The sequence below is a fragment of the Colletotrichum jinshuiense genome, chromosome 5 (genome assembly GCF_051148585.1).
Source record: "Colletotrichum jinshuiense chromosome 5, complete sequence".
In the NCBI taxonomy this organism is placed as follows: domain Eukaryota; kingdom Fungi; phylum Ascomycota; class Sordariomycetes; order Glomerellales; family Glomerellaceae; genus Colletotrichum; species Colletotrichum jinshuiense.
In genome coordinates, this window is record NC_139312.1 from 3627799 (window position 1) to 3685207 (window position 57409).

The following is a 57409-nucleotide window of genomic DNA, read 5'->3' on the forward strand; positions in this document are numbered from 1 at the left end:
CCCATACGGGCAGTCCTGTTGTATACAACAGATACCCTGTGATTCCAACACTGATCAGTGGTTAACTTCACAACCACTACGATTCGTGGATAGCTTCACTGCTACAACCACGATACCGCAGATCAGCAAGGTTAAGCAGAAGAGACAGTCGCTGTTGATCCCCCTATCCGTTCCGACCGGTCCAGGCAGATCTAATGGTATTATGCTAACGAAGCTATCGCGGATCCTATTTAGTCTATTCCGACCAGCCTGCCTAGGATCTCGTAATACCTTTAAATCTCTAGAAGAAACAGGCTTTAATTCCGCCTAGCTGGAGAGCATCCATCACGTAGTCCCCTTATTCACCGCCTACTTCGCCTACCTACCTACCTACCTACCTACATACTTTCTTCTTCTAACCTTGTTACCTATACTACCCCTAGCGACAAGGATTATTATCAATAACCTTACTTTTCCCCTTAATTACGTTAACAATCACGTTAACTAACAGTAATTATACAGCCTAGCTAACTACATTAAGAAAACCCAACTTCAATAGGGTTAATAGCGGCAACGGCAGCTCTTTTATACTACTGCTAGCAGCAGCTATTTTATATACTACTACTAGCAGCAGCTAGCTCTTCTATATAGTTAGAAGCAGTAGATCGTCCACCCGGCCGCCGCCACCAGCCAGCTCTATAAGACAGCTGGCGGCAGCTCTTCCACTCCTTCTACTTCCACTTCTACTTCTACAACAACAACTTCAACTTCAACCTTCCACCTCTTCAACCTACTGTTCAACCTACTGCCCAGCCTACACGAAAAGGTCTTCTAGACAACCAGCAGTAATCCGCCTAACGAACGTATACGCCTCTAACGCTGCGGCTGAAGAGAAACGCCTGTAATCAAGGTGTTGTCAGCCTACCTGCCTGGAAGATCTACTACTTTACGCTGGGAGATCCACCACATCGCCTAAGATGGCATCACCTGCCTTATCTACTACGCTATCTACTACGCCGTCTGCTGCTCTAACTACGTCAACCAACAGTAGTACAACTATACCTATTCTACTCAACCTATAGAGCTATATTAACTAGTCAACCTGGAGTAATATAGCTATATTTAAGCTAGCAGTAGAGGATAATATAAAGCAGCAGGTTAACTCTATAATCGTCTTTATAATAGAATAGTATAGGATTAACAACCTTATAGGCAGAAGGCTGTAGGAGGAGATCTAACATTCTATAGACAAGTAGCCTAAATCCACTTAGGCAGCAGCAACGTTGTAGATCGTTAAGTATCTATAGGAATACCTCCTTACTAATAGCGTCTATATCGCTATAGATAGTAGGTAGATCGCCAAGAGGATATATAACGTCTTCTAACTAGATACTTTCTACTATTAGACTAATAAAGAGATTAATAGAGTAGCTGCTAGGAATAAGTTGTTCTAACAGCTTATTTCCAACCTAGAATTCCGTAACAAAATCTAGTAGCAACTACTAACAGTAGAAGAGCTTAATATCTAATAGAGGCAGCTAACTACATCACTATCTACTACTCTACTAGTCCAGCTAACTATTCTACATGCTGTCAACTAGACTACCTAACAGCCAACTGTCTATCAACTAGTAGATTAACAACCAACTAGGCAGTATACGCCTATCTAACACTAGGCTGCCTAGCACCCAGCTTTTCTACCTACTACAACTTACGCCTATATTATCTAACAGCAGCAAGTTGTCTAATAGCAGTAGACTATACCAGACTACATGCTTACAGCTAGGCAGCTTATAGATCTCAACAAGCTGTATACTAACAAGATAAAGTACAACAACAGCATATACAACATCTTAAAGGTTAAGCTGCTTATCTTCTATAACAACTACTATAAAGTAGGAATACTACAAGCCTACTTTACTAGCACCATCTCTACTATATTAAAAGGCCTAGCACTATCCTTCTACTACAACCACCTCTACTAAGTTAGTATACTACTAGACTTCTATACTATAGTCTAACAGATTAAGTAGAAGTTTAAGACGAAAGAGGCGCACTAGACCTATCTTGTAGAGTAGCGTAATACAACCCTACCCTATATCATCTAGAACAACCCTAATAAATCTAAGGTGGAATACCTAAAGCTGCTACTAGATAAGCTTACCAAGATCTAACGTATACTTATAATAATCTACTAGTCTAATAAAGCACTACGTAACTAGGTGCTTAGCACCTGTTACAGCGTATAAGAGTATAAACTCTACCTATTCAGCCTAGCGCCTACATATAAGGGAGTCTATAGTCAACTACAGTCGGCAATAGGTATTACAGCCTAGCAACAACAACAGTAATTTACAGCTAGCCTACTAGAGCAGTATTAAACTAACTATACGTATAATAGGCGTAGTAGAACCTCTAGATTTAGTTGCTAATAGTCACGCCAACAGTTATAGTAATCGTTACGTCACCAGCCTACTGGCTATAGTAGAAATACGCCTCCTCTACCTGCTGTAAAGAAGTACTACATCTACAACCGGCCAGGCTGCTGGTCAACAAAGCATACAGCAGACAAGCGGCGCAAGGCGTATAACCGCTTCAGGGCCAGCCAGCACATACAGGATCCATCAACTGCCGCATACAGCTAGTTCCTTACGTAGCAGGAAGGTATTAAGGGCATCAGCAACGTGGAATCCACTACTATTAATGCTGACGATCCGATCGCGTAATACTACCAGGCTGTAAGATCAACAACTAACAACAACAACAGCAGCAACAGCAGCAGCAACAACGAGAAAGACGACAGTAGGCAGTATTTTACTACATCGTACTTTACAAGCCTAACTGCCCTTAATAGCAGTAAGATTACAGCTATACTATCTAACCAGGTAGTTAACTACGTATTAACAAAAAAGGACTTCTAACCCTAATAATTAATATAACTACAGATAAGTAATCTAGTAGATATATTTACACTAGAAGACTAATACTCTACCTTAACGTTCTAGGGCATTATACCTAATTCTAGTATAGCTAGATTCTCTACAGCTAGCTACTAGCAGCTCCTTACCCTTTAACGTAACAATCTATCTATTATACTAGATATGTTAACTACTAGTAATACTAACATTCGCTTTAGATTAAGAGATCCACTAGTATCACTTGGAATAACTACTATTCCTACACCTTTTAGCCCTATTATATTCCACATAGTACCTACTAACACCTTATTCCTACTATACCTACAGGATCTTAATTAACTTAGTATCTAATTTAATAATCTTACTAACATCCTCTAGTAGGGTAATACTATTATACCCGTTATATAGAAATAAGGTTATCTATAGATGCTGCTAGACTATTAGAAAGAGTAGTAGATAGCCTAAAACCATCTAATAGAGGTTAAACTACAGCAATTACACTACTAATTCAGGCACCTGTTGATATAACGTCTTTATAAGGTCTTCTAGCAGGCAGGCCACCTAGTCGAACTAGTAGTAATCAAACAGCTAATAAAGGTCTATTAGCACTACCAACTTTACAGCCTAAGCCCAGCCAGGTTTAAATTTATACTTTATAACGATAATTACCTATTTAACTACTAGTTAGTAATTAACATACTATATCTAGACAGCAGGCCCGTTCTCTACATCGTTAATACAGCTACTACGTTTAATACAGCTTGGTTCCTTAAGAATCTAACTGCAAAAGAGATGTAGGTAGCACTTCGATTATGCTAGATTAATATATACTAGGGCCTACCTAACTAGATCGTTATTAACGCTAGAACTAACTTCTAATCGGCTGAATTTAGGTAGTCTGCTAGATTAATAGGTATCTCTATTAAGAAGATCCTAGTAGAAGCCTATAACAGCGTTAGTAAAGTGGAAAGATATTATATACTGCTACGCCAGGCCTACAAAATAATACAGGCAGAAGATCCAGCTGCCAGCCTAGAGGCAGCCCTCTAAGCGGCAGTTAAGTCGATTAATAATACTGCTAGGCCTAACAGTCTAGTGCCTACATTACTTGTATTTAGCGCCTACCTACACGTAGTAGATGATTCTACACCCTTACCTAACGTTACCTAACAAGCAGCAGTAATACAGAAGGTAACCGATAAAGTACAACGAATTTACGCCTGCCGCCAGGTGGCTAATGCCCTAGCTGCCTGCAACGGCCTAAATACCTAACCTATATTAGATCTACTAATATAGTCGCTAGTATGAGTGTAGCGAGAGAAGCAGGGCTAGCAAGGCCTATTCCGATTAATCGCCACTAATAGTAAAGACTACACTCTTAATCTACCTTATGGTCTAAGGACTTTCCGATCCACTATCGTTAAACCATACTATAAAGATCTAGACGAAGCTGTAGTAGTACCCCAGCCTACAGCAGCGCCAGCGCCTACACCAGCCCAACCAGAAGAGCAGACTACTGACGAGATCGTCGTTAATCCTGACCCGGCGCCTGATTCGGCGCCCAGCCCGGCGACAGTCAGACGTCGCCCAGGCCGCCTACAGAAGCGCCTACTACTAACAGTCTACTTCTTTAATTAATTTACCTACAAGACAGATATATAGCAGACCTTCCTATCTAATAAGGAACAGGCAGACCTACTGCTAGCGATCTAACTACGCCAATAGGGTGTAATTACAACACCAGGCCTGCCGTTCTAATAGTCCGACAAGAAGGAGGTTAACACACTTATTAATTAAGGCGTATTTAAATTCATACTATTTAACAAGGCCCTATACAACAGGATACAGATCTTTAAGTTGCGTATTATTAACGAGATTAAGGGCAAGACCACTAATACGCCGTACGAGAAGTCTAGGCTTATTATATAGGGATATACAGACGACGGAAAGGAGGCCATCCTTACCTAATTGCCTACTATCCAACAGGCTAGCTAACAGTTAATTCTAGTACTTACTCCATCCCTACTTTCTAATAAGCCTAAAGTAACGTTATAGCTGTAAGACATCATCTAGGCCTATATATAGTTACAAACAAAGCTTAACCGTATAATCCTCACCTATCTACTAGTATAAATCTATAATTAGTATCCACCTAAAACCATTATAGAAGTTATAAAACTACTATACAGCATTATAAAGGCTAGCACCTACTAGTAGGCAATATACTACAGCTACTATAGAGAGAATCTCTAGATAGTTATATTGTTATATAACCCCTACCTGTTAATTTCTTTACCTATAAATCTAGACTTTAGTTGCATTAGTATACAGACTAATAATACCCTTAGCCTGTTAGATAAAGTCTTCTTACAGCAAGAGGATAAGCAGCTGTAGAAGGCTGCCTTTACTACTAAACTAAAGTAGACGTTAACTGTTAATAAACCACTAGTATTTAATAGTAGGATTATCAGCCTAGATGCTGATAATACTATTATACTACAGCAGAAAGATTAAGGCAGGAAGCTCCAGCTTATTACAGCTAACAAGCCTACTGTAAAAAAGCAGTACGTTAAGCAACAGGCCTATAGCGCCTACATTACGTTAATCTACCAACCTAAGGCCTGCTTTAATCTATTAGTTGCTATATAACACCAGAATCTATTACTAGAGGATATTAAGAACCTTAATCGCTATATCTAGTAGCAGATGGAATTGCTAGATTACAGCCTTATATTTATACTACTCAACCTATTAACAGCTAAGCTCTATGTGTTTATTAATAGATCCTTCACTAACAACAGCAACCTATCCTTACAACTAGGGTTTATAATAATACTAGCCAACAAGGTGCCAGCCGCTACTAGTAGCACCAACAGCAGCACCAACAGCAACAAATTCACTATTACTAGCAATATCATCTATTTTAGCTCCACTAAGAGCAAGAGGGTCACACACAGCGTGTTGGCCTCCAAGGTGTACGGTATAGTTGCTGGCGTAGATATAGCCTACACCCTATCTACCACCCTTAACCTTATTACTACCTACCTATAGCTACTAACGATCCTACTAATCGTCTATATAGATTCGTATTTACTATATAAATACCTAGTTAAGCTAGGCACCACTAAGAAGAAGAGGTTAATAATTAATATTATAGCCCTACAACAGTTGTATAAACAACGTAAACTTTATAAAGTACGCTAGATCCATAGTAACAATAATCCAGCAGATGCCTTCACCAAGTCAGCACCCAACCGGGCCCTCAAGCACTTCATTAGCACCAACAGAGCCACTATACAGATGGAAGGATAGGTAACACAGGCCTGACGGTTGTAGTAGAATCCAGGCAGCATGGATATATCTTCAATTCTATAGTAATCAACAGTCTACTATTAACCGCCTATTTATTTAATTCGGCAGCAGTTAACAGCAGGCTGTCAACTACCTATTATCCCCTTTATGTATAGTAGTACAGTGTATTCTGGTGGCACTAGCATAAAGTAGAAGACTGCCAGTGTTGGATTACGTGACCAGAATACAGGCAGGCGGTCAGCAGCAGCTGCCGGCCGCCGGCCGCGGCAGCGGCCGCAGCAGCGGAGCCCGGAGATTACGTCTCCGGGCTGCCAACAGCTATATCTACACTTCCGCTGCTGCCGCTGCCAACCTTCTACTTTCCCTTCTACATACCGATTTACAGCTTCCGAATATACCATAGATATTCGGCGAGCTCCAGCCCATACGGGCAGTCCTGTTGTATACAACAGATACCCTGTGATTCCAACAGCAACGACGACGACAAAAGACTTACTCAGTTAGTTCCCTGGTTGATACATAGTAACGCGCACCTAAACAGCACAATTCACCTCACTTGCGCCGTTTCCGGAAGCAAAACTCACGGTACTCCCAAGGCAATGCTTGCAAAAAATATTTTGCATGCTGATGAAGCTTAGAATCTCTTTCAGAGACAGCCACACGCGTCAGTTGCGCATCCTCGAAACAGTCAACAATAGCTAGCAAACAAGGAAACAAGCAAACAAGTAAGCGAACAACCAAAATTGACAGCCGCGACATCGCCCTCGCCCTCGTCAACACACAATTTTTTGCCTGTTGTGTTCCCACCGTTGCCGTCACCACGCTGAACATACCATCAGCCGCCAACACCCCATATCTCCCCACGTCTCGCTTGCCACCCAACAACCGGGTGACAACTGCATGACACAACGCCTTTCGGACCGCCCAACACGCATCAATCAGCAACCCTCCTCCTTGTTTAAGCCTCCCTGGAGAGCACAAGGCCAGGGCGAATTTACCGAGGTGGCCTCGCACTGACTACGCAGCTTCAGCCTGTCGCGCTGTGCCCCGCGACGCCGCCACCGCGACGCAGCCCTTTGGCACGGCAAGGAACGCCAGGCAACCGGCTAAGACTTCAAGAAACAAAGCCGCAACGCCGTGGTTGTACAGACCGGAGCGCCCTAGGGGCGGCACAACTAAGGGGACAAAAGGGAGATCTCGGTTGGGGTCAAGTCAATGAAGTGGGCGACCTCGCGTATATAACACAAGGACAGCTCGAAAATAGGCGGATGAAATTCGAATATTCGGGGCGCATCGTCGGATGGATTCGACAAAAGCGGCCGGCAGGGATTGAGATGAAGTCTTTGTGGAAGGACCGCACACTTGACCATCATCACTGCTCCCGGTGGTCTCATCTACGTTGCGTACTGCATCAGCAGGGGCTGCCAAGTTCCACGCCGTCCACCCAAAAAGCTGCTCCATCACATAAATCTGTATCAAAGTCTGTGTGGGTTTAGGGACATGATATAAACAGCGCGCATTCGCACTCAGCAAGTTACCACAAAGGGGTGCGTCAACACTCGCGAACGACCGCACAAGGAAATGAAAACAACTTGCCTTGGGGCATGTCTCTAACAATCAGGAGGTTTCCTTTTGATGATTATCCCCCATCTCCATAGATGTGTAGTGTGCACATACCGTACTAACACACAAACTCTGCGAAGAGATTCTCCGATTTTTCCCGGGGTCTGTGGTGCACCACCTTTACTATTTGCATATAAAATCACATAAAACTGTACCCCATATCATACGCTCAAATAGAGACAACAATTTGATGGATTTCTCTTCTTGGTGGTGCCACGAGGAGCGATGTATCTTTTCGCGGGTGCTTTCCGCCCGCGCAACACGGTTTTCGCGCTGGACGGACCACTTGTCCTCAGCCACATCCCAGTGACACGCTACTAGTCACCATGATATTCAACAAAAGAAAAAAACCTCCAAGTCAGTCAGTCCCATGCATCAACTCTGTCCTTATCGCCAAATCTGACGACCTCGCTGTTCTCTCCCCCGCCGACGTCTTCATCGTCAAAAAGGGAGGCAGCTCTTCCAACATTGCATCTTGTAATCGCAACAGGGCTTCGCCGGCTTCCCTGGCCAAGCCACGTACTTTGACCCTCTTTTTGTGCTCAGCCTCGAGACATAGCTGAGCGACGCGTTTCTTGCGAACTGCCTCGACGACACGCTGCTCGATCTCCTGCGCCAATGGTCCTTCCTGTCGAGCCAAGGTTTGCGCTTTCTGACTCCATGCTGTCTTATCTTTGACCAAGCTGCGGTCGGATAATTCTCGGATGCGCGTGAGACCTGCCGTATAGTCCTCGACGAGACTGTCTATGCTTGTATCGGCCTCGGCTAGTTCTCTGAGGGCTCGTTCGGCGTACGTCTCATCCTCTCCTGCATTCTGTTTCTTATCCTGTTCAAGCATTTCTGTCACCTTCTGCTGAAGGGAGTCCAGAATTCCCTTGATCTCGACGTCCGTCGCACCGTCGACGGACCCTGGCTGAGCGCCTCCACTCTCTGTCAGGTTAGAGCCAAATGCGCCAGAAGATTCCTTGGAGGCCATTTCCGCCATGCTGTCAAAGAACTCTTGGTTGTCGCCGGTCGAGCTTGCGAGGCTGGGGATGTTAACCACTCCGCTAAGATCGAATGGAAGCGCGTCGAGGTCTGCGTTGAAGCCTGCATCGGGCGGGGTGCATTCTTGGTAAGGTTCCGATGAGTCCAATGATATCTGATCCCATTGAAGCACGCTGCCACGGTCTCGAGACTTTTCTGGTTCGGGAAGAGTGCGTTTTTGGCGATTGAGAATGACGTCAGAAGCGAGCAAGCGAGGCAAATCCAACAAGATTCGACTTCGTGACTGTGTAATACTTGGTGAGGCCCGACTGGAAGCTCCAAAGATGTCCGCGTCTTCGTCGTCGTTGTCAGGTAGAAAGTTATCGGCGTGATAGTCGTTGCCAGGTGAGCTGCGGTCTCCCCACTGGTCTTCCTGGTGGTCTTCTTGGACCTCCTTCTGGTCTTTCTCCTGGCCGGTTTCTAGCTCTTCTTCCTGGACTTTGTCCTCGTCTCCAAGAATCGCCTGATCTTTTGCTACTAAGAAAAGACACAGTCAGCACAATCGATGCACGGGCACCATAAGGTTCTTCGCAAAGCCACCTTCTTGCTTCACCCGAGTGAAGTCTCTGGTTACGAAAGGATTTTCAAGGTAATTGCCAGACTTTTTATATCTGCGTCTTGCTGCTACAAGTCGTTGAAACAAATTCGCCGCGTCAAAGTCCGCGAGAAACCGCTAGTCACTCTTCCAGCACTCCGACGACGCCACCGCGTTCTCGCCAAACCATAGGTACAGGTAGAGGTGGTGTTCGAGATCGAGATCACGTGCTGCGCGTGTTCGGTAGCTTGCCTGCTTCTTGAAGGCTGCCACGTTCTGGTTCCAGTGCTCTGCGTACACAATGTCGAGGACGCGAACCAGCTGGTGCTTGGGCAGTGCCTCGGCGGCGTAGGCAGCGAAAGGCTTTCTGTGTCGTCCGACCTGCGGGTTCCGCGTGAGCTGGGCGCTGAAGGTGCGTCGAAGTTCAGCCCACTGTCTGCGCAGGAGTATTTCGTTTGTGCCAAGCGCGGTCGCAATGGTGTCGAAGAGCCGCTGAATTTCTAGATTATCGCAATCTTCAATGTTTGTGCTCGCGCGAGCGCTTTTGGTGGTCGTTGATGGCATTCTCGGTCAAGCACTTCGTTGGGGACGCAGTGAGAAAAGAATGAAGTGCTCAAAGATTGGATGCCTTGCTGGCGGTGGAAGGCCGGGTAAACTAGCTAATTAATCAAGGTATGGGAAGGTGGACAGGTCGAGCGACGAACGGGCAGAAGCACCTTCCGCCCAGGAACAAAACAGCAGCTGCCTGTGACGTCATGCCAGTGCCGAGGCCATCGAACCGGGGCATCTCAAGTCGTCAAGACGGGCATCTCGAGCCGGCGCTCGTCGCTGGCGTCCAGTATGAACGAGTGCGTGAAGCGCTGTATTGTTTGGCGCTGGTTGGTAAACAACGGTCACAATAATGAGCCGTGCTAGACTGCGCTTCTACTCAGTCGATGAAAGTTCTTAACGACTTGACCAAGTCGAGACTGTCCTTCAGCGCCTGTCTTGCTGATGATGTAAGAGAAAGATGTTTCCATTCACTGTTGGAGAGTCACACGATACCCTGCTTGAATCATCCAATCTGTCAGGAGAGGAAATGACTCTCCAGATGCCGTGCTCTTACATGATCAGCTATCTTTTCACAGCAGTGTTGAAGCTGCCAGAAATGAGTTTTCCAGCCTCCTGGGCGAAGCACCAGGAATTCTGCGATACTACCCAGGCTCTAACTATCAAAATTCCCTTGAGCGCTCCAGGTTTCCCTTCGCGCCCAACATCGTTTCCATTGATGTGATCGAATGAGGCTGCCAGGCAGTCTCAATATATTACGTGGGAGACTCTTCTTCTTTCTCTCCTGTACTCCCGGTCGTCCGTCACGCATCTGGCAGATGGGGATCCTGCCGGCCCACGGCAACGTGGCGAAAGATGCATGTAGCTTAAATCCACCCCCTCTTCGTCCTTCTCGGCATCTTGTGCTTCCCATCAACATCATCGCAATCATCTTGACCTGTAGGCTGGTGCCCTGCGCATGGCAGGGTACGCAGGCCTCGGCGATGGCGGCAGATGTTGAGCTGGTTGAGTTGAAGACACTGGTGTCATAGCTGCAGCAACATGGCAGAGTCAAGGGGAAGCAGTATCATCCTGATTGCGCAACGGCCAAAGCATCAGCCAGGTTGCTCCTCGGTCCATATGGAGGTTGTTGTTAACGAGGGTCGTGTTAACCTGACGCTTGAGGTTACGCCACAGGCGTACAGTTCAAGCCACTCACTTGTGGCTGTGGGCCCAGCACAGATGCTGATGTAATCCATCCATCCATGCACATCCGCACAAGGTGGTACCAAGTGCCGAGATACTTGCCACAAGCTTATCATATATGACAGGCGTGTGCCACACCGATCTCTTTTGTTGGGTGCCGAACCACGTCGCACAACGCAGGCACTTTCTGCCCTTATTATTCGACAGAAATAAACCAGCCATTTCCCAGCAAGTTTCCCAGTGCCACCATAATGTACTCTGCGTTGCGTGGTCATCCCTGCGAGACTTATCGTCTTGTGGGACCGCTGGCACGCCAGGTCTGCACTAGTTACCAGACTGTCGGGACCAGTCGCTCTTGATGACAACGTCGAGCAGCTGCCATCCTTGCCGCCGTGACTAATTTGGTAAAGATCGCGGGGTTGGTGTTGGTGTTGCGAAATTGCGATTTCGAAATGTGGCACTTTTGTCCAACAGCCTCCAACAGCCTCCAACATGCGTTGACCACCAGCGTGCATCAGTCATTAACACCCATCTCCACTTGCATGGGACGTATCCATCATTATCCTTCAACAAATAGTCGCTACATCATCGCACTGCCCACTAGTCGTAAGTGTGTACGTAACTGGCCAATTGAGGATAGGTTTGCCAACAGCTCTGCAGCTCTAGCAGATACTTCTTGACCTCAAGTCATCGGCATCCGGGCTTATTGGACAGCCTGATGGTTCACAAGGGTAATTTCAGACCCCACTCCGACTCTCAGCGATCTCTCACAGTAATTAGTGCATAATGGGGACGATTGATTTCGAGCTGCTGGCTGAGTTGGGAGGCGCCGACATACTGTCCTGTTGGAGGTTTCAAGCACGGTAAATTAGCAAAGGACCCCAAGGTGACAGAATAAAGCAAGCCATAGCACGGCGTGCTATACGACCAATGAGCATGGTGACGTTTTGGTTCTCTTGGTATTGTCTGCGTTGGTGTGATGTTGTAATCTTGAAAGTCACCTTGGCTAAGTTCAGCAGTCTGGTACTGAGATTGTGAGAATTGTTCTGCGTGGGTCACCGTGTTTCGGCAGGGGTGCAGAAAATAACGCAGCAGCCCAGAAGAACACGCACAAAGTCAAACAACATCATCAACCAACAGTGAGTGGTGGGATTGAACCTCGGCGGGTGCTAGCACTACATTCCGATTGGTATTATCCGAGGCCAGTTGTGGGCCCACGCCGCTGTCTTCACCTGCATCGCCTCCGGTAACCGCCGCACCAGTCAGCAGCTTTTTGGGCTGTCGCTGTCGTTCGTTTCAACAGTAGTTTCATCCAACATCGGCGTGTTATCTCTCCGCTGTTGACGGGCGGCACACCGGATGAGGCTCCGTATAGGCCGGCTCCAACATCAGCGGCCGGTGGGCTGCAAGCCGTGGTACAAATCTACACTACTTCATCGTCAGGGTCGCACCCCTTGCTATATAATATATATAAGTACATTCCCCCTGTGTATTTTGGCTTATAAATCGGTTGAAGCCCGGAATGCGCGGAACCCAGGCGCCCTGAGGAACCCCGGTGTCCGACGCAATTGCAACAGCAGCGCTGATCAGTTGCCAGGAACCCCGGTCCGCTGAAAATTGCTCTACGTTGGTCCAGACCTGAAGACTGTCCAAAAGAGGCACTCGTCGCATCACTTGATCAAAACAGGCACGGTTGACGACACGTGAGGAGACGGCGATGCGGGGACTCTTCCTGAGCTGAATCCATCGGTTGAGCGTTTGCTCTGTTCACCCCGCGGAGAGCAAGCCTGGGTAGGCTGCAAGGATATTCTGGCTGGGGGTGACTACAACGGTTGATCGAGTGATTAGGAAGATTGATCGATTTCTCCATTTTTCTGCTCTGGACCCCGCACTATATAGATAAAGGGAGCTTGCTACTTATGCGGTCCCACAGCAACACTGTCTCCCCTCTTTTTTTTGTTCTGTTCATTTAAACATCCTTATCCGTTTTGACAACCATGAGGAGATACTACTATATAAGAAGAGAAACCATCAGTGGGTACTAGTGAGCAGAAGTATCGTTTGGCCCGCAAGACAGCATCATTCGACAAGGGGAAGGAACCCAAGAAAAGAAGGAAAAAATAAGGTTTCGACAAACAAAGGAAGAAACGACATGTGCTACTATAACCAAACATTATGGCAATGTGGATATTGGAGATGGGGCCAGTTCAAAGAGCAGTGCTATAAGCAACATCGGATAGGCGAGACATGTGGACTGAAGCTTGTCTTCGAAACCATTACCGACCCCGACCGCTGCAAGCTATGCTATAGCACAGAAAGGAAGTACCGCCGTCTCGACAAGATGCGTAGGGACATCAAACGGTGGTATTGCGAAGGAAATCGGACAGCGACTATCGAGCGGACATCTGTGATGATGTGCGATGTTGAACGTCAAATCATCGAGACAACTACCTCGCATCAGAAGAGGGCGTATGCCCTGTTATCCTGAAGGTCGCCTAACGTTCGGCCGTTTGGGTGGACGCAGTGGGAAATGGGCCTGTAGTGAGTTGACGCCTTCCTGTTACTTCTACTCCTGAAATCGTTAGAAATATAACCATTTTGCTCTACTTCTATTCTTTAATCTGCTAATGATGCTGTTTGTGTGTACTAGTGGGGGTAGTAATAGGACTGTCGGTTTGAGTTCAATCTAGGAGGGCGCAGGTTCAACAAACTATTCCTAATATAGATTACATTAGTCAATTGAACAATCTTTAAAAAAGGTTGTCAGTAACGAGCTAGAAAACAGAGACATACCTATAACGAGATACTATATCGGGGACAACGGGAATACTATCAATATACTCTTGAGCCTCCTAAGCATAGGAGAGAATTTCCAAATTCCCAAGGTTACTATCTTCTTTTGATCCATATGATGGGACTCGGTACGGTTTCTTCAATTTGAAGGATTTTCTCGGGTTATCAATGTAATTGAAAAAACGGCTAGATATTTCCTTTGCGCAGCTTCAAGCAAATTTATGAGTTACTTGTCAGCAATCAGGCCCTGTCAACTAACAACTACCCAGCAGCACAATAGACACTGTAACTCCAGGTTGGAAGGTCCCAAAAGGAAGAAACAGGCAGTCAAGATAAACCGATCTAGCTTTGACGTAGTTACCAAACAAAGCGAGCAGAATTACAGACGCAGTGAAACCTTCGAGAATTCTCTGGGCAGACAGCTCTCGTGGTCTAGGGCATATCATACTCGTATGCTTGTATTCAACCAATCTTTCTAAACAGTTCGTGAAATCGACAAAAAGCTTCGATTTAGTAGATGGTTTGGGAAAGCTGGTGTTGCAGGTGGGGAGACGGCGTCTAGGATTCAATGACCCAGACAACCAGATTGATAGGGTGTTCGAGGGTGGTCACACCTCGTAAACTGCGTGCTGGCCACCAACATCGCCAAAATCAACCCAAACTGACCTCCAATTGTTGATCCCGCCCCGTCCTGGCCCTGCTCTAGCAAAATCTCACGCGCTCCAACTCTTGGCCCTGCCTTTCTCCCTTCGCACAAGCACGTTATCGCCACGACTGGCATCCATCCAGCACTCAAGACGGCCAGCACTACACCATCTCTCCTCCGTCTGTAGGAGCCATAATTAAAATAATTATTAATTTTGGCTCAAATTTAACGACCTAAAGATTCTTGCCCTCATTAATACTCAATTTTAGTTTATATAGCATTAGGTAAAATATATTATTAAATTAGTTGCACAAGGACTTCTAATTACAACTGTGAAATTCGAACATTCAACCCTTATCTCAAGTCTAGCTAATTCCACCTTATTAATCATGTCTTCAACTCAATCCCCTTCCCCTAATTATGATATTAGAAGGGCGAATATAGTGCCTATTAAAGCCAAGTACTTCCTAGTACGTCTCGAGTGAATACTAACACTAGCAATACATTATCCAGATCTCCATCAGTTATAACTGAACAAAGCCTAATTAATAAGCAATTGTAATTACAGACGAGTTGCTTGCTGGGCCAGGTACGGCAATACTGCTTCTACCACACCCGTAAGATTCTCTGGCAGCAGGGCATGCGAGGCGTTCTGGATGACGACTGAAACGGCGCGGTCAGGGTACAGGTCGGCCGTGGTGTTCCACTGATCCTCGGGCTGGAACGGGTCCTCAGCTGGGATAAGTTCGAGAACCTGCGTGGAGTCTGCCCCAGCCCAGAATTTGGTCAGGTCCCCAGCTGCCTCGATGGCCCCGTGCTCCATGGCGAGCGTGTCCGGGTACCATCCATCCAGCCAGATGTGCGCATCGTGGCCAGGCGCAAAGAAGGCCAACTCTAGAGCTGCGAGGCGCGTTGCAACAGGCAGGCTGGTGTTGCCAGCGACAAAAGGAATGCCGGCGATGTTCTCGGGAATCTTCTGGCCACCAGGAGATGCAACCACAATGGCAGGCACTTTGTCGGGGTAATTCAGCGCGACACGCTTAGTGACAAAGGTGCCAAAGGCGTGGCCGAACACAATTGCGCGACCGCCTGCAATAGTGTCGATCACGTCGGCTACGTCTGAGGCAAGGTCGTCCAGCGTGACGTTGACCATAGGACCGACCGATCCCAGCGTGCCCCGTGGCTGGGGACGCAGGACAAGGTAGCCGGCATCGACGAGAGCAGAGGTGAGGCCGTTAAAGTCGTCGCCGCCGTCACGGCCGTACGATGGCACAATTACCACTGCCGGGCCGTGGCCTTGCACAAGAACTCGGGTCGAGGTTGGGCCGCTCTGCACGTACTGGGAGGGCCACTCGAGCTCCTCTACTGCGATGGGAGCAGCCACAACGGAGGGCACGCAGGCTAGGCCTAGAAGGCCAAGGGCCAGAATGGATGATGCGTTGTTGAACATGTTGAGTTTGATGATTAATGTAGATTATGGTCTGGAAAAGGGTGCAGTGAAGGCTTTATGCGAGCGTGTAAATGCAGACGAAGGCGTGCTTTTAGAGTTTTTGTACTGAGAATTGAGAGTGCAGAGGGTTGTATGATGTCGACTTTTTCTCTTTCATTGAGGCTGCTCTTATACCTAGAAACTGAAGAAGCTATCTTCTAGACACTGACAAAGACCTACAATTTTGGCAAGGTCGTATGCGGGTGTGACAGATCTGATGTCATGATCGTTTACGATGCAAACCAGGATATGGATCCGTATGATTCCCATGGGTGACAGCGGAGAGTATACGAGAAAGGGATCCCGGTGGATTATCGCGAAAGCCGTGCATGGTGCATGCAACTTGCCTAGTACAGCATACACGGTTTGTGACCTACTAGTTTCGACGCGATTCGGCTATCGCGGATAGATCTATAGACGCTGAATACTCTATCCGCAGAATAGACCAAAACTGTCCACCCCATGTTGGCTGTTTGGCATTGTGGAGTCCGCTGGGTGCTTATTGAGCACCACCTTACTAAGACCTGGCTGACTACGCGATGCTGTGCGTGCGCCAAAAACAAAAGAATGGAAGTGTTGGACAGCCTGACGTCATTTTGGCAGGGTATCGCATTTCAATTGAGTTTCTCGATTAATGACGACGGTTTCGGGCAATCAATGGTAGGCCCCGGTTGCATTGTTCTGCAGGGGCAACTGGGCCGAGTCCCGACTTACAGGCACCGAGCCAACACTCTGGCACTGCCCAATTGAATCGGAAAGCTATGATTCTCCCAATCAAAGGCGATAGGCTAGTGATCCTACAACTATCAATACCTTAGATAAGCACAGATGCCCACCTATCCTAACCATATCGCCGAAGCCATTGGCGGAATGCTTAGAATAGTGCTTGGTGTACCTTAGTACTCGGTAGATTCTCCCCTTACTTCGACGGATGTCGGCAACAAGCCGCCAGGACAAGCCCGGCATCACGGCCCACGGCACCTAGACGAGAGCCCAGCCCAAAATAGCAGCGTTCCATTTCAAATTCGACATGACGTTCAACGCTTATCGTTCGGTATCTAGTCCTTTCTGTCTGCTTACCATCTCAGTCCTATTCCTTAGCGCATGGCCAACTACAGGCCTGGCAAACGGATCATAGTGTTTCTTTTGCAGTTGTCATCTGTGAAATATGGATCCAACCTGCAAAACCTATGACGGAGCCTTACCCGCACAAGCAAAGATGTCGTGGTATATATCCTCCATTCTTACAGGCCATAAGGTAGCCATCGTCAGTCCAAGCCCAACAGTTGCAGTCCTCCCCTTGAAGCCAACACTTGAGATATTTCAGCCTAAAATCCTCTAATAGCCTACTTCATTACCAATTCAACTTCTCTATCAATCCTCATCATACTCAATATCGCATATCAATAACAAATTCCTGTTTAAACGCAATGGATTACACCAGCCAGCCTCAAAGTCCTTCTACGGACACTGGCAGCAACAACTCCGGCACCTCAACCCTACAGCCTGCTCTCGCATCCACGTCGGCGTCAACAGAACACCTCCAATCAGCCGGCGCCGCACAAGCAACAAACGGATCCGAGAACGCAGTAGACGCAAAGCTCAACACTACCGCCGCTTCGCCCGTCCCTGATGGCGGCCTGCAGGCTTGGCTCCAGGTCCTGGGCTCCTGGGTCATCATGCTCGAGACATGGGGTCTCGTCAGCACCTTTGGCGTCTACCAGACATATTATGAGACCACCATGCTGCCTAATGAGTCCTCGTCGTCCATCAGCTGGGTTGGATCTGTCCAGGGCAGCCTGTTATTCTTCGTCGGCGTCTTGGCCGGCCCACTATTTGATGCGGGCTGGTTTAGGGAGATTCTCCTGGCCGGGCTGGTACTTGTTATTCTGGGCCAGTTCATGACCTCGCTGTGCACTCTTTACTGGCAAGTCATGCTTGCGCAGGGTATTTGCATTGGCATCGGAATGGGTCTCATATTTCTTCCCTCCATGGCCATCATGCCACAGTACTTTCACCGCCACCGTGCGCTGGCAATAGGTATTGCTTCAAGCGGATCGCCTATTGGAGGCATTGTCTTCCCGATCCTGTTCAGCCACTTGCACGTCAACGTCGGTTTCGGTTGGGCAACAAGGGCCATTGCTTTCATTCTCCTAGGCCTAGCCGTCATTCCGCTTGTGGTCATGAAGACGCGCACCACGCCGCACGGAAGGGCCGGGTTGGTTGTCTTCGATGAGGGGATGTGGACAGATGCGCCTTTCCTGCTATTCATCGCGGGCAGTATCCTGGTATTCCTTGTTCTTTACGTTCCATTCTTCTACATCGAGCTCTTCTCCGTCGCCCACAACGTCTGGTCCCTTGACCAGTCGCAGTATCTTGTTACGCTGCTTAACGTGGGTAGCTTCTTGGGGCGCATCATCCCGGGAGCCTTGGCGGATAAGGTGGGAACCATCAACACCTTGCTTGCGTGCACCCTATGCTCGGCCATCCTGGCGTTTGGATGGCTAGGCATGCATAACATTGGCAGTTTAATTGTATTCACGATCTTGTATGGTGCCTTCTCAGGTGGCGTTGTAGGTCTTGTGCCGACTGGCGTTGTGGGCCTGAGCCCTGATCTGAGCAAGGTTGGCTCCAGGATGGGCGCCACCTTCACACTCGCTGGCGTTTCGCTTCTCATAGGTCCCCCTGTGGCAGGCTACATCTTAGGTGATGCCACCAGCGTCGAGTGGTTGGGCATGATTGGCTTTGTCGCCGGTTGTTTGATCTTGGCTGCGATTTTCTATAGCTTGACGAGGTTTTTGATGGTTGAGAAACGTTGAATGGAGGTTTGCTTCATAGCAGGGAGTCTTACTACTGTACAACTGGATATAGAAGCAACAGAAAAACAAGAGGCAACAGAGGTATCAGAATCACTAGAAGATATCATAGTTACAACTAAGGCTCAGTCCCATTCCACCACTGACATGCCACTCATTCTCGTTCATCAAGACTGATACAACTGTTGGAAATCACAGGATACCCGTAGAGGTAGAAGTTCGCCGAATATCAATATAGTGTATTCAGAAGCTTGTAAATCGGTACGTAGAAGAGAAAGTAGTAAAGTTGACACCAGCGACAGCAGTTGTTAAGATATTGCTGTTGGCAGCCCGGAGGTGTAATATCCGGGCTCCGCTGCTGCGGCCGGAGGCCGGCTGCTGCTCACCGCCCGCCCGTATTCTGGCCAATTAATCCAACTACAACCCCTTAGCAGCTGTGATCCAGAGACCACCGGGTCCTTTCGCAGAACCAGGTAGCTTCGCCATCAAGGTTCATGTACCCAACATCCGACACATCGTTCTCAATTGTGCCCGCAACATAGTATCCGCACGAACTCGTAATGGTCGATAGGCCACCGGCAAAAGTGGCTTCCGTCATGCGGCCGTTGCTGGGCCCATAGAGGTTGCAGATGAACGAAACAACGTTGCCGTTGATGCCATACCACGCGGTGCCCGGCTTGACGTCGGACTGTCCGCCTGCGTTGCGGATCTGGTTCTTGATCTGGTTGACGGCGTTGTCGCAGTCAATGTTGTTCAGGTGGTGGGTGCATCCGCACCAAACAGTGGCCGCACGCTCAAAAAGGCGCGCACCGGAGGAGGAGCGGCGGACTCGGGAGACGCCCGGCTTGCTCTCCTCGCCCACTGCAGGGACGGATGACTGAAGGCCCTTCAAGAAAGCGGCGTCCGGGTCCTTGACGTGGACTTCATTGCCTGCCTCGTCGTGATAGGCGACATAGAAGCCGTTGGTTGCGCCCTCGGGGACCTTGAAGGCTGCGGAGCAGGCGGCAAGAGCCGAAACAACGTAGAGAGAGAGATGCATTGCAATGTATGTGCTAAAATGGTTTGCACTAAGTGTGTTTTCGTTGGACAGCGAAGGAATTGAGTTTGAGTGAAGTCCTGTTTGGTGGATGATGAGCCTTCTGTCCATTCGATTCTTGGTGTTCCGTCGTGGTCTTATATACCCAAACTCCAGTCGATAAGTTAATAGCAGACTTGGGTCTCTTTCGCTAACCGCTGTTTTTTAGCTTCAAGACTCTCTCTATCTCCAGGCAACGAAATCCTTACTGCTCCGTGCATTAGTGAAATTGGACCTCGAACCACCTCATGCATCTCTACACAAGAAAGGTAGGTGACATATGACAAGCCAACGAAGTGGAATCAAGCATTCGCGTCAAGAGCGCTGCAGTAGCTTACATGGTATAAGTCTAGAGGCTAAATTCAATGATTGGTTAGATCCGCTGCACCTCCGCATTCTTGCTTATTAACGGGACAGCAAAAGATCTTTTACAGGGCGGCAGTAAAAGATCTTTTACAGGACAGCAAAACAATCTTTATGGGGCAGCAAAAGATCTTTTACAGGACGGCAAAATATCCGTTACAGGGGAGCAAAAGATCTTTCACAGGACAGCAAAACACATTTTACAGGGCAGCAAAAGATCTTTTACAGCACAGCAGATTATCCTCTACAGGACAGCAAGGGATCCTTGTAGGACGCAGGATCAGATGTCCAGTCTAAACCACTAAGGAGCTAGTTGCGCACTTGAAGAATTTATGAAAATCACAGGCTATTAGAAAAATCAACAGCGATTTTTCTAACTGCAGGCCAATTCTCAGTTTTAGATAAATAAAAACAATGCCATTACTTCACAAGTTGTATAATACTAATATATAGTAAAGATTTTTTAGAATCGATTTCCCATTCTAGAAATGTAACTGTTATAAAGGCGTAAGCAGGCTGCTTATCCTATTATGTGCTAACTAACCTTATTTTCGCCAAGTCACCAAGTGAATCGACGGGGAGGTAACCCCTGGTCACAGCGGACGGCCGGGGCCGCGCCCAACGTGGGGTGGCTTGGAGAAATTCAGGAAATGAGGCCAGGAGAAGATGGCACGGCATAAAAGCCGGGTGCGTGCAGGTGCTTATCGTCAAAGGCTCCAGCTGGGCGTGAGTTTGACCACCAACTCGCACCACGTGGGCCTTGACCTCGGCTGCCTCCCCCTGCCACCTCCATCGCCCCTGCCGCCAACACTGCTGCGCCTGTGTGTAAGTCTCGAACTATTACCGCAGCTGCTGCATCTTGTGCTCAAAAAAGACGCTGTCAAGCTGGCCATGGCTCACTGGAAGACCGAGGATGTCACTCAGATCCGAAGGCTGGGACAGGAGAGAACGGTTTAGGAAGTTGGTGTGGTGGTGCTGCGAGGACATTGCTGAGGTTGAGGCCGTAAGTACCAAGAGTTCGGCTGGAATATCGGAGCATCCCTATAATTGCCCTTTCAATCAACTAATACTAACATTTACCGCTAAAACAGCTCATTGTACGGATTCATGAGCCGAACACTTGCGGGATCCTTGCCTAGGGGCTCTCAAGCGAGATCACCTTAGGTTCCTTTTGGCTAGGTCGTCAAAAGTTCTTTCCTGGCATATCGGAGTCTTTTGTTCCAAACCAACCGCGAAGTCTCCAACGCCCCGCCGAAGCGCGAACATCTCGGTCACTTGTCAACAGAATAAAGGCATCAACAACGCCGCTTGCAACCGCGCTCCCAACCTACGCAACATCGCTAACAATCGAAAATTCAGCCGTTACAGTACCAAAAGCTATAGCAAGAGGCAAGTGCAAGCAAAAGGTCAAGATTAAAAAAAAGGCAAAACATACAACACCAGGTATTCGCTGGTCGTCACCGACCCAACTACTGATCCGGCCCTCACTGGCTTATCTATGGGAGAGCGGACGGGATCCCGAGTTCTCCAGTGGGTATGGTCGTATGTGCTATGTTGACCACGCAAAGTCATTTATGTAGGGCTGTTTGTCAGCATTCTGACATGGCGTGGCAATGAAACGAGGCCATGTTAAAATGCAGTTGCGTGAATTCATCTCCAGTCATGTTGTTGTATTACTCAGCTAGAATACAGGGACTTGGGCAGCAGTAGCAGCCGGCAGCGGAACCCAGAGATTCAACCTCCGGCCTGCCAACAGCGATATCTTCACTACTGCTGCTGCTGCCAACCTACCTACTTTCTCTTCTACAAACACACACAACAACCAGAATACAGTACCGGTTTTGACCTTTCGTTGCTTACGTTCGAATTACCACCCGCACGGGTATCCTGTGATACCAACAGGTACACACGCCACAGTCCCAGTCATTCGGCTGCATCAGATACTGTCATATGGTTAGAAAGAAGGCACAGAAATTACGTTTGAACATGGCTAGTCCAAGATTGCAATCGCATTCCCTTTTCTGGCGGAAAGCGATTTGCAGATCAGGGTCCTTGTAGGCCCACTGCAGGAAGCTCGAGGCTATGTTTCCGCTGGTGCATCTGCATCCTGAATGCAGGGGGTTGAATTCAGACAGCAGATTTCTGCTGTGTACCCAGAGGAAAACGTTCCTGTGGTTGTTACATTCCATGAACAGTAGAACATTGCTCTTCCGCATTGTGGGCAGATGGCGGAGTCGCGCACGTTCGGTCTTCTGGTTGGAACAGAGGATGAGGCTATCACCGACGGCAATGGCATCGGACTCAAGACGACGTACCATCGCGTTTATGACAATAACTTTTAGCCAATGGCGTGGAGGCCTAGGGTGTCGAGACTCTCTTTAACTAGTTCCAGTTTCGAACGGAGCCGTTGCCTTGGTCGACAACTTGGTTGAACCGCGGAGTGACACGAAGTTGGAGCTTCGGTACCTGCACTCTTGCCTTCTTCTGGGGTGATATCAAAAGTTTAACGGTGAATATGGGAGAGAGCAGCTTCTTGAAGATATCGCTTGAGATGGGGCTGTATCGAAAAGTTATTGGAAAGACTCGGTAGGTGCCAGTGAGAATTAGACGAAGTCAATTGAGCGAGCGATTCTTCCTCCTAATGAGACATGATGGATAAAACCAGGGGAGGAAAACCGATTAGAACTGTGGCTGGCGCGTCTTCTTTGCTTGGGCGAGTTTGATTCGAGGCTTTCCAGCCCGGTGGAGGGAATGCGTGCGGGTGTAGCCTCTGCATGTTGTTTGTCGAGGAGTTTGCTACTAAGAAGGACGGCGGACACATTCAATGTCTCCAGTGGCTTTCCCTTAGCGTATCTTTCTTATGACAGAATCAGAGCGATACGACTCCTGGGGAATAGAGGCTGGGGAAGTAAGTGAGGGGGCTCGCGGGACTCAATGGACCGTCGAAAACGATAGAAAGGTCCTGAAAACTACTTGTTGTGGGACAAGAGCTGATTCTTGTGGCCATGGAATATCTGAATGAAATGGATATTGGGCTGATTCTTGTGCAGCAAGTATTCGCCTTCTGTCCGACGAAGGAGTTGAGTTGGCTGAGCGCTTTGACGACTACCATGGCGTCCTAAAGCAACATAAGTCATGGTGTTATCGGCGACGGAGGGCGGAGTCGTTTGGGGAATGAATGAGCAGATCTGTGTATTGGTGCTGGTTGGAGATGTGTTGGTGTTCAGCGTTGCTAAAAAAAGACGTAACAAACTGTACGCCGTGGAAAGCGTCGGCCGTGAACGCTGCTGCCCGAAACGGCGGTGGCGAGTCTCCATATGCACCTGACGACGTTGGCGCTGAGCCAGGAGGCGATCTGGGCAGAGGCGAATGCATCTCGGGAACGTTGTTGTCTCAGTTTTCGGTACCTACAATATTCAATCATATGAAAACCAATAGATAGCACCAGTACCTTTCAAATACAGGCAGCATGTTTGAATGGGATACCAAGTTACCCAGATGGACTGCAAGTTTGATTGCGCTGTGCTAATGGTTGACTGACTTATCCGTCCCAAAATTGCAGTTCTACAACCCAAGTCTTGTGCTCTTCATCGAGCATTTCCAGTGTGCGATTTCTTAGCCCTTGAGCCCATCTCTGCGACCACCACGGTGTTGGAAGTCTTTGTGAGATCATACAGAAGTACGTCCAAATGACCAGTGCCTCTTGTGAAGGCTTCGGGGTTTGGAGCAGAGAGATAAAGTCTGTCTGATCGGAGACCATGTTGATCCAGAGAAATGCATGGAGCATATCCCTGGTTTCCGCAAACTCAGATAAAACCGTAAAGATTATGTCGAGTTCTTGAGCCGCATGCACATGAACTGCTCGTTCTGGAGATGGACAATCGTTTTCGAGACGGCGTAATCGGTCAAGCAAGGTGATGAGGTGAGGGCCTTGCGAGACTTTTGTGCGACAAAATGACATGCTCATCATGTAGGTGATGAGGGGATGTGTGAGGCTATGGCTGGAGTGGAGCGAGTGTAAGGTAAACGCTACTCCAATGTGGCGAGAGCCTAAAAAGAAAGCCATCCAGTTTGGAGTATTATGTTCGGTCGGATCGTTGCGGCCAAAGAAGCCCTCATAGGGGCTGTCTGTTTCTGAGACGACTAGAAGTATCTTGTTAACAAAAGTGCACATAACTTGATTAACCTCATCATAAACCTACCATAAAACAAGACGAGAACAGAATACAAAAATAGGTTCTCCTGCATCTCTGTATCTTCTATGTGAACCCCAGGGTGTATGAACTCACGAGCCGTTGTGGCTGCCAGATTCTGGTGGGTAAGCGCGTGCTGGAGGAGGACCTCTCTCCGTTCAGGGTTAAGGGTCCCCAGGTGGACAGCGGAAAGGGCAAGGATAGTCCGCATAACAAAGGCGCAACGGAAGCCGACCTTTACGGCATTCCTGAGCCAGAAAGGTCGGAGCAGGGGGTGGGATGTCAACGAGTCGTGTGTTGACAATGTCCAGTGGTGGATGAGCTCAAGGTCCAGCATGTTCAGTCTTAAAGACATCTGGGCCGAAATCGAACTAACAGATAGTGGCGTGGAAGGCTGCTTCGTGTCGCCTGACGATATATCACATCGAGTGCCTTGCTTGATGCATCGGGAACATTGCGGCTTCTTTTCATCACACTGTCCAACAAGATAAAAATTAGATGCTGTTAGAACAGCAGATTCGGGGAATCTAGATGCCCCCCTCTCGCTTGGGCCACTTACTTTGACCTTCCTTATTTTGCATATGGTGCAACCTGTGCGAACTTTTCTGTGACTTCTCTTGGGCCAATGCCGCAATGTAGGGAGCTCTTCCATGATGGTGTGTGTGTGTAGGCGTGCGCACCGAAATGTGTGCATCTGAAAGTCAATCAGGGGAAGGACATGAACAAAACGAAAGGAATCTGATGTCTGGGATGAGCAGAATAAGGAATGGACTACGGATGCCCAGAGTCTTCCTCAATACAGAGGTTAGACCTCAACGAGCGAATGATAAACAGGCGAGAAATTCCTCTGATCCGTAAGAGGCTTCGCGGAACAGCGACACGGAAAGAGTTGGGAAGCTTTCGTGGAGTCCGAGACGGCTAGGCCCGTTCTTAACGTTTTATTCGCCTAGTGGCCCGGCCGTAGTGTTAATGGTTCCACTTCGCTCTCGCTCCGAGTCCGAAGTGGGGCAATAGACTTGTGGCGGGGTTAATGCTAACTACGTAAATAGTGGGGGTGAAACTTTGATGGATCTGGACTAAGTAGCCAGCCGCCTGCTTGTGAAATTAGGTATCTAGAGCATGATGCCACTTGAGCTGGAACCCAGGGGCTCTGAAGGGTGAACGTCAGTCGTCTTTTAGATCCATATGTAGGTGAGCTCTGTATTCATGTTGGCGTAAAGTCAATCAAATCGTGAATGATATGAACCCAAGAATGTATAATCAACTAGTGATTGGTATGACCACCTTCATTCGAGGAGTAATTACATCAAGCTGAGCATGTTGAGTCTCTGGGCTGGGGGTGGGGTCGCTTAAGATATTCTTGTGTACCTATTCGTCGTGATTGGCTTATCTCTGGCCATGCCCGAACTGTTAAGAACAGGTATTTGTGCCTCTTCTGTGTTCTTCCCTTACACAATTTGCTGCACCCACCCGCAGAGTGCCCAGAGAAACGCTAGGACACTATAAGCCGCTTTAAAGATGCTGCATCCCCCATCATGCCAATCTAAATCCTCCCTCTTTTGTACCTGGCTTAAAAGTAAGCAACGTAAGCGACCAATCTATCAAAATGTTCAAGATACTGGGCTCTCGACGAATAAGACATCTTGGGTCAGAAATAAAAACGCATCTGCCCTTCGAGTCGACGCAATGGAATGCTATAGCCACTGTCACCTCTCAAAGTCAGAGAAACTTACCGCAAAAGAGACGTCGCGAAGTCGCACTTGCCTCAGAGGAGAAGCCCAAGTCTCTGGCCCAACATGTTGTGTGAGCATCTTTCACACCCTCTACGTCCTCTATATTCATGTTATCTCGGCCTAACACTTTCTTAACAGCACGACTTTCGATATAATAGCAAACTGGGCGCGCCAAGGATCGATGTACCCGATGACGTTCGGCTTGGCATGTTGTGCTGTCGAAATGATGCATATTGCCGGGCCGCGATACGATCAAGATCGGTTTGGGTTCATGTTCCGAGCCTCACCCCGTCAGTCTGACGTGATGATAGTGGCTGGAACGTTGACGAACAAGATGGCACCTGCATTTCGCCAGGTCTACGATCAGATGCCAGAGCCTAGATGGGTCATCAGCATGGGTAGTTGTGCCAACGGTGGAGGTTACTATCATTATAGCTACGCTGTGGTTCGTGGCTGCGATCGAATCGTCCCAGTCGACATATACGTCCCGGGGTGCCCGCCAACTGCTGAAGCGTTACTCTATGGAATGTTTCAACTGCAGAGAAAGATGCGACAGGGAAGAACATCACGGATGTGGTACCGGAAGTAATATTGCCTTCAAGCTACCTTAGTACAAGAAGAATATCCCTTACTTCTACCCCTAACCCTTAAACTGGGGTTGAGGTAGTTATTAGGAAGGCAGCGCTATTCTAATCGGCCACGCCATTGCGTTTTCAAAATGTCCTTAACATCACCGTTTCACACGCCGCAGATGCTGCCAGCGAAAATAAATACGCCGCTAATGCAATATCGATTTCCATCTACCAAAGTAGTCTTCAGTAATCGATCACAGTCCTGCCATCTTATCCATAAATCCACTAAATGAAGCTGTTGAATTTTACGATAGATAATGACTGACAGCTCGGGAGGCAACATGGTGATCATTGTCAACAAATGGGACTATCCTTAATCCTCTGTAGCATCATGATTCAAATGCAAGTCTTCTCAGCTGCAAACCCAATGACATCCTACTATGAATTATCTGCACTTAGCATTCCTTACTAAAGATGCCACTGTTCAGCCCCTTTTCTTTTTATGCCATTTATAGGAAGTTTTCAAAGCCATTTTGCGGTTGCTTGTTACGCCAGTTGTTACACAATTGATAGGTCATGCCAGCTAGCCTAGCATCCGTTCTCCTCTAAAGATGTTTTATAGAACCTTGATGCTATATATACGCTGTCTTATATCTTAGGTGACTTGAAATAGCCAGCTTGGACTGCTTGTTCATTAATATATTTACTGGCTATTACTTAAAACACTTCTTTATAAATCTACCTCATCCCGCTTTAACTATCTTAATGCCTATCACAGTTAGATATATGTGCCTTACGCTGTACAACTATCGCCTTGTGATCCTACACCTATGTTTCTTCATTCTTAATAATTCCAGCCTTTCCTTGCCTATTCCATATCTATCCACTCCTACTACGTAATAGAGAAAACAATGGAACTGAAGTCTTGACATCATTATACCTAGTCCACGTTCAGCCTGTTCAGTCTGGCGCGGGTCAAGATGTCAATAAAGCTCAAGGGAGCCCTTGCCCTTGGCACAAGTAATTACGGTTTATGGTGACTGATTTTAGACTCTCTAGCAACAGAGAGTAAAGTTTTCTGACATTTGGTTCTGGCCAGCAGCATCACTTTTAGCCAGTGTGACGGCCCAAACCTGATATAAGACTGCAACGCCTTTTCTCTGTTCGACTCCGTCCCCAATTTGTTAATCTCCTCTTTCTGATCATCGGCGCCATCGTGTTGAGATGGGCTAATACCGCGGTTAGTTGCACGAGAATAGAGTCTATGAAATTACCTCTTTAGAGGCCAAGGCGAACAACGATTGCTTGCCCAACTCGGAGTCAGACCAAAAGTTGAATATCCCCTATGTCTGAGTGGCCATAGACGGCGGTCACCGTTATATGCTTCCTACAGACACAATTTGTTGCTCCCGGTGAACGCGAACCTCTTTCGCTGGAGATGTCTATTAAAGAACTAGTGGCCTATAAACACTACTAGATTGAAGTTATATTGAACCATGTGATTCATGCTATATGTCATCCAACAAGTTTTTACCTTAGATCAACCAACCGTTTAGAACCATTTAAAAGAAAATCTTGGATTATTCAACATCAAGGTAGCAGCCGTTACTGTACCAAAAACTGAAGCAACAAGCAAGTGTAAACAAATGGTTAAAACAAAAGTGAGAAAACATACAACACCAGGTATTCGCTGGTCGTCACCGACCCAACTACTAATCCGGCCCTCACTGGCTTATCTATGGGAGAGCGGACGGGATCCCGAGTTCTCCAGTGGGTATGGTCGTATGTGCTTCGATGACCATGCAAAATCGTTTAGGAAGGCTTCCGTGGGGGCATTTTGACATGGCGCTGTAATAAAACGAGGCCATGTTAAATTGCAGTCGCGGCGTGAATTTATCTCCAGTCGTGTAGTTGGATTACTCAGCTAAAATACAGGGAGCCGGGTAGCTACAACAGTCAGCCGCGGCAGCGGAACCCGGGGATCCAACCTCCGGGATGCCAACAGCAATATCTCCATTACTGCTGCTGCTGTCAACCTACCTATTTTCTCTTCTATACACGCATACAGAATACAGAACCAGTTTACCGCATGCTTTGATGACGTTGATGTACCACCTGTACAGGTATCCTGTGATACCAACATATGTAAATATGACCTGGAGCTTTACTGCGTGCATCACTTTCACGTAAACCACCCCTTCGTATATCCTTACTAAATGCAGTTAGTGAGCTAGTCGTTCTGCTACGACCTAAAATCCATCGATTTGGGTCTGCTAGAGCGCTCCATGTTATTATAAGCCTTTAGACTTGCTATGCCTAAATTTGCTCGCTTCATGTCTATAACCACGTGCCAATTTGGGGTCAAAAGTCGTAATCCTAAGGTGATAGGGGTTTAGCCCCAATATTGATTAGATGAGATGGGTGGAAGGTTAATAGTAGTTAAAGACGTTAAAGACAGAAGGATGAGGAGCCACGACCACAAGGCTAATGATGCTGGATGCTTCTATTAGTATTTGTACGAGAAAGTTTTGCCAGTTACCATTTCTGAAGTCTTGTTTGGAGCTGAGTGTTGGATTACGTGACCAGAATACAGGCAGGCGGTCAGCAGCCAAGCTGCCGGCCGCCGGCCACGGCAGCGGCCGCAGCAGTGGAGCCCGGAGATTACGTCTCCGGGCTGCCAACAGCTATATCTACACTTCCGCTGATGCTGCTGCCAACCTTCTACTTTCTCTTTTACATACCGATTTACAGCTTCCGAATATACCATAGATATTCGGCGAGCTCCAGCCCATACGGGCAGTCCTGTTGTATACAACAGATACCCTGTGATTCCAACACTGAGACACATCTTTCCTGTGAAAAATCCTCATCCCTAAGAAACAACGCCACCGCATCTCCGATTGTCATTATTGGTTTCTCTCGACCTCCAAATATAACAGGTAACATGAGAATAGCCTTGAGCAGATCAATCCTAGTCACTACTCCACAAAGACTGCTGCTGAAATGCATCTTGCCATGCTCCTCTGTTTTCTGGCTGTAACAATCTTTATCTTTAAGCTATACGGTGTCCAATCTTCGAGTGAAACCAGGCTGGCGAGGAAGACTTCACAGCGGCTGGGAACTGACTTATACTACCCTTCCGAATTCTGCGCATCCAGTCAAAAGTTTGTGTTAAGCCGGTCTCAAGGCGAAGTGACGCTTCAAGTGCATTTTTCGCCATTTTTCCCACTGTCGAAAGTCTTCATCCGATGTGACTAGCAGGACATTGGCTCTGGCGGATTGAAACATCGTTATGGATATATTAGTTCAATCAGCCAAGCTGGCTCATTTAATATGATGTCTCCAAAGGCGTTATATATCCTTACTATGGGCGTCATTCCCAAGCGATTGGGTCCGAATTGGAGGCCGATTTGGTTGGGGCGCTTTGACCAGGCGCAGATTTGAGGATAGAATCGTCTAGGATAGGGCTGGCGTGGTGATTAGTTGGGAAAATACCCCGAGGGTTCCGACCTAAATGGCTAGCACTAGACCGCAAACATGCATTCCAAGTTGCGATCATGTCTCACAAACCAGAACCACGGAAGTGGAGTGTACTACGGTCTTAAATGAATGTCGATCCTCTCTAGTCAAGTTCGCTTTAAGACAGTCTTGGAGATTAACCAATATGAAGAGGAAAATAACGAACCGTTGTTGTGACGTTGATTTTTGGCAATTGTCGGTTCTAGAATATTTAGCCGAATGCAAAGCTAGCTTGTGTTGTTGACCTTGGTTAGTTAGATTCTGTAGCTACTACGATAGTCTAATAATTGTATACCGCTAAAAGTCGATGACCTAATTAAAAATGCTGAGACAGAGCCGCAAGATCAAGATATTGTCGTACCGATCGGGATACAGTCTTTAGTAAGGCATTATAGGGTTGAATCTGCCTGTTCAGTGTTCTGGCGCTGCCCTGACATTGCACGGATTTCTTGTCCTATATCTGGTCGCAAACGTCGTCTTGGAGTGCCACTGACGGATCTATCTCCACAAAAAGGCCGATCTTCTGCCACCTACTTCTAAGCGAACGTCGTCTTGGAGTGCCACTGACGGAACTATCTCCATAATAAGGGCTGATCATCTGCCACCCACTTCGGAGCAAACTCAATCCGAGGAGTCGAAGATGGCTGGAGCGCCACCCTGTCGATGAATGCGGCCCGTTGAGAGGGTGTCCGCTAACACACTTCCCGCAGCCGAGCCCGCCTGCCAAGCTACTGCTATGCCTGATCTAGTTCCGGTTACTAGGAAAGCTCCAAGCTCTATTAATAATTGGGTTAGCTTAACCTTTACAACGGGTTGCCCCTGTTGAATGTAAGGTAAACCGACAGTCCGGAATAATCTTGATTCGCTGGATGCCTGAATTGTCTAAGACATCAGCCGCCTTCTAGCGTCTCGGGGCCAACCAGACCAGGACCCCATTCGGTGGGAACTCAGAAGAAGTTCGCTAGATTTCCCGTTTCCAGTATTATTCGTGCAACTCTGGACATTCTGGGTGGGTGGAAGACAGGAAAGCCCGAGAATCCGGGATGCCCAGAACCCAGCCTACCTGCCGGGCTTCTTTGTAAGCATGACCACTCCTCACTCTTTACTTGCTGGGTTCTCGAACTCCTTTGAGTTGTCTCAGCTGAGCCTCGGGGGGGGGGGGGGGGGGGGGCGTGTCTTGGTCCATTGCCCTGTCTTCGTGTGGTATAGAGACACCATAGCCGCCTGTTTCCTCGTTACACAGGTCTAGTAATGACGACGTTCAACTTTCAGCCTGTATTGCAAAGCGTCAATTCTTAAGCGAGTGTTGGCGAATTGTTTGAGTGCATCATCTAGATTAACTTCTCAACCCTCCCCACAAAGCTTGTTAGCTCGTCATCCATCTGAAGGCGGACACAAGAGACTAACAATACATTGAGTGGGTGTCCATTAAAGCAGTCCTCAGCTAGAAAGCCACTCCCTTGCCTAGCCTCTAGCCACAAAAATATTCACTCTCGTTTGCAGACATCTTTTAGTTCTCACAACGTTGGCGAAGTTGGTATCGTGGAGTGTGAAATTCACTCTTGATCTCTATAAGAAGCATCTGCACCTCCCTCCTAATAGATCTTCCTCTCTTCCTCCATCAGCTTGCACATCATCTCCCATCTAGCACTGCAACGGTTCTGCTTGGTCTTTGACTCTCAACAAGACAATTCTATTGTCTCTTTCACACTTTTATTTCCTTTTTCCCGGTGGAAAAAGAAGTACATCAAGGACCCAAAATGCAGACAAAGACATTCGCCGCGGCCGTTGTCGCCCTCTCCTTGTCATCAGTTGAGGGCGCTGCACTTCAGCCCAGACAAAACTTCCCTGGGGGTGTTGTTACAACTTTGGGGGCTTTCTCCTCTCCCAATCTCGCATCAGGAATTATGACCACCCTCCAAATCGCCCAGGGCGATCTTAGCAAGATTAACGTTCTTGTCAACGATCTCTCACAAGCTACCACTGGCAATGTGCAAGACGTAAGAACACTTGGTGACTTTCTGAAAGGTGCACTGCTAATGTCACTTTTGTAGGTTCTGAATCAAGTCCAGCTCCTGATGGTCCAACTCAACAGGAATCTTGTCAACGTTGGCGCAAATGTCAATACACTTACCACCGGTCTTGGCGCTTTACTCAGCAATGTTGGCGGCGCTGTCGGTGGTGTAGTCGGCAATGTCGCTGGTGTGCTTGGCGGTGTGCTTGGTGGCCTCGGCATTGGTCGCGTCCCCGCTAATGTCGTCGTTGCCACCACCACCACCACCGCCTCCGCCACCACAAGTCCCACCCCTTCTGCTTCCAGCTCGGCTGTTCCTGATATTGGCGGAGCCGCTGAAGATGTAAGAACAGCTCATTTCCCATCAACGTGAATGAGCATTGCTAACATGTGCATCTTAGCTTGTTCGCCAGGCCCAGGCTCTCGCTCAATCGATAGCCTTGCAGATCAACGCTGTTTTCGCCCAGTACATGAGCCAACAGGGTTTTTGGCCCCTTCTGGTCCAGATTCAGATGGCCTTGGCCGGCACTGTTAATTACTTGCAAGCCACCACATCTCAGGTCTTGGGCACTGTCGCTATTGCCACCTCTGGTCTCCCGGCCATCGCTGCCCGCGTCCGCAACGCTCAACTCCTGCTCCCGCAAGCCTTTAGTCTCGTCCCCAACGCCCCCGCTATCACCTTTCCCTCACCTTAACTCGGTGTTCAGAGATACTCTTCATGGCTTTAAATAAAAGCAGCAAGGAGACGATTAAAACACTTCAACAGCGAAGTATAATGCATGGGGACGGGCTGAGGGATGGTATTGATTTGGAAATATTCGGCGGGCCCGGCTACGGTGGCATGGTAATAAATGATAACATGATAGCGAAGGGATTACGCTCTCTCACGAATAATTAGCAACATTTTATTTAGCGATAACACTATCATTAATATTAATCCTGTAATTAACTACAATACAATGTAGCATCATTTGTAATAAAGACGTTTTGATCGTTTGCCCTCTACTTAGGGTCTCGCCGATTAGTTAGTGATCGAGCCGGAGCCACTGGCTTGGCCACCAGTGCATCAGCGAGCTACAGTGGTCAGCAGCCTTTGAGTGCTGTGGCTCACTCACTCATTGACGCACTCACTCACCAGCTCACTCAGCCACTTCCTCAGCACCAGCTGAATTGGATTGGGACGCTGATCGATTCCCCCTCTTCACCAAAGCCATATTGCTCCGAGTCATTCTATTAACTGCCTACACGGTGCTCCAACTCGGTGTTGGGTTGCTGAGTTTATGATCATGTCATCAGTCAAGAGCCTTGCATCATCACTCCGGACCTTTTCAGACCTTGGCAGGCCTTTGTTCGCTACAACCGCGACAATGAGGGGGCCTATGCGTAACTGCTGCATTGTGCAGACGAGAAACCCACCCAGAAATCTCAAGTGTTTTGAGATTTCTTTTCCGGGTGTGTAGGCTTTTTAGCCTTCATCGGCTTCGGCGGGGACAACACCAATAGCAGTCATGGAGCTACTTTTCTTCTTTTCCCGTTGCCAATTTACCAGAGCATCTCCTCGTCAATGTTGGTAACTTGATGCTTGATGCTGTGCAGCTACCTATTTCACGCATCATTTTCATACGTCAAGTTTCCTAGACCCCTGTTTCATTCAACTCAATTACCACTCAGTACATCGTCCATAACGGTGTCGTTGTGAGCATTGTCCCATACCGAAGCTGCAGTGATCGCAGCGTCGCCCTCCAAGGTCGATTCACTTTGACCGCCTTGTAACAAATCAACACCTGAGAACATACCAAGGCCGCCAACTGAGGCCTCCTCCTCCCTGGCATCTTCAATTCTCCTCCCGAGTCGGCATCACACCGTCTGCCTCTCCATTCTTACGACGGCAAACAAGTACGAGCGGTTCCCAGCTTTACGCCCACGGCCGAGAGCGCCTACACCAGATCTAGATCGTCCCCCCTTGACACCGCCGCAAAGGTCAAGCCTGCAGACATTTGGGCCGTTGAAATCTTCCCCAAGAAAGCAGCCAACAAAGCAAGCACATCCAAGACAAAGACGCCAGCTTCCACGATCTCGGGTGAGATGCAAGTCGTGTCTACGATAATGTGTTCGCCCTGGCTAACATGCAACAAATAGACACGGTCCTTTTTTCCTTTTTTCCCCCTCTTTTTTTCTTTTTTAGGTTCTCGTAGAATTGAATGTGCTATAATGGTCTTTGAGACCGGTCACATCTATGGTGTATTACGAAGCGGCGATAGAGGCCATCAGGCGTATCTAGTTCCAGCTTTGGGGTGTGGAACTTCCGCGGCGTCTGCTGTAATGGCAAGGTTTAATCATATGAATTTCCCATTGAGTATAATCTTTGGGCTCCTCAGGTAGTGTGATAAGAGCCGTAAGAATCATCTTGCAGTCCCTTTTGCTCGGTAATTGAGGCCGAAGTGCGGCCTCGGGATCCACTTGGTGCCCCCACATATCAGAGATCGTCGGCGTCGGTGTCCGGGGCCGTTACATCGGAAGGGCCTGGATCACGCGATTGGTGAAGCCTCGATGCACGGAATACACAGTGAAGCTCTATCTTTCTAATGACTATCATATGGTCATAGTCCCAGCGCATTTCTCAACATGCGCAATATCTCTATGATGAACGGAATATGATATGTCATGAGTCACTTCGAGCAGAAGCGCATCGGTTTCAACTGTGATAAACAGAGCTCCCGCACATACTTCGTAACGCGAGATCCTAAAACGATAAAGTATCGGACAAACTGCAGAGAAGTTTACAGGCAGCCAAGTTCAGAATAGATGGATGATTGGTGGCCGCTGGTCAAGGTCTCAACATGGGGGGTAGGTCAGGCTGAGAGACCCATGTGCTTTGAGACCTTACCCCTCTTTCACGGGTGAATGGAACCTCCAGAACCAGTGCCTTCTGTTATACTCTCCCATGTAGTGTCAAGCAGTTGGAATAAATAGCTTCTGCGTTGAGAATCAAAGAAGATGGTATTTAACAATGAAGTGAGTTAAGTGCTTGGGTTTGGGGGACCTCTGGGCTGGCGACCCGGGCCTAGATGCCCCACATTCGGACTGTAGCCCCATGCACTCACACCGTAGAAGCTCAGACAATCCGGTTCTCCATCCCGCTTTTCATCTGCTTTGGTAGGATGAAAGCGTCAATCATTAAGGAACCAACGAGCGAGGGGCACGGCCAGGGCCTCTATGGGAATTGGCCAGCCAAGTTGTGTGCTGGAGTAGTGTGAGTCGAACCCGGCACAAAATGCGCACGACGGCGCTTGCAGAAGGCTTCATTGGCACGTTTTGTATCAGTACGGATCAGGCTACCTGCAGGTAGGACAGCATACGCAAAAGGATTGAGCCAATCACAAGATTTCAAGCCATGAGAGATCCATCTATTTACGGACACATCATGCTGACATACAATAGACTCATGCACGTGCTGGCGAGATTTGCCGCCTCTCCCAGAGAAAAGGTACATTACTGCCTGATTGCCTACCTAACCTGCCTCCCTAGGAGAATAAACCTGCCTCGCCACTATCACAAGATGGACGTACGCAAAGCTTCACAAGCTCCAACGCGCCGCTCTACATTTTACGATGGTCCAGACTCGCCACATATCAACCGCCGTTCCAGCACATTTGCAGCAACAAAGACGATTGACACCGGGCAACCAATTCGAGGAGCAAAGGGACCCGGCGATAACGCTCTCAAGAACGCCGAGGCTGAGTGAGTATGGCCTGGACCACACATGTTTCGACAGGCGCTAAGTCAGAACAGTCAGGACTACCTTGGGGCTCTTGTGTTATGGAATTCCGAAATCAGCAAACTCACAAAGCCACAATTGGATTTGTTTATGCAGAACCATTCTTCTGGCAGTCTCGAAGACTACACGGAAACACTACAAAATGCTATCGGCAAGCGAGAAGACAGCAGCAAGATTCTTTGGTTTGCGAAAAAGGTGAAACCTGTCTATGACTTTGTCAGCAACTTTGTCCCTGTCGCCAGCGCGGTATCCGAGTTCTCGCCGGTGCCATTCTCGGCTGTGCTGGGAGGAATTACGTGCATTCTGTCCATCAGTGTCAAGGTGGATGATTACCAGGCCAAAATGGTCGAAAGTCTGGACCAAATGATGTTTCAGCTTGAACTGCTTAAGGACTACAAGAGTGAGCCGCTGTTCCAACACGATGCGAAGGTGGAGGCATCGCAAGTCCATGTCACAACCGATATTCTCAAATTCTGTGTCACTGCGGCGAAAGCCCTCTTCAACGAAAAAGGGAAACCGCACCACGGACTGCTTCATTTGCTGAAGTTGCAGCTGAAGGACTTCGACACGACCTTTGGTAGTATCGAAACCCAGTTCAAACGGCACCTGGATGAGCTTGAAGACCGGCGAAACTTTCATGGCCGTCGCCAACTGCATCAGGTTCATCAGGTCGTGAATAGAATCGAGAAAGACAATGAAGGTGACCGGATGGATAGGATGGCTGCGACAAAGAGAGAACTGGATGCCAGAGAGCGGAAAGCAGCAGGTGGGAAATGCCGCATACTAATTCAATAGCAAACTAGCTTTGGCCATTCAAGACTAACACTTTCTGACAGAGGAGCGCCGCCAGCGCGCTGAAAATTGGCTTCAGTTCATTCGTTTCACAGCGATTCAGGACACTACATACTGCAGCCGCGTTGATGAGACAGGCAACTGGCTGCTCGATAATCCCGAGTTCCAAACCTGGAGACAGGGGGTTAGGCCGGCAAGACTCTGGGTACATGGCAAAGCTGGCAGTGGGAAATCGTTCCTCGCTGCTCGCGTTATCAACGATCTGCAAGAACATGTTAAAACGGAAGCATCGGAGGTGTCTGCAATTGCATACGCATACTGCAGTTCAACCAAACTACAGGTCGAGCTTACTTACAACGCCCTTCTAAGCTCGCTACTCCGGCAGCTTTACAATCAACTTCCTCCTGACAAAGAGTTCAATTCACTTGAGCGCAGGGCGGGAGGCGAAAGTGCAACCAGAAGTGAGTTGAAGGAATGGATCCAAGCCATCATAATTCTCCTGCGATCCTGCTTCATAATCATCGATGGGTTGGATGAATGTGTCTTCAAGGAAGACGACGACTTTGAAGATCTTTGCAGCTTCATTGCTTCTTTGACATCGACCAAAGATCATACCCTAGGCGTCAAAATCATTGTCTTCAGCCGCCCCAACAACGTTGTAATTTCCAACGCTTTCTCAGACTTCACGAAGATACCAGTCGATAAAGGGGCGAATGATGCCGATATGAAGCTATTCATATCCAAAAAGATCGACAGAATCAACCTCAAACCCTCTCAAGATCAGCGCCAGGGCTTCGCTGAAATTAAGGACACAATCAGAGAGCAAGCGGATGGCATGTTCTTGTGGGTCGATCTCAGAGTCAAGGATTTCCAGCATCTTTTCACTGTGAAGAAGATAAAAAAGGCCTTGAGAACTACATCCAAGGGGCTTGACGGATTGTATCAAGAGTTAATGAAGAGCATCTCCGAGGGTGCCCGCGAGAACGCTTTCAAGGCTCTGCTGTGGTTGGCAAACTCACACAGATCGCTATCGAAGGCCGAACTACTCGAAGCACTCGCGCTGGAAGACGACAGCGATTGCGAATCGACCGACGACGAATTCGAAAGACTCCCCGAAAACATCCCACTGTGTACGCTATGTGCCGATCTCCTGATTGAGCACGAAGGACACTACCAACTCATACATGCTTCTTTGAAAGATTTTCTGCTCGCTCAGTCGTCTGGAATCGAGGAGTACAATGACATGCAGCGAAAAGCCCAATCCATCTTGGCTCGAAGCTGCCTGACATATTTGACATTCGATCCCTTGCGTTCCACCTTTGTCACCACGTCAAAGGAGCTCTTACAATTGGTGGCAGACTATCCACTGCTTGGATACGCCTCTCAGTACTGGGGAGACCACTTCGCATCCGCAAAGAATAAGGGACAGAACCTGGATAAACTGTCAAATTTCTTCCTCGGAGCACCAGCTGCAATTGATCTTTCACTGAAGATATTTGGATTTGTGGAGTTTTTCAGATGCCCTCCCAAGGACAAAGTAGAGTCATCTGCCCTTCACATCTTATCCATTTTCAACCTTCGAGATCTTGCGCGTGATTCCCCGAGCCTGAAGGCATTCATCAATGACGCCGATGATTTAGGCCATCTGCCAATAGATTATGCGATGATCTATGGCTCCAAGGAGATGGTCATTTGGATTCTCGGTGTGTATGAAGAACTTCAAGACGGACTTTCTGGTTGTCTGCAGAAATGCCGAGTGCATTTGCTAGCGCATGCAGCTGAAAAGAATTGGGAAGATGTCGTCATGTTATTGGTCGACATGGGATTTGACAAAGATTTACACACACCTCGGCACCCTGGTACAGCTTGCTATACAGCCACGAATTCGAGAGCCCATGGCGCTTTGAAAGCGTTGCTTAAGTTGGGGGCCGATCCTAACATCGGTGTTACATCAGACACGAATCCGCTCTTATCGGCAGCGGAGGCAGGAGACCTAGAGGCAGTAAAGCTACTTCTTGATGCCAATGCGGACCCTAAAGTCATCGACGAAAACGGTCTCAATCCATTACATCATGCCGCAAGACGCGACTCCCAGGACAGCTTGGAAATAGCCCGCAAACTTTTGGATAGCGGAGCAAATGTTGATGCTGAGACTACAGAGGAGAATGGGAGTTTCACACCGTTATGTGAAGCAGCCTGGTCTGGTTCTCTTATGTTGGCAGAGGTTCTGCTTAGGAACGGAGCAAACCTCGAGCATGTGACCAGAGATGCCGAAAACCCCATGATTATTGCACTCAAACGCAGTCATTGGGGCGTTTTGGAAATGCTTATTGCGTCTGGAACTGACAAGACATGGGTATCTGCTCCGACTGAAGGCATAACTCTGCTTCATCATGCCGCATTCATGGGGGATTTGGAGCCGGTTCAGTTCCTCCTTATGCATAACAATGATGTGACATTCGTTGACGGAGAGGATAACAACGGGAACACTCCATTCTTCTTTTCCATGGAGAAGAAATCGATTGCGGCCTCTCTAGCATTGATCGAAAACGGAGCGACGAAAGATCTGAAGGGCTGGGCAGAGAAACTTCCGGCGGGGTTTTTCACGCAGCTCCATAAGCAATACCAGGTTCACGCCCGACCCGGTCTGCACAGCCCAACCTTGGAGAATCTGCTTTTTTCATTGGCTACGGAAGCACCAAGACGCCAGCCAGCAACAAGTGGAAAGCTCGACGATATTAGTGAATTGCTGGAAGATGACGGTGCTGACGTTGGAAGGTCGGCTTCGCCCACATCATCGCAGTCAAACATTGGTCAAACCATTCTCACCGAGCTTGAATCCATTTATAATAAGCTCCTGCATCTGGATCAACAGAGCATCGATGCAAGAGCTCTACGAAAGAAGTCATGGATGTTTACAGATGCTAGCTACTTCTCCTCCAGCATCTTGGACGAAGACTATGATGGGGCTTTCATAGATCGGCTGACTTACGACAAGATAACCCATATTGAAAATGAGATCTATAACATGAAAGACTCATCAACCTCGGCGGATGGCGCGCCTGAATCAGGTAATTCCGGGCTGGAATCTGCAGATGTTCCTTCTTCGGACCTTGACGGGGCCGGAGTCGAGAATAACCATAGCATTAATGGCGACGATTCTACGCAGAATATGGGGGATTTACACAGTCCAATTGAGAAAGATATAACCTCCAAGGAAACAACTTCTCCACAAGTTGGTTTCGAAGAAACTCCGGCGGACGTCACTACCAGCCTTACTGATGCAAAAGACCGAAAGGCCCCCGCTTACAACATTGAAGATCACGCACCCAGTGAAAAGAAAGCTGATATGTGGACTGAAATTAGGCGTGATGTCATTGTAAGGGAGGCCATTGAGGAATTGAAATATGATTATGAGGAGACTGAATACTTTTTCTACGTCATGAGATATTTGAAATATGTAAGTTCAACCCTGATTGCTTCGAAAATGAACTCTTACCAATGTTTTCCTCTTTTCTATTGAGTATTTGAATGTTCACTTTAACACTAACATCTCGTGAAGGTTGATGTATTGGAGCTAATAAATGTGTCCGATGAGATGAAGTCGGGAAAATACTGGTTCGACACGCGGGGTTCTACACTTGAGCGGCATTACCTTGCTGAGCGAAGTGGCGAGGAAGCAGTGAATGAATTGTCCTGAAGATTGAACGAGACATACCCTATTCAGGGCATGTCAAACGATTGTGTTTCTCTCACACAGAGTGTGTGTCTGGGGTTAGCTCGGACGACGCTCCGTCCTTAGGCAGAATGCGCCTCCCCGACGGCACTAGTCACTGGCGCCATATCTCGCTCAATGATAAAGCAAGCTTGGAAAGCGATGACCCGAATGCATGTCATGAAGAATTAGGTGTGAATTGGTACTATTAAGAGATCAAACTGCCTCCAAAGGTTTCTCGAGAGGCTATCACTTGTCGCATCGAATTGTCTTAGGGCCCCCAAGACCCCGTACTATCCCAAATCCTGTGAATGCATTGCTTCAAAATGGGGGTTTTTGGGGGAATTTACTGTGCTTTACGCACTTAATGGGACAACGATTTTTATTCTCGGTCAATCTAATTATATATAGAGTCTCTCAAGACACCAATGTTTCCTCATGACCCACCACGCGCGACACGCCAACCACCTAAAAAAGGTTGTCAATGCTCTTCTTCTTGCTTTCCAGCTCCACGCGTGCGATGAATGTGTCCGGGCCGTAGCTGTCGGTGAGCTTGAGGCTCGCGTTGAGATAGTCCTTGCGAAAGACACTCCAGAGCTCCTTGTCACGGCCGTCCGACTGGTTCGGTCGAGGGTAGTAGGGATCGTTGAAGACGAAGGCCTTGACGAGCTTGTCGATACCGGCTTCGTTGTCCTGAATTGGGCTGCACCTGATAGCGATTCATCGTCAGTCACGATTCCAAAGAAGCAAAAAATGCAAAGGTGGGTTACTTACTGGTTGAAGTCGATGAGCCACATTTCCATGGTGCGCCGGGCGAAGTCGATATTGACAGCATCGGCAAGCTGCCACATGTCTAGGGCCTCGGCTTCCTCCGAAGACAGGGTCTTAATCTGGGCGGGAGAGCCTCCCAGGATAAACTCGACATCATTGCCGTCGACCATTGCACCCCAATGCATGATAGCCAGAGTGTTGGCCATGAGACTCGCAAAATGGGCCGTGTCGAGACCCAGCTCCTCCATTTCGTTGACGTGGAGGGGGAAGTTTTGCAGCTTCAGGTTCTGGATCCTGTCCTGCGTCTTGTTCGTGTGGCGCCGGCCAAGGTACATGCGAATCAGGCAGTTCTTGTTCTCAGGCCTGGCCAGAAAGTCTTGCTTTCGACGCCTGATGGTCGTGGGCATGAGAGCGTCGACAAGTGCCTCCCTGACAGGGAGGGGGGCGGGGAGCACACGCTCGGAGACCAACGCGAAGTTTCTGACTTCGACGTGGGGATCAAAGAGCAGACCGCACTCGGCCCAGAATCTCGAGGTCGGAGAGTACCAAGCATCGAGCTTGGGGACTCTGATGCTGATTTCGTGGTCTGGGTCATGCTTCTGAATGGCTTCTTGAATCCTCAGGTGCATGAGGTAGTCGGTGTGAAGTTCATTGACCTTGCTCTGGGCGTTGGGCAGCTTCGTGACGGTGGTGGTGCCAAGCAGGCCGTACACCGTACCGCACTGCCCCTTGCCGATTTCCTCGAAGTGTTGCAGGGCGGCGTTGGAATGGGCACCGTTGTGCTTCTCTGCGAAGCTCGAAGTTGTCGAAATGTATGATTTGGTCGAGAGCATGCGTTGGAGAACTTGTTCGGGGGTGGAGTTTCGTAATTGCTCCTCGGTCAAGGGGTGCTTTACGAGCCGGAGACTTGCGATGGCCAGGCTCTTGATCGAGTCTGAGAGTGAGTTCGTGGAACGATCAGTCTCGTCGCTGGCCATTAACTGTCTGCGAGACATGTTGGTGAATGGAACGATGACCACAGTATCGAGAGGTGACGGTAGGCAGTTGGCGAGTAAGTTGATGAACAGGTTGATGAGCAAGTTGATGGGCAGAGGAGATGATGGGATGTGAACGGATGGGAAAAGAAAATCGGATAGGATGGATTGGAAAGTCGATCTTTATATGGGCGGCACTGAGAGTCGTCGGAGATAGATCCGTATACATTGTTGTACTGTTAACAGCGGGCCCCACTCACGTCCACTGTTGGCCAGCGTGCCTCGTCGCCCAAGGCAGGACACAAAGCACAGCGTGAGCCCTACGCCGGCCTGAAAGATAGACCCAGGTACGTTACTACGACTGATGCATACTATCTCGTTCTTGGTGGGGGGGCAGTTTGGTAATATCCTGGCCGTTTCGTCAGTGGCAAGCACGGCCAAGAAACATCCACCAGCCAGCTGCTCATGCTCGTCGAGCCATTTCTACTTGGTCCTACTTTGGCCGGGTGAACTGATCTTTTTCTCTCCCCTTTTAGCTCTCTGACCTTGGCCTCGGCCCCGACAAAAACGAAAACGAAAACGCGCTGATCTCGAGACTTCTCGACGTCGCCGGCAGCATTGCTGCTGGCCACACAGTTTCCGACGACCAGTTCAGTCGCTTCACGCGTCCCTATCGCCCCCCACAGCCCCTTGCTGCTTCGTTGCATTCCTTGCCAAGGATCCCATCCAGCACGACAAGCTCCGCATCTCCGACCTTGTCGTCGACGCCGCCCGCCCCATCCTCCGACGCCATAGAGGAGCTTCGCTTCAGCATCGTCTGGAGTACAGAAACCTAACCCTAACCCTTCTGTAAAAAGTTCCAATGAGTCGGTATCTGCAACGGGACATGGAGCCACAGGAGGCCAGAAACTTTCACGACAGGCCCCAACAAAAGTTATGTCACATGCATAATTTGATATTCCTTGACCGAAATATTTCCATTTACAGAACAGTAACAGCGATGATACAAAGAGACAACACTTCAGACAATGCTTCTGTTGCCGCATCCGCACACTGAGCTGGCAAGCTGACGTACCGCCTTACCCTACAATTTTCTCAGATACTCCCGCCCCTCCATGGGGCAGTCGGCTTCTCTTTTCATAGCTCCATGCCTGATATCCCAATTAGCTTATCACTGCGATGCGCCTTCACTTATTTGCGCCACCGGAGCAATGGACCGCTGATACCCTTGCTCGGCTTCCGGGTGTTGTGTGTGGCCTTACAGTTCGACTTGAGCTTGGACTTGTACTTCGTGCTTGGCTTTGACTTGCGGCTCGGATCCGCCTGGGCTTATGGCTCGATTTCGGCCTGTGCCGGGGAATGGCAATCTGGCTTGGAATCCCCCCTGGCATGGCCGTATGGCCAGCGGCTAAGTGAATCGTGCGGCGCAGCTGCGCGAGGATGTCGGGAAAAGTGATGTAGATGGGCTCGTCGCTACTGGGCTACGTGGCGATGCGTCTCCTTCAGACAGGAAGTCCGGCTTGTTCAGCTCTTAAAAGTCTCCCTATTTGCAGATGGGTTGGCTGAGAGAAAGCTAGGGTGCTCCCACAACCTGACGCAGGGTTTCTTGCACTTGGGCCATGTTGACACCATTGCCCTGGAAGCATTCATGGTTGGCCATGTCATCGTGCTTGCTGTAGCCGTCGCCGTCGAAGAAGAGGCCCATGTGTGCAGCAGGAAGCAGCCTGTGGCGTTCAAGAGAAATGAACTAGACCGCGGTACAAGCAGATAGATAGCGAAAAAGGAGGATCTGAGGGGTGTTGACAGACAAGTACGCTGTTGTTCGTCAAGTTGAGGAGAATGGGGAAATCGAAATCGAAAGAAACAAAGCAAAGGGGGGGGAGAAAGAAAGAAAGCAACAAGGTGAGAAACGCTGCCCTTGACGTAATGGCCCCACTCCATATAAGGCAGGAAGGCGGGTGGTGGTGCTTTAAAGTGAATTGGCCTTACCAAAGGTATTTTTGCAGCTGCCTTCAGGCGGTGATCTGCCATATACAACTACAACCAGGCGAGAACTCTATCACCCTGGGTGCTGTTGGTGTTCTAACGCTACCTGATTCATCACCTCATGTGTAACAAGCCGGAAATATCGATTGACTGATTCGACAACACACTGACCTTTCAGAGAAAATCAAGAGTGGCGACCACATTAACGTTGAGCCTCTTCGGAATCCTCTTCGTCACCCTCATCAATGTGCCAGGAGGCAGCGCTCCGACGTATTCTACGAAGAGCTGAGGGGAAACTACGAGGCGTGCGAGAATCAGATAATCCAACTAGTTGGTGCAATGCGCGCGTTGACTGTGCAATTTGTAGGATTGCATGCTGTTAGTTTCGGTGCTTTATTGGTGCAAGACCACATCAAGCGACGAAGGGCTCCGTATTTATGGCGACAGGGTATTAAGACTTTCCAAAACAGCGACAGTTGTGATGGCAAGAACCAGCGGCAAATAACACAAGCGAGATGAGCATGTGTTTGGATATTATCCATGTGCAGTGAGGCTTCTCAAGTGATATATGTCTCTTACTGTCGTCTTGACGACATCAGTTCACGCTTCCCTCTCTCATTGTACATTATCAATAAACCTGACGAGACTCCCCTCAACAAGCCCCTCCTTCCGCCAATAACTCAGATGCTCGGCTATAACAATGCTTTTCCACAAACCTTTTCCCTTTTTCTGCAACTACACCGCATTGCAATATATCGTCTTGGGGAACTTTTGCTCTATTAGGAATCGTACTCTATCTTGCGCCGGTAGAAGCCCAATACAGCCAGAAGTGGGCATGGCATGCATGCTGGCACGAGCGCTTGCCCCATCCCGAAATGGCGACCAGAGAACACAGGCGCACGGCTCGAAGTAGTGGGCTTTGACACCAAGGTAGTCTGGCTAGAGTATAACTGCTACTGGATGCCTGCAATCTGTCCAAACGGTCGCAATTACTTCAACTGGCACCAGGGCCAGGGCTTTGCATTTCGTTGCCTTGTTTCGCTGCCCTAGGCCACCATAACCCCGTGTGCTGCCTGGGATGCATACCTGGGTGTCTTCAGGCAGACCCCTGTATACAGGGGCAGGAAAAGAATCGAGACTTCACGATATCCACATTCTTTAGCTGCCAAGTCTGGTTGGTGCAGTAGAATCCCTGTATATTCCTGTGGTCATGTTGGAGCACCATGCATTTTATTGTCCAGGGATATTGACGAGTTGGCAGTGTCTGCCGACTTACTAATTACGGAAGGCAGCCGAAAGACAAAATTAAAATACGATCCATCACCTTCAAGGGTTAAGATTGTTTCTTACATAACCATAGCACAACCAAAGCTACATATACCCCGCATCAAACCTTTACCACCACCCAAATTGAATCCAAGAACTGTCAACACAAATACTGTTAACCATATTGACAGCAAACCCTGGCCTGTTGTAAGCACGGATGCCCGTCATGCCTACCCAAGCGCCGCCTAATGTGGATCATATTTATGATCCGTCTAAAGTCACTGAAGGCGCGAAGCTACCGATATCTGAAGATCTGGACCGCTACGACACGTGCCTGGAATCTGGGCTCCTCTTGTGGGACGTCCCCGGATCGCTGCGCGACATTGCGGTCTTGGATAGCATAGGGCCCCTGACCTCAGCCTTTGCAAAACGGCAGCCGTTTGCCATCTTCGGGCCCGATGGCAAGCCGACGTCCTTTCATCCGATTGCATCGCTACCCGCCATCTATCCTCTTGTCTCTCGTATAAGCATTGATGTCTACAACCTTGAGGAACTTGCAGATACGTGCTGCAGGATGGCTGAATACCATGAGTTCGACCCGGACGACAATGAAGATGACGAAACCGACAAGTACTGCATTTGTGAAGATTGTATGGAGTCCACTCCCTTCTGGTTTTACAAGAAATTGCCAAAGCTTCATGTGGACGCCAAGGAGAAGCCATACGTCACGCTCAAGGATGTCGTGCTCGCCGTTAACGACTGGATACCCAAGATCTGGAATGAATTACTCCTTGCCGAGACCATGACAAATGAGGATTGGGGCTCACAGTATCCCATTGTACCAGTGGATACGAAGTTTTGGGTGAATGGTGACTCCATTTGCTCTTGGCTGCAATTATTCCGCCTAGGACGGGATGGAAACGGAAACATTGAAGACAGAGAAAGGTACTGGCGGGATTGCCTTAGTAAGCTGAAAGGATCGGAAAGGAAATTCTAGAGCAAGGCTGTAAACGTACGCTAAAAACTTGCATCTTTACGAGCGGCTGGCCAGCCGAACCGCTGGGAATTCAGAACTCAGCTTAGGTGTTCAATTAGAGAATTTCCTCGACTCCTAGTCGCCGGTATTCAGAGGGGCTTCGGCACCAAGACTTCGCATCAAGAGATGCGCAAGATTTAATCCCGATTGGTCACATTTTTCTCCGCCATCCTTTACATTTGCGTCTTTGGTAATAATTCATGAAAATCACTATTATCCTGGAACACATTTGATTTTGTTTGTCATCATTAGCAGCTAGCTGCCGAGTATTCAGCAACTAGAACCAGAGACTAATGAGGTTTATATTCATCGCTTCTAGCCATAGAACGAAATATGATGTTCCTTATGCCTGTTATGATGTCGGTGAGACATGGAAAATAACAGTGATAGGGTTGTTTTGTTATGCCGAGTCTCTCTACAGGCAATTTTCAGCGGCACTACCACTTCAGAAGATGTACGATGGAAAGATAGAGGCTGGGGTATAAGTCCGAGAACCTAGCATAGAAGGCTTATTTCCTTGGATGAAGATATGTCTGATGTTGCGCTGCGAAAACGCCAACGAGTAGCTGTCATACCAAGGTCAACCCCCAGACTTCTTCCTCTTCTGGCCCTTATGCTCCTCATTCTTATGACGGATCACGTAGTCATCCCGCGCGTAGCTCTTTCCGCAGATGTCACATTTGCCATCAATAGGGGGATATCCAGTCCATATTGCCCACTTCCTATGCCACTTCCAAACATGTCGTCTTTTATGTTTTTCATCTTTGAACTTCGATGCACAGCCCTCTGCCGGACATTCTTGGTGGTGCAGCATGTGCTCTCTGGCAAATTAAGGAATCATTAGCGTCAAGGTAGCCAGCACAAGAAAGGGTCAACAATAGATACTAAAAATGGATACTTACTGCATGCAGTCCAATGATATAGCCTTGTATGTGCATTCTTTCCAATTGCAACGAAGCCGTTTTCTCTGTTTCTGTTCCGTGTTTGAGGGGGAAGCCAGGGGGGGAGAAAGAGAATGGGAGATGGCGTGTGCCTGGTCAAGGCTCGTGGGATGAATTACCAGCTGTGAAATGAGTCCCAGAGACACATGGGAAAACCCGGGATCCACCGGACTTGCTAACACCGTCTGCTCCGCCTTCTCACCGTTGACAAATGTCTCCTGGTGAAGCGGTGGCAACTCACCAGCACCTCAAGAGTCCTGGGAGGGTGATGCAGGCCCTGAAACACAATCGGGTAGTGGGTCAGGAAAATTGAATGACAGCTCAAATGCAGGGTCGCCGTCACCCAGGTACCCAGAAAAGGACTCTAATTCATCCTGAGTGGCCGATCCCCAGTCTATATTGTATCTCTGTGATGTGTGAGCTTCAGCGAAATAGTCGGTATCTTCCCACAACAGTGGATCTTCTGCTCCAGGGCGAAATGCCGAAGGTGTGTTTGTTGACATGCTAGGGAAATTGTAGAAAGTTAGCTTTCCCCCGAAATATATCCTGACTTGGTGAACCCTTCGCCCCTTCACCAAATCAGTTTTTGAAAGGGTCTCAATCAAATTAGTAACAAGGTATGTTGGCAGTTGATATGTGTTGGGAGGATGGTGGATTGGATGGTATGGCACAGAGCATTGGGAAGGCTCTGTATTATATATTTTGGAAGAACCTTTGTCAGTGCCTTGGTGTGCCCAATCATGTACTCCCATGCCACATAATCCAGCCAAGTAGTCGAGATATGTGAATGGACGCCGATCTCACTTTTATGAGACATATTCGTCTTTTATTGGCTCATTAAGAGCGGCAAGTGATAGGGTACAATGCAAACGTGCGTGGGCGTACTCAGCCTGCGTCAGGTTGCACAGAACCCCTCATCTGCGCCTCCTGACGCCCCTCTGTGAACCAACCAGATTTGGCTGGCCTCCTGCGGCGAGCTAAGGGTCTGATAATTGCTGAGAGGCTGCTCTATGTCGAGCCAGCATGGTATGCAAGCATTAGGCTCATGAGTCTCCGCCCGGCAATGTTTCGAGGCATTCATCTCTTCGGTATGTTTTCACCTCTCAAAGTTTGGTTCCCTAAGAGAAATGGTCTTACAGATTCTGCAAACTCCAGAGGGGTTTGTCGACAATTCCGAACCTCTTAAAACCGATGAAACGCCTACGGAAAGAACTTCTCCTTCATTTCAGCATCAATGGTCCAACGGAAACACACCAACTCGTGTCTCAGGCGCAGCACACAAGAGATTCGTCATCGTAACGACTCTGCTTTACCTGATTGATCCGGTACGCGGTGAACCAACGACTCATAGTCTGGATAGGCACCCTCACGATGATTCTTGGAAGTATGAGCAGCTTCAGAAGAAGTTCCTTGACTCTTTTGCTCTGATATCCTCAACCTCGAGGAAAGGTGCCGACACTGCCTCGGCGGCCTGTCTTGAACAGGGTCACCCAAGCGGAACTATCTTGCGTCTTGCTCGGAACACCGGCGTCCCCGACGGCCTTGTGAGCCAGCTACAGGACATTTTGGATTGTCTGACTGCGGTTGCCCTCAAAGGTATCGTGCTACGCCAGAAGCAACTCGGAGGACATGGGACGCTGATTCAACCTGTTTCTCAGAAAAGACAGCAAAAGCCTCTGAGCATGAGGTCTTGTGCAGGATCATTGTCCTCGTCGAGGACAAGATTTGGTCAATTTTAGACAAGCTTCGCCGCCCAGACGTCCTTGCCACCATCACCCGTGCGATCAGTGACATGGAAGCGGATGAATCATTTTTAGAGAACGAAGAGGAAGCCAATTTCAGGCAATGGATCTACAATCTGCCTTTGCTAGCATCTCTCAATCCTGGATCGGCTCCCGTTCAACTCATCCCCCATATCGAATGGTCATCAAAGGCCAGATGGGTCTACTCGGAGCAGCTTGAAGCCTTCCTTGGATCCGAGGATGGGGAATTGCCTTATTGGCTCAAGTACGTCTATAAACTTGGCAGATACCACTCAGCAACGAAGGCCATGGTTAAACTGGCTGTGAAGCAACCAGCAGTATTCACCGGTATCCATGTTGAGCCCGTAGATGCCCCTGAGCAGGAAAACTTTTCGTTGGGAAAAGAGAGAGACTCACTCCTAACGGTGTTGAAAAAGATAACCAAGACCGATCCTCAACAGCTCATGGAGAAGTTAGGCCAAACCTGGCTCACGGACGATCCCGAATCACGACTGCGTAAAGCCTGCCACATGAAGCTCACTGTACATGCCGAGATGCAGCTCTTGGGCTTTTACGACCACCACACCCATCTTACTCCACGGCTGCTTTTCATGGGTACAAGCAAGAAGGCATGTTATCTCTGCCACGAGTTCATGTCCCGTCATCCCCTCACCATTGGTGTGTCGGCAAGCCACCAGAAGATTTACCCGACTTGGATGCCTGCTCCGTGCTCTTCTACGGTACGGAAAAAGCACAAGGTTCTTCTTTGGGAGTTCAGTCGGCACCTCGAACAAACCACTGCGCGCGATCTGGAGACTAGGCTGGGGATCAGACGGCCAGCGAACATGGATTCCACCGCTGGACCGTCACTTACAACGACTGGAACAGTTTCAACAGGGTTATGGGCCCAAGAGTTGTCTTTGCATGTTCTTGTTGACGGCGATAAAGCTGCTTCTGAAGCACTCGATTTAGTGCGGAGTTAGCTGGTGGTGAAGTGTAAGTCTCCACGGCCGCTTAGATTCGGTCACAAACTTTTCCATTCTTTAGATGTAAGAGGAATAGAACATTCACTCGGCCATCATGGCCACCACTCGTTTCCAACAAGAACAATAAACTTCACGTACAGATGACCAGTGCTACGTGCTTACACTGTGTATTCCGCCTCGGTTTATGGCGGCAAGCATCCTCTTCCGCAGTTTCTTCAGTTCTCTGCTGTCTCTGGCTGCTAATGCCCTGTTCGGCGACCTAGTAGTAGGTTGGGGGTGATTCGGCCCTCAGGTTTATTCCTGTCAACCGAGATCAGCTGGTGGCTGACCAATGACGGCCTCACGAGTTCGGTATGGCCCGGGCGATTCAGGAACGGCCATGAGATAATTCAGATATGAGATGGCAATTGGAATTGGGAAGGCTAGCGAGGATGGTCTCGGCAAATAATTGGTAGGCGTCAGATTTCGAGGTTGCCATAAAGAACTACTTACGGAGGTGCCCCAACAGCTGACGGCTCTACCACGTAACGTATCAGGCTTTGGTGACGACGCCCACGTGCATGACCGAGGCCGCTGGTCCCTTCGCCCGTTGGTTCCCTGCAAGCCCGGCCATGAACATATGGGCCGCCTGATAGTCGGACTAGCCAGCGTTGCAGGCAACAATACAATTATTGCATCAATATCATGCTTACGTACACTGTCCTAAGGAATAATGAACCTCTGGTTGCACAGCCATATATCTTAAACAAGATAATTGTTTGTGTACTATTGTTTTCAGAAGCAATCTCTCTGTGAGAGAAATACCGAAGCGGCCTTGCAGCCACCATGTCCAAAGTAGGCGTGGGAAGCCGCACAAAGTTTGTGCCAATTAGCAGTCTTCAAAGCGCCTAGGTAGGATTGACTTATCCGCCCAGAACTCTACTAGACTGACTGTCTAGAGGACCGGCCACCCTATATAAATCGGCGATCGCCCTATAGAAAGCCGGCGTATGTAAGCCAACTTCACACAGCCTGCCTAGTTTGAATAAATCAAGCCAATTTCCACCCTAAATTTCTTCCGCTAGGAAATTCTCCGTGATAGCTGTTGGATTACGTGACCAGAATACGGGCAGGCGGTCAGCAGCAGCTGCCGGCCGCCGGCCGCGGCAGCGGCCGCAGCAGCGGAGCCCGGAGATTACGTCTCCGGGCTGCCAACAGCTATATCTACACTTCCGCTGCTACTGCTGCCAACCTTCTACATTCCCTTCTACATACCGATTTACAGCTTCCGAATACACCATATTGATATTCGGCGAGCTCCAGCCCATACGGGCAGTCCTGTTGTATACAACAGATACCCTGTGATTCCAACAATAGCAATACATCAATAGGGCCTAACTTAACTAGATAAACTTTCTCTTTCTCCTAAGCACACAGCAGAACGCCCTCTAGTAACTACTAACACTGTCCTGTAGCAATGTCTTAAAAATGCAGGCGACCTAATGCTTGATTTTGTCTTTCATGTGACTCAGAAGATGCCGATTGCACACGGAGGAGAAGCCACCCCACCAGTAACATTTAATGGCGCACTAGTGAAGAAAAAGCTCCATCGTCCCAACTTGTCACACGTCTGGCTGAGGCTCTCTAAATCCCACAACTCCCCAATGTGGGTTCCCCATTGGCAGAGCAGCCATTCATGCAAGCGACAATTGTCTGGGATTGGCGTTGCCTCGAAGGCCGGATTATCTGCCGCAACAGCGGCAAAATGTTGTTCATACAGCCACTTGACTGTCTCCATGTTGCTGGCAACGCCGATGGTGTTGGGCTGTTGAGAGGCCTCGTTCTTCATTTGAGTACTAGCTCCCCTAGATTACCAGGTCATTAGCGACTCCTCCCATATATTGAAGATTTCAACGATAAAGAGTAGATGCGTTCATCTCCCCAGAACGACACGGGATTAGAGGACTGTTGTGATGACGTACTTGTGCCAGCGAATGTAGCCGGTTCGGATGATTAGAATGTCGCCTTGTCTGCAAGTAGTGTTTTGATATTGCAAAACCTTCTGTATCTCGGAGACAGTGATGATGTGATCGCTTGTGGCGGATGGTGCATCTTTCCCTGGATTATGGTGCTCCCACCACCTGAGCTATAATAAAGTTGTCAGATTACACGAATGATAAGAAGAAAGCTTCAAGCTTGAGGTATACCTACCCAGTCTACTAGTATTCCTCTACCAACAATTCCACCGCGCTTGCAAACGTCTATGGGGATAGCTCCTGAGCTGGTTGCGGTCATAAAAGTACAATACTGGAATTACTTACTATGTAAACCGTTCCGTGGTGTGTCTAGAGCCTCTTGCAACGTCATCCCATTGTAAAAGAGTTTGTGTTCTTGAATGCTGAACTATTCTCAAAGTTAGAATATGTCATTTGAGTCATTCTTAGGCCGGCGGAACACGGTTAAAATGATTGCAGTAGGTACATTAGCGTCACCTGGATCGACATACATGCTTCAAGCTATCCCACTGGGAACTTGTTTGTGTGTTTATATGGATTTCATCGTCAAGCCCAATGAATCCCTTGTGGCTCATTTCCTTGACATGGTGCACCATTTCGAGGCGGTCGAATCCAGGAAACTGAGGCTCATTTAGAGACCAGTCTAGTTGGACATGAGCACCTGTTTTTATCTCCTTAGATGCTTCAACTACAACATCAGCAGTTAAAAGATTCAGCGCTTCATAGAGTATTGCGTCATGTTAGCAACGTATATTTCTCCCAAAATATTTCAGCAAACCAACTCAACTGACTTCCTAACTGATCTTTCTCTCCATCTCGATCGAAGAAACCCCAAAGACAACCTTGGGGTTGGCCCTCGATACTTGGCAACTCATCGAACCGAGGAAACTTGAACGGTGTAAAGCTCATGATGATGCTGCGCGGTTCTTTCTAAATTGAAAAGTTGATGCCGGTTTGAAATGATTTGTTTAAAAAACATGCTGTGATTCTAGGGGGATAGATATTTAAGCTTTATGTACCTACTAAAATGTGGTGCCCTATCTTACAAAACTGAAGCACTAGTCTAGCATTATGAATTCTACATTGCGTCAATCGCGGAAAGGCCCGTGAATCCCAGTTTTAACTATTTCAACGCTAATGGCGATTTAGGAAAGCAATCAAGTAAGATGTGATCTGATGAGGGGTCCAAATGCCGATTGTGCCTTCAGTAGCCACCGCACGGGCCAATACTACCAACACGCTGCCCAGTCTCGGCGATTTTCAACGCTAATGGTGATTTAGGAAGGCAATCAACTGCTGTTTCTGGAAAGCAATCAACGCTACAAACGGTAAGCGCATGCATGAGTCGCAATACCTGGCGGGTGTGCACAGCGACGCCACCAGTAGTCTCTCCGTAAGGTGGGGTTTGCAGGCTTCAGCGACATCATTCTTTTGACCAGCCCAAGTAACTTTTCAGCTCAATATCGCCACGTTTACTCACTGTTTCTGTGGCTTCCACTTCTAGAAATACCTCGGCTTCTCACATTCCCGTGAGCAGAAAGCCATGTTGACTCCATCGACCAAACCTGTTCTCTAGTAGGATATTGCGGCGATTTTCAATATGCCAGTTCCGGAAACCATTCGTGTTGCTTTGGCCCAGGCAGCCTCGATTGACTTTCATCTTGAGGCTAGTGTCGAGAAGGCGTGTAAACTTATCGCCGACGCCGGCCAGGGAGGTGCAAGGCTGATTGCTTTCCCGGAAACATTTATCCCGGGCTATCCGTTCTGGATCTGGTATGTTCTCATTCCACCCCCAGGACCGGAGATTTCTAATGAGGTTTGCAGGACCCGGGGAATAGATGTTAACATGACCAAGCGCTACATCAAAAGCTCCCTTAAGCAGGACTCCCCAGAGATGAAGCGAATTTGCAATGCCGCCGCGGAGAACAATATCGAAGTCCAACTTGGATACTCGGAAAACGATAATGATTCTCTTTACATCGCACAGTCACACATCGGTTCTGATGGATTGATCAAGATGACCCGAAGGAAGATCAAACCAACGCATGTTGAAAGAACGATATTTGGCGAAGGCAGCGGCTCGTCACTGCTGAACGTTGTGGATGTACCGGATATAGGCAAGATTGGAGGGCTGAATTGCTGGGAACATACGCAGCCCCTTCTGAAGTATCACACATATGCTCAAGGGGAGCAAATTCATGTTGCTGCGTGGCCACCAATGATGCCGGGCAAGGACGGAGAAACACCGTGGAATACAACCACTGAGGGTGAGAACCCTTGCATAAGTAAGAGTCTCATTAATTCATAAGACTGACATGTGGTTAGGGCAACAAAGCATGTCTCGGATCTATGCTGTTGAGGGTTCTTGTTTTGTGCTCCACTGCACAGGAGTTTTGACTCAGCATACAATTGACAAGATGGAGACGCATTCTGGACAGCTATATAGTAGTCCAGGCGGGGGATACTGTGCGGTGTTTGGACCAGATGGAAGGAAGATATCAACAGACCTTGCGTACGACGAGGAGGGTATATTATTTGCCGACTTGGAAATGGACCAAATCATTGGCGCAAAGATGTTCCTTGATACGTGCGGACATTACAGCCGGCCTGACCTGCTTTGGCTTGGGGCTGACGTCACGGAGAAGACACATGTACGGACCAGTTCGAACAAATCGCTGCACATGTAGAGTTATTACTTTTGGACATGAATGAAGTAAACTTTTCGATGGAGAAAGCATGCCACAGAGTATGATTGCCGTTTAAAAGGAAGAATCGACTCGAAAGTCAGTGAATCAATAGTAGATCTACCCACGTGCCAGTGTTGTCCACCGAACTGACTTCATTCAACAATTTGCGGACAGTACTACTACTAATCACGATAGAGGGCATTCACTATTTGAACAAAAAGCTGTCACCTAACGTCATGGGGTAATTCAGGCGGAAATAAGGCTTGGGGAATCGGACCCTGACTCGCGAGACAGGGGTACCGTTTTAGACCCCCCAATTCCACTTTCTGTACATAGATGATCCTAGAAGAATCAACGCACTTGTCGGCCAGTACTGCCTTGCCAACTCCTTCTTGTGACACCTAAGGTAATGATCACCTTCAATATTGGTAGTGTCACAAGTGTTCATCACGAAAATTGCTGATTGGAAACCTGTAAAACTGGGCAGCTAGGTATCCATCTTGAGTGAATTGCATGATGAATCTTCAATAGTTAATACTAAACTACCCGGCTCAGTAGCACATCCTTCAAAACTTTCGCGACCGCGATACACTTCTCCTCGCCATACTTGCCCCCGATAATTTGGACACCGACCGGCATGCCGCGTATCAAGTCGAAATCGTCTTGTCTTCCAGTCAGCCACAACTTAGAAGAATACAAATGCGGGAAGTGCTTACACTGTTCAAAGTTTATTTGATCGCTCTCGTTCCAAGGAACATGCTCTGACCATTGCTGGCTGATAGCGCTGTCATTCTCTGCTCGCAAAACGGGAACTGTTAAAGCTGCGTAATCTAGCCAGTTCCACGTCGACGTGTATCCGATGTAAGGCTTCGACCTGGCCCACATTCTTGGCCTCATCCCAACCCAGGGAGTTACTGGTGTGATGAGTGCATCGATGCCGGCATTTTGCCAGCGCTTCAGATAGTCTTGCTCATATTGAAGCTTTCTAGCAGCCAGCTATAGGACATCTAGTTAGTGAGAATTCGCGCGAAATCTGAATTGAATTGACCTACTTTGCGAGCCTCCGCCACTGACAGTTTATCTTTGTCTGTTCCGATGAGAACCCCCTCAATCAACGGCTCCCCGCTAGCTTCACACAGGTCCCTATAAATTTCGCCGCCATCAGCAAACGTAGCTGCTAGCCAGTCCTTGTAAGCTTCAGCATGTGAGGTTGGATCCCACTCGATTACTGGCGCATATCAGCACCCAATTCCCGTAAAAAGGCGTGTCTCCAATGATATCGTAGGCGGCACTTACGAGTATGTCCCGCCGCTTTGAGGCTATCAATGACAGTTTGCATTGCCTTTTCAATCGGTGGTTGAACGCGGATAACTTTGTCGCTGATATAGTAGCCAATTTTCAGGGGCTTGTCAGGCTTCAAGGACAGCTCTTTGCGCCATGGAATCGGAATGAGAGATGGGTCCCTTCGCCATGGTTCGCCGGCTAGAATACCCTCCATAAACGTCTCGATCGTTGAGAGATCACGAGCGAGAGGGCCCGCAACTGGAGGAGCAATAAACTCCCATTTTCTGCCGTAAAACCTCTGTTAAATATGTTCCCTGTGACTAGCGGGCGCATCTGAGCGAGGAAATTGCTTACCTTGATTCGTCAAATGGTAGGCGTCCAACAGTTGGCTTCAGGCCGTAAAGCCCCTGCAAGACTGCTGGTATTCGCACAGACCCTCCAGTATCAGTTCCCAACCCGACCAAACTCCCATGACACCCGACGAGTGCAGCTTCACCACCTGAGCTACCACCAGAGATCAGATCACGGTTCAGGGCATTTAAAGATTGCTTGAAGACATGATTGTAGGAGTCCGAGAGCTAAAGTTCCGTGGTCAGGTCCACTCACTCGTGTCAAACATTGATGGATTGTATACTTACCATGAGAGCTTGGGCAACATTAGTCTTCACAAAAGGCACTGCTCCCTGAGCCACGAGACTGTCCGTAATGACGCTATTTTCTTTCGCTGGTTTTCCAACAAGTCCCACCCATCCTGAATAGTGTTAGCACCTTGAAAAAGTGACCCGCAGATGATGGCTTACCGATCGTGGAGTCATACCCCTTAACATCAAATATGTCTTTCAAGGATATTGGTAGTCCGTGAAATGGTCCGACGACCTCATTGGTTTGTTCCAAATGCTCGTCTAGGGCTCTGGCTCGTTGAAGTGCCTCTTCAAACATGATTTCCGTGCAGCATTTCACCAGCTGCTGGGCTATGGCTGCTCGCTTGGCAAATGCCTTCAGAACCTGTACAGCGCTGAAATGCCGAGTGGCGATCTGCTTGAGCAAAACACGGACATCCTCGACCTCTGTGATGGTAATTTCGTCTGCAGTAAGACATCCGGATGAACGCAGGTAA

The 57409-nt window shown here is 48.4% G+C and overlaps 9 protein-coding genes across 9 annotated transcripts; 5 read left to right on the top strand and 4 right to left on the bottom strand.

Moving 5' to 3' along the window:
- Positions 1 to 8194: 8194 nt before the first annotated feature.
- EsH8_V_000878 (uncharacterized protein) lies at positions 8195 to 9957 on the bottom strand (the record flags this gene model as incomplete). The annotated part of the gene is made up of 3 exons (XM_083273394.1): positions 8195 to 8218; positions 8356 to 9332; positions 9540 to 9957. 3 exons carry the CDS (start codon positions 9955 to 9957, stop codon positions 8195 to 8197), a joined length of 1419 nt encoding a protein of 472 aa, XP_083126109.1.
- Positions 9958 to 15128: 5171 nt separating this feature from the next.
- EsH8_V_000879 (alpha/beta fold hydrolase) lies at positions 15129 to 16016 on the bottom strand (the record flags this gene model as incomplete). The annotated part of the gene is made up of 1 exon (XM_083273395.1): positions 15129 to 16016. The coding sequence occupies one exon, from the start codon at positions 16014 to 16016 to the stop codon at positions 15129 to 15131; it is 888 nt and encodes a 295-aa protein (XP_083126110.1).
- A 1469-nt stretch (positions 16017 to 17485) lies between these two features.
- Positions 17486 to 18874, top strand: EsH8_V_000880 (uncharacterized protein; the record flags this gene model as incomplete). Its single annotated transcript, XM_083273396.1, has 1 exon — positions 17486 to 18874. One exon carries the CDS (start codon positions 17486 to 17488, stop codon positions 18872 to 18874), a length of 1389 nt encoding a protein of 462 aa, XP_083126111.1.
- A 424-nt stretch (positions 18875 to 19298) lies between these two features.
- Positions 19299 to 19910, bottom strand: EsH8_V_000881 (uncharacterized protein; the record flags this gene model as incomplete). The annotated part of the gene is made up of 1 exon (XM_083273397.1): positions 19299 to 19910. One exon carries the CDS (start codon positions 19908 to 19910, stop codon positions 19299 to 19301), a length of 612 nt encoding a protein of 203 aa, XP_083126112.1.
- A 12176-nt stretch (positions 19911 to 32086) lies between these two features.
- Positions 32087 to 33035, top strand: EsH8_V_000882 (uncharacterized protein; the record flags this gene model as incomplete). Its single annotated transcript, XM_083273398.1, has 3 exons — positions 32087 to 32326; positions 32381 to 32683; positions 32742 to 33035. 3 exons carry the CDS (start codon positions 32087 to 32089, stop codon positions 33033 to 33035), a joined length of 837 nt encoding a protein of 278 aa, XP_083126113.1.
- A 2579-nt stretch (positions 33036 to 35614) lies between these two features.
- Positions 35615 to 39171, top strand: EsH8_V_000883 (uncharacterized protein; the record flags this gene model as incomplete). Its single annotated transcript, XM_083273399.1, has 5 exons — positions 35615 to 35685; positions 35782 to 36081; positions 36232 to 36518; positions 36955 to 38613; positions 39146 to 39171. The coding sequence occupies 5 exons, from the start codon at positions 35615 to 35617 to the stop codon at positions 39169 to 39171; spliced, it is 2343 nt and encodes a 780-aa protein (XP_083126114.1).
- A 1922-nt stretch (positions 39172 to 41093) lies between these two features.
- EsH8_V_000884 (zinc finger protein-domain-containing protein) lies at positions 41094 to 42391 on the bottom strand (the record flags this gene model as incomplete). Its single annotated transcript, XM_083273400.1, has 2 exons — positions 41094 to 41334; positions 41400 to 42391. The coding sequence occupies 2 exons, from the start codon at positions 42389 to 42391 to the stop codon at positions 41094 to 41096; spliced, it is 1233 nt and encodes a 410-aa protein (XP_083126115.1).
- A 3448-nt stretch (positions 42392 to 45839) lies between these two features.
- On the top strand, positions 45840 to 46619 carry EsH8_V_000885 (uncharacterized protein; the record flags this gene model as incomplete). The annotated part of the gene is made up of 1 exon (XM_083273401.1): positions 45840 to 46619. One exon carries the CDS (start codon positions 45840 to 45842, stop codon positions 46617 to 46619), a length of 780 nt encoding a protein of 259 aa, XP_083126116.1.
- A 7302-nt stretch (positions 46620 to 53921) lies between these two features.
- On the top strand, positions 53922 to 55253 carry EsH8_V_000886 (uncharacterized protein; the record flags this gene model as incomplete). Its single annotated transcript, XM_083273402.1, has 3 exons — positions 53922 to 54094; positions 54146 to 54588; positions 55204 to 55253. The coding sequence occupies 3 exons, from the start codon at positions 53922 to 53924 to the stop codon at positions 55251 to 55253; spliced, it is 666 nt and encodes a 221-aa protein (XP_083126117.1).
- Positions 55254 to 57409: the final 2156 nt, after the last annotated feature.